We start from the raw sequence: 69,068 nt of genomic DNA, 5'->3' as shown, positions 1-69,068 counted from the left end.
TCATTTTGCTCATGATGAGAGATTAGATGGATGAATGGTAATTAGCTGAATTTAACTTGACCTTTTGTAAAAGGATATACCTGGGAATCTTGCATTGTTGGGCTGATGCCAGCGATGTAACTGTATTGGAACGGCCTGGCTAGAACTGTGGCTATTTCAAATGCTTGTCACAAGAAACTGAAAAAGAGAACAATTGTTAAGAAATCTCATTGATCCATTCGACATTGTTGCTCAATCCAATTATTTTCGGTAACATTTTGAGGGATAGTCTAACTGGAGGAGAGATGGTGCATCTATTTGCAACCCCTGAAGTGACACAATATTTCGAAACTAGCATCTTTCAGCACTGAAAGATGATTTTCTTCATCAAGACTGGCATGATGCGCTATTATTTAGATTAAAAGCCATTCAGACATTTAGCGAGACTGATTTAATCAACATTTCGATGTTTAGATTTATTGTACAGCTCTAACAGCAATATGGGTTTTATATCAAGTAAGATCTCATTGCTGATAAAGTGATAAAATTCCAGTACACTGTCAGGGGTAAACTGCAATGGTGTAGATGCAGACACAATGAGGCAATGACTGCCTGAAATGAGGCCTCCAAAGGAAGCTCATGCTTTGATTTGAAATGGTGTCACCTGCCCCAGGGAAATCAGCAGAACTGTGGAGTGAAGTAGGGGGTTTTGTGCAGGAATTGAGATGCCTGTGGTGATTCAGTGCAGTGGTACGGCCTGATGATCATGGAGGTCTTTCACGTACCTAAAGGCCTCCCCAGTCAGATCCATTCAGCCCCATCGTCTCCTTGCATTACAGTAAGATGAACATCCCACCTGACAACATAGTACAAATCTGGGGCACATTAGTGTGGTGGCAGAGTTGCCGCTTTGCAGCACCAGAGACCTGGGTTTAATCTAGATTATGGATGCTGGCTGTACGGAGTTTGCACGTTTCTCCCTGTGACCACGTGGGTTTTCTTTGGGTGCCCCCGTTTCCTTCCACATTCCAAAGACGTGCAGGTTTGTAGGTTAATTGGCATCTGGAAATTGCCCCTAGTGTGTAACATGCAAAACTGGGAAAACTTAGAACTAGTGCACAGATCATCGTTAATCGGCACGGAGTTGGTGGGTCGAAGAGTTTGTTTCCACAGTATCTCTAAACTATACTAAACTAAACTAATTACCTTTGCAGTGGCCCAAAGGAGGATTATCTTGTAGCCCTCATGTTGGAATGACAAGAGGCTTTAGTTTCTTACTGTTAATTTCCCAAATGTTTCTGGTGTGGGCTTTCAACTTGTTATCCTTTATGGCTTAGGCTGTAACACCCAGCCTGATTTTGTTGATTTAAATACAGGATTAAACCACCAAATTTGATTCAATCAAAATGAGGATGTGTTTGAACTAGTTTTATTCAACGTGCATTAAGGTGAAACAGCCAACTTAAAGTGATGGTCTTCAGATCACTTTAGAACTTTCCATATTTTTTATGCTACCTGTGAAAGATCGCACTATTATTAAAGCACTGGTTCTGAAATACAGCATTCGGCAGCCTACGTGTTAAACAAGATTGTGACATGCCTTGGTACCAATCAAGAAGCACATGTTGTTTTATCTGTGGTATGGGCTCATATGTTTTGTGAAGTAATGAAAAATCGAGTAAGTCAAGCTTCCCACTGGGCCTTATTTGTGAGCAGCAGGGGATGGTGATCGCCTGTAGATGGGAGAAGATATACAGTAATTAAATATTTGTACATATGGAGGAACTGCCTATTATTTTTGTCTGTGGCATTGGATTAACTATCAGTACTACAATGTTTTAACAGTATTTTTGAAACCTGCGGTGTAGCTTTTCAATTACTATGTTACTAATATATTCAGCCCATTCACTGTCATCAAGAAAAGTTGTCAATTTTTGTACATACAACCCGTTTGGTTTGTCAACCAAATTTGTAGCTCTTAAGTTCCAGGAGAAATTACGTTTATGGACTCAATTTTCTTTGATGTGTGCTAAAAGCTTGTGATATGCAAGTAGAATTTACTGAAAATTACATGACAGTGTTTGTAAAAAGTTTCTCTTTGTACGTGGATGGTTGTTTTACATAAACACTACAAGCACGATATGAGGAATAAATGTTTTCATTGTGCCAAAAAAAACTGCTTGATATTTAAGCCTTTATTTTATACAGCTCTGTGTTATACTGAGTGTCATTTCAAAGTGGCTGAGAAATTGTTCTTGGAACTCAGTGTTATATGCACCGTGATTTTTAGGAGGAACTTTATTTAGCAGAAAGCAGCAAGTGTAGTTGTGGGGCAAGTCACTCAACGCATGAAGCAGACTTACAGGGAAATATATCAGAAGTGATGGTTATTTTCTCTTCCTGATATTAACGAATTCTGGTGCACATATCGGTAAATACCACTAATTTGTACTCATGATTATATTGGAGAAACTCAGTTGCGTTATCTAAGTGAAATCTCAAAATCTTATAAGAATATAAAGCCGGTTTTCTATCTTACGGAAAATGTTCATCAGCTCACAAGTATTTCCCTTGTGTGTTACCGTTTATAGTTTTCAATGTTCCAAACAATTGTCTGCACTTTGTTTTTTTCCCTGGTGCATCAGTCTAACTATCGGACATACTTCAAAATAAAGATTACCTTTCTTTATATCTGTGTTAAGTCACCAACTCCTTCCCCAAAACCATGCAGCCTAGATATAATAACCCCAGCATACTCCAAATGGGCTTCTATTAACACCATTCAATTCTTGTCAGAAGAAACAAGTAATGGTAGAGAAAATTCAATCATACAAGCAAAGTAATAATTATTTAAAAAAGGAGTGGAGAAGAAATATTAAGGGTTTTTTTTTGGATCATGTGCAAGTAGTCAAAATCTATTGTCCACAGTTCCTGTGCATTGTAGACACTCAGAGCCAATGTGCCCGAGGACCATGTGTGTAGGAAACGTCCCCAGGTGCTCGAATTCAAGCTCAAGGTTTCAACAGAACAAGGATTCTAAGACTGAGAGAGAGGTGACTGCACCTGGGAGGTCACTGTGGATGAGAAGGGGGCAGAGTTGCTTGGATCATATATTTTTGGAGATAATCACATCAGGATAAGATGCATGTGATCGATTGTAAGATCAAGAAGAGGCACGATGGGCAGGAATCATCAGGGTAGGATGACACTCTCAAACCAGTATCCAGCACTGGAAGGACACAAAGTGCTGGAGTGACTAAACGTGTTAGGCAGCAACCCTGGTGAACATGGCTAGGTGATGGTTTGGGTCAAGACCATGATGAAGCATTTCAGAGTCTGAAGAATGGTCTCGACCCTACATGCCACCTATCCATGTTCTCCAGATAAAAGGACACAAAGTGCTGGTCAGGCTGCATCCCTGGAGAACGGGGATAGGTGACGTTTTATGAAGGATCCCAACGCAAAAACGTCACCAATCCATGTTCTCCAGGGATGCTGCCTGGTCCACTGAGTTACTCCAGCACTTTGTGTCATTTTGTGTGTTAACCAGCATCTGCGGATCTTTGTTTCTCCAGCACAGGAAGATGATTGATTCAGATGGAGTGCAATAAAGGATGTGGCACCATGGGACAAAGAATTACATGACAGTGGGGGACGGGGGTGGGGGGGGGGGGGGGGGGGGGGGCGGGGGGCGGAAGCACCCAACGTTAATCTAATAGTCATAAAGGTTTCCATTATCAAGGTGAAGACAAGTGTTTCTGAAACCATCTGTGTAATGAATTCTCTGATAACAAGTCAATGGGCATCATGAAGAGGGTGCAGCATATGATGCAGGAGGGGAGAAGTGGTGATCTTGTACACACATTGGAACCTACAGCATTTGAGGGGGTCTAGTGACGAATTTACAGGAACCAGGAAAAAGTAAGATCTTGAACATTGTAATCTTTGGGTTAATCCTACAACCACATGCTACCCACCGTCAAAAAATGGAAGACAATCAGTGTTGGGAGAAAAAGATACGCATAGATACTTAACCATGGGACTTTGACACTTTTCTGTCCTTCTGCACCGAATTATCTTCTATTCACCCACAATTATGAGAAAGTTCAACTGCTTACGAAGTCATTGTATTTTAGCACGAGAGTGTAGGCAACGATTGGAACAATAACATTTCATGTAACTTTCATCTCTGAAGCAAAGTGTTGGGAAAAGGAATGGAAAGTAATTTGGAGAATTTATGCCTTTGATGCACAAATCTCCCCAAAGACAGCAGGAATTGGAAACTAATTTCCCCATTGGTCAGAATATCACAAAAAACAAATGCCCTGAACATCTAATTTGTTCATGGACAGTAAACAATTTAATCTGCAAAATACTGTCGAGTAACATTGGCCACATTGTGTGTTCTAATAAAAGTGCTTATAGTTGGAGCTCATGGCTATAGTCAGGCACAGTTTGTGCACATTCACCAAGAAGAGTCAATTCCATCATGAACACAGATCTGAAGGTGAAATATACAGTATGTAGTTCTCAGGAACAAGGAGTTCATCATTAGTTCACAAGTATAAATGCTCTATGGATTTTTTTGGTATTATAGCAGCACATTGTGCAATAAATTGGGCGGTGCCAGTCTCCCTGATTTACTCAACGTCTTACCCATTCCTTTTGTAACAATTCCTCCAGTCCAGCCAACTTCTAACATCCGAATCCTGCCTCATTCAGATCGGTTCACTGGTCTACCACTATATTCACAATCCACAACTTTTCAATCCCTTTGTCTCACACCATTTTCTTAATCTCTGGCTTTTGTCCAACCATCTGCCTAACAACTGCCCGCCCCCCCCCCCCCTCCCCCACCCCCACCTCACCCGTATTAACCTATTATTTGCCATGCTTAGTTCTTCTAGCATTAGCGACTCACTACTAGCAGAGTCGAGACACACCCTTCAAGAGATGACAACTGCTCTGGAGGAAAATGTAACAAAGGTTGGATTAAAGATCAGCTGCCAGAAGACTAAGACCAAGCAGCCAATAGACCAACTGATAATCAATGGGGAATCTGTGGAAAACACCACACGATTTACCTATCTTGGCAGCATGTTCACAGTAGATGGAGATGTAGAGGTCTACATCAACTCCTGAATTGGTAAAGCTGCATCAGTCTTCAGACGAATGCGGCCAATATTGCACTAGTGGTGGGATATCCAAGATGCAAAAAGTCAAGCTCTTCCAGTCCGTAGTCCTCCCTACAGCCCTCTATGCCAGTGAGACATGGAAAATCAATGTGAAGATGAAAAATAAATTGGATGAATTCCAACAACGGTGCTTGAGGATCAGAAAAACGGCAGAAATCGGCGCCGTAACAGACATGCTGCTAGTGCATCAGAAGGCACTAGCGATTTTGCGATCTCCCGCAGCTGCGGAAGCCTCCGACTGCAAGCATTCCCTGGATCGCTGGAGAGAACCCGACCCGACTGGGAATCACAGGTACTGTACCTGGAAACACCGGGGAGCCCTCCGGAACCGACGAGCAGGATTTCCCAGGAGCAATGGAGCTGGAGCTGCCGTCTGTGAGGGAATCCCCATCGCAACGGAGCTGGAGCAGCCGACTGTGATGGAATCCCCGTTCCAGCGCAGGTTTACAGAAACAGCAGGTACAGTAAGCACAGTACCTGGAAACTACGGGGAGGCCTCCATTGTGTCAGGAAACGTGGCCGGCGGGCAGGACTTCAGGTCAGACTGAAGCGCAGGGGACTTCGACCCCCCTCTCCCTACCATCCTACTGGCCAATGTACAGTCCCTTGGAAACAAAGTGGAGGACTTAATGGCAAGGCTGCTTTACCAAAGGGAGCTGAGGGAATGCTCTGTGTTCTGTTTCACAGAGACATGGCTCACCCCCAGCTCCCCAGACTCAGCGGTCCAGCCTGGACCGTACACTGGTATCTGGGAAAGGGAGAGGAGGGGGCGTCTGCCTCATGGTCAACTCTGCATGGTGCTCAGATGTGGCAGTTCTATCCAACTCCTGCTTTCCACACCTGGAACACCTGGCTGTGAAGTGCCGTCCCTTCTACCTACCAAGGGAATTTACATCCATCATCCTGACCATGGTCTACATCCCTCCCCAGACTGATGTCCAGCTGGCACTGGGGGAGCTGCACGCCGTGGTCAACAAGCACCAGATGGCTTACCCCAAGGCATTTACCTTCATAGCCGGGGTCTTCAACAAAGCCAACCTTAAGAAATCGCTCCCTAACTTCTACCAACATGTCTCCGGCAGCACCAGAGGATTAAACACCCTCGACCACAGTTACACGACCATCAAGAATGCCTATCGCTCCATCCCTCACCTCTCTTTGGTAAATCTGACCATACTGCAGTGCTGCTTCTTCCTGCCTACAGGCAGCAATTGAAGAGCGCAACCCCAGAGGTGAGGACTGTACGGAGCTGGTCGGGGGGGGGGGGGGGGGGGGGGGGGGGGGGGGGGGGGGTGGGGACGGGACTGTTTGGAGTCTGTAAACTGGGCAATGTTCAGGGACTCGGCAACGGACCTGAACGAATACGCCACAGTCGTTACAGACTTCATAAAGGAATGTGTGGAGGACTGCATCCCAACAAAAGCCTTCCAAGTGTTTCCTAACCAGAAGCCTAGGATGAACCATGAGATCCGCACTCTTCTGAAGTCCAGATCCCGGGCAATCAGGTCTGGAGATAAAGAGGTCTACAAGAAGTCCAGATACGACCTTGGTAAGGCCATCAAAAAGGCCAAAAGGGACTTCTGCTCCAAGCTGGATGATGAGACGGATGTTCGGCAACTGCGGCAGGGCTTGAATGCCATCACCTCCGACAAGGCAAAATCAGGAGGCAGCTCAAATGTCAGCGAAGCATCACTCCCTGATGAGCTCAATGCGTTTTAACGCACGCTTTGATAGGGAGAACACTGATGTGCCTTCCCGAGCCCCCATTCACCTTGACGGTATTTCAGTCACAGTCACAGAGGCCGATGTCAGAAGATCCTTCAGGGGGGGGAAAGCGCCCGGACCTGATGGTATACCCGGTCGTGTTCTAAAAACCTGTGCAGACCAACTGGCTGGAGTTTTAACGGACATTTTCAACCTCTCACTTCTGAAGTCTGAGGTTCCCACCTGCTTAAAAAGGGCATCAATAATACCGGTGCCTAAGAAGAGCAAGGTGACATGCCTCAATGACTATCGACCAGTGGTGATGAAGTGTTTTGAGAGGTTGATTATGGCGCATATCAACTCCCACCTCGACAAAAACCTCGACCCACTGCAGTTCGCTTACCGCCACCACAGATCAACAGTGGATGCGATCTCGCTGGCTCTCCACTCCGCTCTGGATCACTTGGACAACAAAAACTCATATGCCAGGCTATTATTCATTGACTACAGCTCGGCATTTAATACAATCATCCACTCCAATCTGGTTACCAAGCTCTCAGATCTGGTCTCCGCACATGCCTCTGCAATTAGATCCTCGACTTCCTCATCCACAGACCACAGTCTGTCCGTATTGGTGGAAATGTGTCATCCTCGATAACAATCAGCATGGGAGCACCTCAAGGCTGCGTGCTCAGCCCTCTGCTTTACTCACTCTATACTCATGACTGCGTAGCCGGACATAGTGTGAACTCCATCATCACGACGATACCACTATTGTGGGACGAATCACCGATGGGGGTAAGCCAGAGTATAGAAGTGAGATCGACCGATTGACCAAATGGTGCCAGCACAATAACCTGGCCCGCAACACCAGCAAAACCAAGGAACTGATTGTGGACTTTGGAAGGGGTAGGATAGGGACCCACAATCCCGTTTATATCATGGTGGAAAGGGTCAAGAACTTCAAATTCCTGGGCGTGCACATTTCCGAAGATCTTTCCTGGTCCCGGCACACGGATGCAATTATAAAGAAAGCACATCAGCGCCTCTACTTCCTGAGAGGACCATGGAGAGTCGGTATGTCAAAGAGGACTCTCTCGAACTTCTACAGGTGCACAGTAGAGAGCATGCTGACTGGTTGCATCGTGGCTTGGTTTGGCAACTTGAGCGTCCAGGAGCGGAAAAGGATGCAGAAAGTTGTAACCACTGCCCAGTCCATCATCGGCTCTGACCTCCCCACCATCGAAGGGATCTATCGCAGTCGCTGCCTCAAAAAGGCAGCCAACATCATCAAGGACCCACGCCATCCTGACCACGCACTCATCTCTCCGCTACCATCGGGCAGAAGGTACGGGAGCCTGAAATCTGTTACTTCCAGGTTCAGGTACAGCTTCTTCCCCACAGCCATCAGGCTATTAAACTCGACAACAGACAGACTCTGAACTGTAACAGCCTATTGCACTTTATCTGCTTATTTTTGTGTATATTGAACTGAACTGTTCTGTATTTTTGCTTACAATATTCTGTTGTGCTGCAGCAAGCAAGAATTTTATTGTCCTATCTGGGACACATGACAAAAAACTCTCTTGACTTGACTTGACTTGGAAGATCCTGAAGTCTAGCTACAGAGACAACATCACAATTGAGGAGATCTACCGTGTAACTGCAACAAAGCCTCTCAGCCAGGACATAGAGGTACGCAGGATGGAATTTGCAGGACATGTGCTCAGAATGACTCCAGAACGTGCACCTAAGATAGCAATGACATGGCAACCTGACGCAAGAAGGAAAAGAGGCCGTTCAAAACTCACATGGAGGCGAACATTCCAGAAGGATTTGGAAGCCCAGGACGAGGGTGGAAGACGTCGCACATAACCAAGCAGAATGGCGAACGCTTGCTGCCCAATGCTCTCAACGGTGTGGGAGGAAGTAAGTCTAAGTAAAGTAAGTTCTTCCCCACCTCTCCTCTAACATTATTTTCCCCCTCACCCCTACATTCTGAGTGAAGAAGGGTCCCCTACTCATGTTCTCCATCAATGCTGCCTGACCCAGCTGAGTTACTCTTTGTGTCTTTTTTTCTAAGTTCTTTGAGGCCTTCTGCACTGTGATGTAAGAAAGAACTTTCTATCACAGTGATGTAAGAAAGCACATTAAAGACAATAGTTCAAACTAAATAAACAAATACACAAAATACTGGACAATTAGCAACAGTTTAGATGCATCACTCTCATTGTTTGTGACATCAGTAGAAATCTGTGGGATTCTGCTCTCACCTGTCAAATACTTGGTCTCTTGATTAATCTCAGATGTCGTTTTAGTCATATTTTATAGTGCAAAGAGCAAGGGATGTCTCCCACTAGGTTGGGAATTCAAGAAGGAGTGTCGAAGGCAACTAAAAATAGCTACGGCATCCAAACCTCAGTACCATTCAGGCAAGGAAAGTATTACTTTTTTGATGCTTTCAGCTTGCAATGGTAAAGTACTGTACAGCAGGTTACAGAAGTGACCTCCGCATCAGCCTCTGTGTGATGTATATTATGACATGTTTTGCACCCCTACAACCCAAGTCAATGGCTTACTGATAAAGCCCTAAATGATGTGTTTAGGTTTATTTAATACCAATTTGACCAGGACTGATTTCCTTATTCAAGCAAGTTGGTCATACAAATGGGAGCCCCATAATGGACATTTTGAACTTTGTTAACTTCCACTCTGACTACCACGAGAATGTACAGCATTTTTAATTGCTTCAGGGCAATAATAAATGCATGGGTAAGTTATCCTAATGATACATTTTTTTTCAATCCTTGTTGCACTACCTATGTTGTACAGCAATCATTAGAGCTCATTTTCTGCAGGTGGGAGTATAGAGAACAAGGTGTTACATGCTCAGAGAGATTACTTGCTTTTGGGAAGGCAATGTTTGAATAGAAATACTATTTTAATTGCATTGAATGACAATTCGCTTGTACATTAAGATACCAAAATAGAAACAAAAAGACACTAATTGGTTTTATCTACAGACCCCCCAAATAGTAAGCCGGATGTAGGGTGTAAGTTGCAGCAGGAGTTAAAACTGGCATGTAACAAAGGTAATGTCACTGTGGTGATGGGGGATTTCAATATGCAGGTAGACTGGGAAAATAAGATTGGTTCAGGACCTCAAGAAAGAGAGTTTGTAGTGCACCTCCGAGATGGATTCTTAGAGCAGCTTGTAATGGAGCCAACCAGAAAAAAGGCAATTCTGGATTTAGTGTTGTCCAATGAACCAGATTTGATAAGAGAACTCGAGGTAAAGGAAGCGCTTGGAGGTGGTGATCATAATATGATTAGTTTTAATCTGCATTTTGAGAAGGAGAAGGCTAAATCGGAAGTGTCAGTGATGCAGTTGAACAAAGGGGACTATGAAGGCACGAGAGAGGAGCTGGCCAAAGTGGACTGGAAAGGGATCCTAGCAGGAATGACGGTGGAACCGCAATGGCAGGAATTTCTGGGAATAATCCGGTAGACGCAGGATCATTTCATTCCAAAAAGGAAGAATGATTCTAAGGGGAGTAGGAGGCATCCGTGGCTGACAAGATAAGTTAGGGATAGAATAAAACTAAAAGAAATGATGTATAACACAGCAAAGAGTAACTGGAAGCCAGAGGATTGGGAAACTTTCATAGGACAACAGTAGGAAACAAAACGGGCAATACGGGCTGAAAAGATGAAGTACGAGGGGAAGCTGCCCAGGAATGTAAAGAAGGACAGTAAAAGCTTCTTTAGATATGTTAAGGGAAAAAGAGTAACAAAGTCAAATGTGGGTCCCTTGAAGGGAGAAACGGGTGAAATTATTGTGGGGAACAAGCAAATGGCAGAAGAGTTGAACAGGTACTTCGGATCTGTCTTCACTAAGGAAGAGACAAACAATCTCCCAGATGTACTGGAGGACAGAAGATCTAAGGGGGTAGAGGAACTGAAAGAAATTTTCATTAGGCGAGAAATAGTATTGGGTTGGCTAATGGGACTGAAGGATGATAAATCCCCTGGGCCTGATGGTCTGCATCCCAGGGTCCTCAGGGAGGTGGCTCTAGAAATAGTGGACGCATTGGAGATCATTTTCCAATGTTCAATATATTCAGGATCAGTTCCTGTGGATTGGAGGATAGCTAATGTTATCCCACTTTTCAAGAAAGGAGCGAGAGAGAAAACAGGGAATTACAGACCAGTTAGCCTGATTTCGGTGGTGGGAAAGATACCGGAGTCAATTATTAAAGAGGTAATAATGGGGCATTTGGATAGCAGTAAAAGGATTAGTCCAAGTCAGCATGGATTTATGAAAGGAAAATCATGCTTGACTAATCTTCTGGAATTTTTTGAGGATGTGATAAGTAAAATGGATGAAGGGGAGCCAGTGGATGTAGTGTATCTCGACTTTCAAAAAAGCCTTTGATAAGGTCCCGCACGGGAGACTGGTGACTAAAATTAGAGCCCATGGCATTGGGGGTAGGGTGTTGATCTGGATAGAAAATTGGTTGGCAGACCGGAAGCAAAGAGTAGGAGTGAACGATTCCTTTTCAGAATGGCAGGCAGTGGCGAGTGGAATGCCGCAAGGCTTGGTGTTGGGGTCGCAACTGTTTACCATATATATTAATGATTTGGAAGAGGGAATTAGGAGCAACACTAGCAAGTTTGCTGATGACACACAGCTGGGTGGCAATGTGAACTGAGACGAGGATGTTAGGAGGTTGCAGGGTGACCTGGACAGGTTCAGTGAGTTGGCAGAAGCGTGGAAGATGCAGTATAATATGTGATATAATATAACATAGATAAATGTGAGGTTATTCACTTTGGTGGCAAAAACAAGGGGGCAGATTATTATCTCAATGGGGTTAGGTTAGGTAAGGGGCAGGTGCAACGAGACCTGGGTGTCCTTGTACACCAGTTACTGAAAGTTGGCGTGCAGGTACAGCAGGCAGTGAAGAAAGCTAATGGAATGTTGGCCTTCATAACAAGAGGATTTCAGTATAGGAGTAAAGAGGTTCTTCTGCAGTTGTATAGGGCTCTGGTGAGACCACATCTGGAGTATTGTGCACAGTTTAGGTCTCCTAATTTGAGGAAGGACATCCTTGTGATTGAGGCAGTGCATGTTAGGTTCACGAGGTTGATCCCTGGGATGGCTGGACTGTCATATGAGGAAAGAGTGAAAACACTAGGCTTGTATTCACTGGAGTTTAGAAGGATGAGGGGGTATCTTATATAAACATATCAAATTATAAAAGGACTGGACAGGCTAGATGCAGGAAAAATGTTCCCAATGTTGGGCAAGTCCAGAACCATGAGCCACAGTCTTAGAATAAAGGGGAGGCCATTTAGGACTGAGGTGAGAAAAAAACATTTTCACCCAGAGAGTTGTGAATTTGTGGAATTCCCTGCCACAGAGGGTAGTGGAGGCCATATCACTGGATGGATGTAAGAGAGAGTTAGATAGAGTTCAAGGGGCTGGTGGAATCAAGGGATATGTGGAGAAGGCAGGCACAGGTTATTGATTGGGGACAATCAGCCATGATCACAGTGAATGACGGTGCTGGCTCGAAGGGCCGAATGGCCTCCTCCTGCACATATTGTCCATGTTTCTATGTTTCTAAATATGTAAAAATTAAGCATCTTCATAAATGCAGGGATTAAATGAAATAAATACTTTGGGCTTTTGTTTGTCAGTTGACAACTTTCGCAACTGCCAGCAAGCGAGCAAGGAGAACAGAGAGATGTAATACACATACACTTTGCACATATTTAGATATGGCCATTTCATATTTTAAAAGTTTAAATCAAAATGGCATTGCAAAATGTAATCTTGGATAAAATAATAAACTAATCACTCAACTGCTCTCTGAGGTAGATTTTCATGAAAAGTTGTTTGGAAGAAGAGACTGGCATTTCTTCCTCACGTCCTGGTTAATATAGATCTTTTGATCAACATCATTGATATAAATAATTTGGTCACTGTCTTATTCCCCTGTTTAGACCTTGCTATGAGCAATTTGGCAGTTGCATTGTGACAATGACCACATTATGACAGTGACAACAATTCTGCAGGTTGGGGCACGGTGAACAAGGTGTTACATCTTCAAAGAGATCCCTTCTTTTTAGGAAAGCAATGCGTGATATGCACTCATTGTACCTATGCATTATGTTATCATTTTCTTAAAATAAATGACCCTCATGTCCCTTTCATGGTTACGAGAGGGTAATGGCCAGCATCTGTTGGGTCCACTGTTGTTTGTCATGTACATCAATGATCTGGATGATGGTGTGGTAAATTGGATTAGTAAGTATGCGGATGATACTAAGATAGGTGGGGTTGTGGATAATGAAGTAGATTTTCAAAGTCTACATAGAGATTTATGCCAGTTGGAAGAGTGGGGTGAAAGATGGAGTTTAATGCTGATAAGTGTGAGGTGCTACATCTTGGCAGGACAAATGAAAATAGGACGTACATGGTAAATGGTAGGGAATTGAAGAATGCAGGTGAACAGAGGGATCTGGGAATAACTGTGCACAGTTCCCTGAAAGTGGAATCTCATGTAGATAGGGTGGTAAAGAAAGCTTTTGGTGTGCTGGCCTTTATAAATCAGAGCATTGAGTATAGAAGTTGGGATGTAATGTTAAAATTGTACAAGGCATTGGTGAGGCCAATTCTGGAGTATGGTGTACAATTTTGGTCGCCTAATTATAGGAAGGATGTCAACAAAATAGAGAGAGTACAGAGAAGATTTACTAGAATGTTGCCTGGGTTTCAGCAACTAAGTTACAGAGAAAGGTTGAACAAGTTAGCGCTTTATTCTTTGGAGTGCAGAAGGTTAAGGGGGGGGACTTGATAGAGGTCTTTAAAATGATGAGAGGGATAGACAGAGTTGACATGGATAAGCTTTTCCCACTGAGAGTAGGGAAGATTCAAACAAGGGGACATGACTTGAGAATTAAGGGACAGAAGTTTAGGGGTAACATGAGGGGGAACTTCTTTACTCAGAGAGTGGTGGCTGTGTGGAATGAGCTTCCAGTGAAGGTGGTGGAGGCAGGTTCGTTTTTATCATTTAAAAATAAATTGGATAGTTATATGGACGGGAAAGGAATGGAGGGTTACGGTCTGAGCGCAGGTATATGGGACTAGGGGAGAATACGTGTTCGGCACGGACTAGAAGGGTCGAGATGGCCTGTTTCCGTGCTGTAATGGTTATATGGTTTATATCTCAATGTTCCAGAGTTTGATATTTTAGACGTATTAGAGGGAAAAGAGGTGGGGAAGTTGCTCTACTAATCAGGAGACTGCCACGGTGGTACTCAAAGAGTACCCACTGGAGGGTTTGTCTTCTGAGGCAATATGTGCAGGGCTTAAAAATAAGAAAGGTGCAAACACTCTGAAGTGATTGTACTATAGGCTCCCCAATAGCAAGTGGTAGACAGAGGAACAGATAGGAAGATATAAACATGCTAAAGCAAGGAGAACAGAGTACGGAAAACTCTAGTGGGTGATTAGAAGGGCTAAAAGTGACCACAGAATGGTTTTGGCAAGTCAGATTAATGAAAATTCCAAGGCTTTTTATATCTACATTAATTGGGTAAATTGGGAGAAGATAGAACCACTGAAGGATAAATGAGGGAATATGTGCTTTGAGTCAGGAGATGTTTTCAGTTTAAATTTTAATTGTAATTGTTGGAATGATAGTAGGTTTCCCATTTCGTACAGGTTTTTCATAGAAACATAGAAAATAAGTGCAGGAGTAGGCCATTCAGCCCTTCGAGCCTGCACCGCCATTCAATATGATCATGGCTGATCATCCAACTTCATGGTGGGTGACTTTAATTTCCCCAATATTGACTGGGACTTGGTAAATGCCAAGGGCTTAGACATAGCAGAATTTGTTAGATATATCCAAGAGGGTTTCTTGAAACAGTATGTGTCGAGTCCAATGGGAGAAGGGAACATACTGGACCTTGCGTTGGGAATTGAGTCTGGCCAGGTGACTGGTCTTTCAGTGGAAGGGTATTTTCGAATAGTGATCACAACTCCATAAGTTCTAAGATTTTACTTCGGAGTCACGTGAGTGACTACGTGAAGAACCCCGCCAGGACGCATGCGTGTCATATCGCTACACGCATTGCAATGAGTCACAGCAGGGGGAACGACGTTCCCCTTAGCGGCAGAATTTAAAAGCCGGGAACAGCAGGTAAGGAGACTCTGCGTTCTTTCCACTTACTTTATCACAGGTGGAGGCATGGACAGATCCAGGAAAAACAAGAAGGCTGCGAAAAAGCTGGCGGGAGAGAACCGCGGAGTTGCGGGCAGCCAGCAGCGGCCAACGGCACACCAATCTCCCTTAATGGGAACAGCTGTGCCCGACTTCGCCCCCGCACCGGCCAAATCAACACCACGGCCGGGCGGTAAAGCTAAGCAAAAAACTGACAGAGTCGTTGACTCCGATGAGTCCGACTTTGAACAGCCGCAAGCGGCCAGTGCCCGTGAGCATTGGGGCCGGTTGGAGCGGCTTGAGGAGCAGCCGCGAGCGGCCAGTGCCCAAGAGCATTGGAGCTGGTTGGAGCGGCTTGAGGAACAGGAGCAGCCGCGAGCGGCCAGTGCCCGAGAGCATTGGAGCCAGTTGGAGCGGCTGTTGGAGCAAATACTCCAAAGTGGCAGGCTCCGGGAGATGGAGACTAGTCACAGTGGGCAGCTAGTAAGTCCTACAGCAGTACCTCTTGTAGGGCTGCACAGTGCTTCTCCCTCATCAGAGCGGAGTACGGGGTGTCAATTCTGGGCTGACGATGAAGAGGAGTGTGCAGAACATACTCCTAGTGTGCATGGGGTGCAAGAAAACCTATTGGATATGGTGTCCCAGTTCATTCAACCTGACCAAACTGGCCAAAACCTGGAACCTAAAATAGCTGCAAGTATCGACTACATGTCATTCAATCAGCTACAAGGACAGGCATTATTGGACACCACAGCAAGACACGTACCACCAGGGAACTGCAAATCACTGAATGTTCCCAGTGTCAACCAGTGTATTTGGAAACATGTTGGAGCATCTATCAGAGCCAGGGACTTGAAACTACAGAAAGTTCTGAAAGTCCTAACAGCAGGAATTACGGCTTTCGCCCGCACAATAAACGAAAAAGACATGACACAAGATTACCAGGATGCACTGGCTTTATTTTGCAACTCCCAATACGAGTTAAATAGTATTAGGAAGAGTGCCATCCAGCCGGCTTTAGACCCCAAATTTGCAGGCCTGTGCAAACCTGGAACCTCCAAACCACCAATATTACTATTTGGAGGTGACTTATCCAAACAGGTAAAAGAACTTGACGAAGAGGCTAAAACCCTGGGGCTCATTAAAGCAACGTCTAAAAACTACTTCGGCCAGAAACAGCACCCCTACGCACCCACCAGTCGGACAAGACAAACTGGTGAAAGCTCGAAGGCCAGGTACACTCAACATCGGTCTTTCTTAGGCCATGGCCCAGACCGGCCTTCCTGGAAAATGCACAAACCCCAACACCGACCCAACTACAGACCCAGACACCGGCACCTCAACGTCCACGGAGGATACCGAAAAAGTAATAAACCTACCACTGGTAACCATGGAGGTAGGTGGGTCTGGTTCCTTGCGAATTGAAGGGAGCATGGAGGTTGGTGGGAGATTACACTTCTATCTGGATGCATGGAATGAGTTAACTACCGACACTTACATTTTAAGCAGTATCCAGGGTTATACCATAGAATTTATACAAAAACATAACCCTCCAGTTCAGCATGTACCGAATGTTCGTGCTTGCAGGCAAAGAAAAATCAAAAGCACACGCTGAACTACAGCGGCTTTATAAAAAAGGAGTAATTGAGAAAACCCAACACGAATCACAGGAATTCGTGTCCAACATCTTTATAAAAAAACAAGAATGATGGTGGTTGCCGCATCATCATAGATTTGACTAATTTGAATACTTTTGTACTATATATTCATTTCAAGATGGAAACCTTTGTTACTGCTAAGCAATTGATTTCCAAAGGTTACTACATGGCAAGCATCGATTTAAAAGATGCTTACTATACAGTACGCATAAGAGGTGACCACAGATGTTATTTAAAATTCAACTGGATGGGTCAGCTCTGGCAGTACAGGGCACTACCTAATGGCCTAACATCCGCCCCCAGGCTGTTCATTAAAATTTTGAAACCAGCCCTAGCGTTTCTGCGGAAACAAAAACACATGGTAATGGCATATCTAGATGACATACTTATTGTGGGCAAAACTTTGGAATTGGCTACACAAACGGTAACAGCCACAAAACAATTATTTGAAAAACTGGGGTTTATCATCCATCCAGTTAAATCTAAATTAACGCCTTCAACCACAATGGATTATCTGGGATTCACCATTAACTCAGTTCACATGTCAATTACTTTGCCGAAAGAAAAGGTTACAGCCTTAATAGAGGCTTGCAGCAAAATCATTGACATCACTAAACCATCCATCAGACTGGTAGCAATAATAATTGGCAAAATAGTGGCTGCATTTCCAGCCACACAATTCGGACCTTTACATTATCAAAATTTACAGAGGGCTAAAATACGAGCACTCAAAATTAATGGTGGTCATTTTGACAGACCAATGAAACTACCAACAGAGGCCATAATGGAACTAAAATGGTGGAAAGATAACATTAGGCATTGTTCCAATCCAATCATTATCAGCAACCCGTCTATGGTACTACAAACTGATGCCAGTGCACTTGGTTGGGGTGCTACCAATTCCATCTCCAGCTGTGGAGGGAGATGGAATGCACAGGAGGCATCATTATTACAAACACTGGGCATAAACTACCTGGAAATGTTAAGTGCATTCCATGGCCTTAAGTCATATTGTTCTGGGTTATATCACCACCATGTTAGACTACAAATTGACAACACCACCGTGGTAGCATATATCAACCATATGGGTGGAAACAAATCGACATCATGTGACAATCTGGCCAACACAATTTGGCAATGGTGTATCCAGAGAGATATTTGGATATCAGCTACCTACTTACCAGGTAAACTAAATTTAGTGGCAGACACCAGGTCACGCAAATTCAATGAAAACACCGAATGGATGTTGGATAAAAATGTATTTGCTGAAATTACAGCACAGTATGGAACACCAGATATCGATCTATTCGCATCCAGGCTCAATCACCAGTTATCGAACTATGTTTCATGGGAACCAGACCCTGGGGCAGCGGCAACAGATGCATTTTCGCTGCATTGGGGGAAATTGTTTATTTAGGCATTCCCTCCTTTCTGCCTCATCAGTCGGGTATTAAGGAAAATACAGCAAGACTCTGCATCTGGTATTTGATAGTACCCGATTGGCCTACTCAACCATGGTTCCCGGTGATACTCGACATGGTATTAGAACCATGCATCACCATCCATCATAGACCTAATTTACTGGTTCATCCCGTAACAAGGGAAAGTCACCCATGTCATAATTATATAAACCTATTGATTTGTAGAGTTTGAAAGCACCACTACTACACCTGGGACTGACGGACCGAACAGTGGATATTATTTCAGCGGCCCACAGGCAGTCCACCAAAAAACAGTACTTGGTGTACATCAAGAAATGGGAAATGTACTGTCACAACAATATCATCATCCTCAGATCTATGAACATCCCGTCTGTTCTGTAATTCCTGGCAAGCCTCCATTACGATGAGAGGCTCAGTCATAGTGCCATCAACTGCGCCAGAAGTGCTCTGTCAACATACCTGTGACAAGGAACAGAGCGGCATTCTGTTGGGACACACCCCCTGGTAACTAAACTCATGAGGGGCATTTTTAATGTTAATCCCCCAAGAACCAGGTACTCCCAAATATGGGATGTGAGCATTGTACTGACCATGTTAAGAAACTGGTCTCCAGCTACAGCTCTGTTCCTACAGAAACTGACTATGAAAACAGTCATGCTGATGGCCTTGGTCACGGCACAAAGGGTCCAGTCGCTACAGAATCTAAGGCTGGACAACATGACTACTTAATCTGGAAATTTAACTTTTCACATCAATGAATTAGTCAAACAGAACAGACAGGGGTCAGCAGACCTAAAAATAGAATTCAGGGCCTACCCGACAGATGATCGACTCTGTATTGTAACACACTTGCTATTATATATGAAGTATACTAAGGTCATCAGAGGCAAATAAATGGCACTTTTAATCAGCTACAAACAGCCACACAAAAAAGTGACAGTCCAGACCATCTCGAGATGGCTAAAACAGGACCTAATAAAGGCTGGAGTAGACACTAACATTTTAAAATCTCACTCCACCAGGGCTGCAGCTACATCGGCAGCTATGAAGTTGGATGTTCCTATGGACCAAATCCTCAAGACAGCAGGATGGTCAACGGAGAAAACTTTCCAACGATTTTATAACAAACCAGTAATTGAACCTGGAACATTTGCAGAAACAATTTTAAGTTCTGTAATATAATTTTACCCCATAAATAGGGGCTATAATTTGGTGTTAATAAATTTATCGTTGGTTTTTCAATATCGTATTGATGTCTAATGATGTTAACACTATTCTCGCCATAATCAAGGCAGATGTGATGCATGGACTCGTTTCCACGGCATGGAATCACAGAGCTTTAAAATCTTCACGTAGTCACTCACGTGACTCTGAAGTAAATTAGTAAGATTAAATGAGAACTTACCAGTTCGAAGTTTGATCGTTATTTTATGAGGAGTAACGTTGAGGGAATACGTGCCCTCCGCTCCCACCCTTGATCATATACTCAACTGGTATCTTCTTCTCTAACCTTACTATGTTTAGTCATTACAGTTATCTGTGATTTCACACCGCTGCTTTGAAGAATGACACGCATGCGTCCTGGTGGGGTTCTTCACGTATTCTCTCAACGTTACTCCTCATAAAATAACGATCAAACTTCGAACTGGTAAGTTCTCGTTTAATCTTACTATTGTTTTGAAAAGGAATCAGTCTGGACCTTGCAGAAGGCACAAAATTGGAGTATGGCAAATTACAACGTTATACTTCAAGAGCTCGGGAGGGTACCTTGGGAGCATTTGTTATTGGCTAAGTCCACATCTGACATGTAGAACTTGTTTAAAGACCAGTTGATCAAAGTTCATGACTGACATGGAACTGGAGGACTAAAGTGGTTCAAAATTTAGTCAAAAAGGAAAAGTAAGTGCATGCAAGGTTTAACAAGATGAAACCAGACAGGACCTTTGGGGAATATAAAACAAGGAGGACAAAATTCTAGTGGGTGATTAGAAGGGCTAAAAGTGACCACAGAATGGATAAATGAGGGAATATGTGCTTTGAGTCAGGAGATGTTGGTGAGATATTAAACAAATACTTTGCATCTATTTATTTGAGATGAGTGTGGCGATTACTAATATGCAAGGCCAGTTGCAAAGAAAGAAGGAGGATGTGTTAAGGATATCGATGAATGTTATGGTGGATAAATCATCAGGGCCTGTTGGAATCTATCCCAGGTTATAGGCAAAAGAAGAGATCGTGGGAGCCTTGTGTGGGTCTTAGCTAACCAAGAATGAGATACAGGAGGACTGGAGAGAAGCTAATGTTGTTCCTTTGTGTAAGAAGGGAAGTGCAGTGAAGAGAATGAAGTGAATTATAGGGCAGTGTGCCCACCATCAGTGGATTTAGTAGGAAAGTATTAGTGGAATATAGGGATATTGAGAAGGGAAGCCATTGGAGAGGATTCTTTGCAATATGATTTATTCACATTTGGAAGGAAATGGGTTAATTAGGGAGAGTCAGCATGGGCTTTGTACACAGCAGGATGTGTCTTACTAACTTGATTGGGTATTTTTGAGGAGGTGACAAAGCTGATCGATGAGGATAGGGTGGTGGATGTTTCTACATGCATTTTAGTCGGGTATTTGATAAAGACCCTGGATGACAAGAGAGGTTATAAATTTGACCAAAAAGGAAGTGGAAGCATATCTAAGGTTTAGGAAGATGAAATCAACCAGGGCCTTTGACGAGAATGAAGAAAGCAGGAAAGAACACAAACAGGGAATTAAGAGGGCCTAAAAGGGCTATGAAATGTCCTTAGCAACTAGGATTAAAGAGAATCCCAAGGCATTTTATACATACAGTGGCTTGCAAAAGTATTCATACCCCTTGAACTTTTCCACATTTTGTCACGTTACAACCACAAACGTAAATGTATTTTATTGGGATTTTATGTGATAGACCAACACAAAGTGGTGCATAATTGTGAAGTGCCAGGAAAATTATACATGGTTTTCAAATGTTTTTACAAATAAAAAACTGATAAGTGTGGCGTGCAAAAGTATTCAGCCCTCTTTACTCTGATACCCCTAAATAAAATCCAGTGCAACTAATTGCCTTCAGAAGTCACCTAATTAGTAAATAGAGTCCACTTGTGTGTAATCTAATCTCAGTATAAATACAGCTGTTCTGTGAAGGCCTCAGAGGTTTGTTAGAGAACATTAGTGAACAAACAGCATCATGAAGCCCAAGGAACACACCAGACAGGTCAGGGATAATGTTGTGGAGAAGTTTAAAGCAGGGTTAGGTTATAAAAAAATATCCCAAGCTTTGAACATCTCACGGAGCACTGTTCAATCCATCATCCGAAAATGGAAAGAGTATGGCACAACTGCAAACCTAACAAGACATGGCCGTCCACCTAAACTGACAAGGAGAGCATTGATCAGAGAAGCAGCCAAGAGGCCCATGGTAACTCTGGAGGAGCTGCAGAGATCCACAGCTCAGGTGGGAGAATCTGTCCACAGGACAACTATTAGTTGTGCACTCCACAAATCGGGCCTTTATGGAAGAGTGGCAAGAAGAAAGCCATTGTTGAAAAAAAGCCATAAGAAGTCCCGTTTGCAGTTTACCACAAGCCATGTGGGGGACACAGCAAACATGTGAAGGAAGGTGCTCTGGTCAGATGAGACCAAAATTGAGGTTTTTGGCCTAAATGCAAAACGCTATGTGTGGCGGAAAACTAACACTGCACATCACCCTGAACACACCATCCCCACTGTGAAACATGGTGGTGGCAGCATCATGCTGTGGGGATGCTTTTCTTCAGCAGGGACAGGGAAGCTGGTCAGAGTTGATGGGAAGATGGATGGAGCCAAATACAGGGCAATCTTGGAAGAAAACCTGTTAGAGTCTGCAAAAGACTGGAGACTGGGGCGGAGGTTCACCTTCCAGCAGGACAACGACCCTAAACATACAGCCAGAGCTACAATGGAATGGTTTAGATCAAAGCATATTCATGTGTTAGAATGGCCCAGTCAAAGTCCAGACCTAAATCCAATTGAGATTCTCTGGCAAGACTTGAAAATTGCTGTTCACAGACGCTCTCCATCCAATCTGACTGAGCTTGAGCTATTTTGCAAAGAAGAATGGGCAAACATTTCAGTCTCTAGATGTGCAAAGCTGGTAGAGACATGTCCCAAAAGACTTGCAGCTGTAATTGCAGCGAAAGGTGGTTCTACAAAGTATTGACTCGGGGGGGCTGAATACTTTTGCACGCCACACTTTTCAGTTTTTTATTTGTAAAAAAATTTGAAAACCATGTATCATTTACCTTCCACTTCACAATTATGCACCACTTTGTGTTGGTCTATTGCATAAAATCCCAATAAAATACATTTACATTTGTTTTTTTTGATTTTTTAAATTTATTTATTAGAAGTAGACATATTATAAAATGTAGTTACATATTATAGTAAAAAAACTTTTCATATACATCAGTCATACATTATTAAAAATTTCCATTATCAATTACTTCTGCTTCTAGTGTTTTTATTTTTTATAGAAAGAGGGAGAAAGAGAGGGTAGAAAGTTACAAATAAAAAAGAAAGAAAAAAAAACACAATAGAAAAACAAGGGAGGTGGAATGGGTTACCTGTAATACGTCAATGGAGATAGGTTCGTAGGTTATAAAGTATAGCTTTTCATCTGTTCCTGAGTTCAAGTTTCAGTTGGGTCCTCGTGCTGTGCCAATCTATCCCTTCAGATAGTTAATGAATGGAGCCCAAATTTTATGGAAAAGATCTTGTTTGTCCATTAAGACAAGTCTAATTCTTTCTAAGTATAGGGTCTCTGACATTTCCGTAATCCACATTTTAATTGTGGGGGTTGTAGGGCCTTTCCAAAATTTTAATATTAATTTTTTCCCGGTTATTATACTGTAGTTGAGGAAATTTCTTTGGTTTGTTGTGAGTGTTAAGCTTTGTTCTGATATTCCAAGTATTATTAATTTTGTGTCTGGGTCCAGTTTTGTATTAATAACTTCTGAAGTTATTTCAAAAATATCAGTCCAGAAATGTTTAAGTTTTATACAGTTTGCAAACGTATGTGTTAAATTAGCCTCTAGATGTAGACATTTATCACAAATAGGAGAGATTTGTGGGAAGATTCTATTTAGTTTTATTTTAGAGTAGTGTAGTCTATGTAAGACCTTGAATTGTATTAAAGTATGTCTGGCATTTAATGAACATTGATGTATTTGTTGTAAACTTTCGTTCCACATATCTTTCGTGATAGGGTGACCTATTTCATTTTCCCATTTGTATCTATATGGTTCGGTCGGTGGTACCGCGTTGTTTAGTAGGGTGTTATAAATATAAGCTATTAGTTTTTCAGTATTAGGATGCTTGTTCAAACATTCATCAAGAATTTCTGATTCCCTATTCCTGTAGACTTGTGTATTAGATTTAACATAATCTCTAATTCGTAGATATCTGAAGAAATTATTTGAGTGCAGTCCATAATTCTGTTGTGACTCTTGAAATGAAAGAAAAGTACCTTTCCCATAAAGATGTCCTATATTTTTGATTCCATAATTTTTCCATTGTGTGAAACCTTTGTCCATAAAGGATGATTTGAATAAAGGATTATTTACAATGGGAAGGCAGAGTGGTATATTATTCAATTTTAAATCTTTTTTTATTTGTTTCCAAATTCGTATTCCACTATGTATTATGGGGTTTTCTTTATAGGTTTTTTTGTGCAGTTTTGTGGGGGCAAATATGATCGGTCCAATTTCAAAAGGTAGACAGTCTTCCTTTTCCATCATTAGCCAATCTGGTTGTTGATCCATTTCTTCCAGCCAGAAATTCATGTTTTTAATATGGACTGCCCAAAAATAAAATAAGAAATTTGGCAAAGCCAAACCTCCATTTATCTTTGACTTACATAAATGTTTTTTACTTATTCTATGATTCTTATAATCCCAGACAAAACTTGTAACAATGGAATCGACTTTTTTGAAAAAAGTTTTTGGGATATATATCGGAATTAATTGAAGTAGGTACAGCAGTTGCGGTAAAAAAATCATTTTTATAGCATTAATTCTCCCAAGCATAGAAATGGGGAGTGTTTTCCAGTATTGAATATTCTTATGTAGTTTATTCAGTAAGGGTGGGAAATTTAGTTTAAATAAAGAGGTATATGTCTTAGTTACATAGATTCCTAAGTAGTTAAATTTATCTTTAACTATTTTAAAAGGGGATTGTTGTATTGTATGTAAATTGAATTTTGTTATTGGCATGATTTCGCTTTTATTCCAATTAATTCTATATCCCGAAAACTGACCAAATTGAGTTATTAGATTTAATAGGTTTGGAATACTAGTTTCTAATTTTGTAATATATATTAGTATATCATCTGCATATAAGGAGATTTTATTCCTTGTGTCTCTAGTATTGTATCCAAATATTCCTGGATGGTTTCTAACGCTTTCTGCTAGGGGTTCGATTGCAAGAGCAAATAATAGTGGGGATAGTGAGCATCCTTGTCTACAGCCTCTAGAGAGATTAAATTTAGTTGATAACATTTTGTTTGTTAATATTCTAGCTGTTGGATTAGAATATAACAATTTAACCCATGTACAGTACTTCTCTCCTAGTTGAAATTTTTCCATCACCGAAAATAAATATGGCCATTCTACCTGGTCAAATGCTTTTTCAGCATCTAACGAGATAATTGCTAGCTCTGCGTTAGGGATTCTATTGGAGTATATAATATTAAATAATCTTCTCAGATTATAAAATGAATACCGTTTGGGGATAAACCCTGTTTGGTCGGGATGTATTAATTTGCTGATCACTAAGCTCAATCTATTAGATAGAATTTTAGTTAATATTTTCTGATCAGTATTTAAGAGGGCTATAGCTCTGTATGAACCTGGGTCTTCAAGATCCTTGTCCGTTTTTGGTATGAGTATGATTGTAGATTCATTTAGAGTTTCTGGGAGTTTCTGTTGAGTAATAGCGTATTTGTACATTGTCTGTAGGCGTGGGGAAAGCAAATCATAATTTTTTTAATAAAATTCAGAATTTAGACTATCGGGTCCTGCAGACCTTCCGTTTTTTAAGGATTTGATTGATTCTTCAATGTCTTTTATCGTAATTTCAGCCCCTAGCAATTCTCTCTCTTTCTGATCTAGACCCGCAAACTGTTTCCATTCCCGTTGATTGTTCTGTTATTTTAGATGAATACAATTTTTGATAGTATTGTAGAAATCTATCATTAATATCTTTGTTCAGTGTTAATGTTTCTCCCTTGTCTGTTCTAATTTTGTATATTGTTTTTTCCCCATCCAATTTGCGAAGTTGACGCGCTAATAGTTTTTGTGGTTTGTCACCAAATTCAAAATTTAATTGTTTTGTATGTTGATAAAGTTTTATAACTTGGTCTGAATATATCTTGTTTAATTTATATTTCAATACTGCAATTTTATTGTGTTTTATCGTGGATGGTGCTGCTGCATTTTCTGTGTCTAATTGCTTTATTTCCATTTCCAGTTTCTGTTGTTTGGCCCTATTCTCTTTATTAAAAAATGATTGGGAAGAAATTAATGCTCCTCGTACAAATGCTTTAAATGTTTCCCAAAGAAGGGAAGCGGAGATTTCAGGGCCATCGTTAGCCTCAAAAAACATTTTAATCTGTTTTACTAGGTATTCATTACATGACTTATCTTTTAAGATTTGGGGATTAAATCTCCATTGTGACTGTGTCTCTGCCATTCCGTTTACTTTGATCATAAATGTTAATGGAGTGTGGTCTGAGATTATGATGTTATGATATTGTGAGTTATAGGTAAATGGGATAAGTTTTGAATCTACTAAAAAATAGTCTATCCTTGAGTAAGTTTTATGTACTGTTGAGTAAAATGAATATTCTCGGCCCGATGGATTTTCAATTCTCCAAACGTCCTTAATATTAGTAGTATTAATGTATGAATTTAAAAATTCATTTGATCGAGATTTTAGTTTTCTTTGAGTTGATGATCTATCCAAACAAGCATCCAATGTACAATTTAAATCTCCACCGATTATTAAGTTTTGTTGTGTACCTTCTGGGATATTGTTAAGAATTCTCTTAAAAAACAGAGGGCTATCAAAATTTGGTCCATACACATTGAGGAGAGTCACCTTTTTTAAGTATAACTCCCCTATTATTACAATATATCTGCCTTCAATGTCTTCTATCGTTGATATATGTTTAAAGGGTATACCTTTACGAATTAATATTGCAACACCTCTAGATTTATGTGAGAATGAAGAGTGGTACGCTTTAGCAATCCATTTATTATATCTGTTTTCAATGATTTTAAATGAGCTAACACTTTGCCTCTCTTGATAGGTTCATTAATTCCCTTAACATTCCAACTACAGAATTTAATTCCCTCACCCCCAATTTTTATATTCATGTCTTGCATCTTGTGATTAAGTTGGAGAGCAGATGATTCAGCACACTCAACCCTACCTTATACTTGAACATCAGGTAGATGAATTTTAGGTCACGTCTGTTTTCCATCCGAACATATCTCCTTAAATAAAATATGCAATTCCATTCCAAATACAAAATATAATATGATATAAGATAAAAAAGGTGATAGCAAATTGGGTTAGTAAAGTGTGGAAAGTAAAAAAGAAAAGCAACTACAACTACAATTAGTGCAGTTAGTGATAGCCACCCTAATGTGGCTAAGCATCTATGGACTTCCGTAGCTTTTGGTTTATAAAAATACTAGCTCCGTACTTTCCTTGAAAGGAAAGTTTCCAATTCGATGCATACAATTTGTGGGGGGGAAAGAAATAATGATTATATTCCATTAATGGTATAATTAGTAGTCTCAAATTGAAATGTTAGTTTTGTATGATATAAACATTTATCAAAGAATAATCAAAAACGAAAACATCAGAGAGAGAGCCACCATACATTACTCATTATAAAATACCTGAATCACACTTTACTTATATTTCATACTTTTAGTTAATTCTTAAATAATCTAAATAATCTTATTATCATTAGTTAGTGTTAGTTAGTATTCTTGATTATTAATAGTTGTTAGAGGTTAGTACTAGAATGTTAGTATTATATATCCGTTGCAGGATATTTACCCAATTCTTATTGCGAATTTTAGGCAACTCTTAAATATAATAGTTTAAAGTTTAGAGTTCCATATCTTCTCTGCGAGATAGCAGTATCCAGGTAGGTGTTAAGTGTTGAATATTTTTCAATCTTCGATCTTGTCCTCGATGTTCTTGGCAAATTCAAATGCTTCCGTGTGCTTGATGAAGAAGTATTCCTTCTTCTCGTAACTGACTCTTAGTGTTGCGGGGTATAACAGTCCATATCTCAGATTCTTTATGTTCTTCAGTATTCTTCTTGTTTCTGTGAACAACGCTCTTTTCTTAGCAACTTCCACAGGGTAATCTCTGAATACGCTAATCTTATCTCCTTCATATACAAGATTTCTGCTTTTGCCAATTTTCCTCATCATGTCATCCAATACATGATCATATTGGACCTTTACTATCATTATTCTTGGTCGGTCGCCCACCTTTGGGGGACGTCTCGGCACTGTGCGCTCGGGCAAGTAATGGCGCCTGGTCCAGGTTCAAAATTGTTTTCAGTACTTCTGCAGCAAATTCACGGGGGTCACGAGTCCCCTCTCTGCCTTCCTGGATGCCCACGATTCTTAAGTTCTGACGCCTCTGTCGTCCCTCCAAGTCTGTACATTTTTCAGTTATTTGATGCAATAACTTTGATAGGCGTTGGTTCTCATGATGAGTTGTTTTGTAGTTGCGGTGCTTGTCTCAGCAAGTTCCTCAAGTTCTTTTACAATCTTGTGTTGGTTTAATGTCAGGAGAATAGGTTCAAGTTTAGAATCAAATCTGGATTCCATCATATTCAGTTTTTCATTTACTCCTTCAACATTTTGAGTCATATTTCTTTCCATATCTAATTTCCAGTCTTCAAGGACTTCGTGTACAATCTCTGTAACATCTTCTTTAATTTGTTCTTTAATTTCTTTTTTAAAAGATGTCAGCTCCTCTTTAAAGTTCTGTCTAAGATTTTTAAGTTCCTCCTTAAGAAACGTTTTTAATTCTTCCAACTCAGTCTTTTTCTTCTTCTTTGAGATGTCTTCTCGGGATGCTGTTAAACCTGAGGCCGAGGCTTCAGTTGGGCCTACCTCTTTAGTCTTGCCGTTTTTTGTCTTGTGGGGGGGAGTATGTTGAGTCGACATACTGCCGGTGTCGCGCGCCTGATGACGTCACGGGCTTACTGCAAAACAATCGGTGCCGTTTTCTGCAGGTAGGATCTGTCTTTTACCCCGTTTTTTCGTTTTTTTCACTGAGCTAGTTGGCGCGAGTCTCTCCTACTCCATAGCGCCACCGGAAGTGATACATTTACATTTGTGGTTGTAACGTGACAAAATGTGGAAAAGTTCAAGGGGTATGAATACTTTTTCAAGCCACTGTATGCTAAAAAGAAGAGGAAAACAAGGGAGATGATTTGGAGTTTTGGTTCACACCATTACATGAAGGAGGTTGAGGCTTTGGAGATGGTTGAAAAGGAATTTGTTAGGATGCTTCCTGGATTCGGGATTCTACCTTTAAAGGGACGTTGGATGAGCCTGGGTTGTTTTTTTCTGGCTCCAAGTCACTTGCTGCTACTAATTCAAACATTGGCACCGTTCATGTTCCTGAATTTGTAATATTGTTGGAAATATTTCCATGAGGCTGGAAACCAAACCCATCCAACACACTGACTTATGGAAAGAGAACCTGTTGAAACATTCCACATACATAGAGGGGAGGTCATGTTGCAGTTATATACAATATTGGTGAGGCCGCATTTAGAGTATTGTGTTTAGTTCTGGGCACCATGTTATGGGAAAGATGTTAAGTTGAAATGGGTGCAGAGAAGATTTACAAGGAGGTTTCCAGGACTCGAAGGTCTGAGCTACAGGGAGAGGTTGAGCCGGCTGGGACTGTATTCCCTGGAGCGCAGGAGGATAAGATGCGATCTTATAGAAGTGTATAAAAATATGAGAGGAATAGATCGGGAGGATGCATAAAGTCTCTTGCCCTGAGTGGGGGAATTGAGAACCAGAGTGCATAGGTTTAAGGTGAAGGGGAAAAGATTTTATAGGAATACGAGGGATAACTTCTTCACACAAAGGGTGGTGGGTGTATGGAATGAGCTGCCGGAGGAGGTAGTTGAGGCAGGGACATCGCAATATTTAGGAAGCAATCCGACAGGTACGTGGATAAGAGGGAAATGAGCCAAATGCTGCCAAATGTGGGATAGTGTAGATGGGACATGTTGGTTGATGTGGGCAAGTTGGGCCAAAGGGCCTGTTTCCACACATTATAACAATGATTCTACTACACCCTCCTCCTTCTCACTCTTCAAACAAACTTATTCACCAAATTCTGTCAAGGCAATACCAGGGGCAAGAATTATAGGATATCATTGTGATCTTTCTACTAATTTTAATATATAGTCAGCTGCTTAAGTGGTATTTTGATTTGATACCAGTTCTCAGTAATCTGACACTGTATAAATTGTAATACTCAGGTTGTTGCTATTTTGTGGGCCATTTTGTCTCTCACTGTTAGCATGAAGATCATTAGCAGTTAAAATCTGTCTGTGATTTGAATGCATATAACAGGAATACTTAACTGAATGTTCATTGAAGCTTATATGTATTCTTGACCTCATCATGAACAGATAGGTTATTCCAGTTTCTGAAGATACAAGGAACTGCAGGCTGGTTTACAAGAAAAGACACAAAGTGCTGGTGTAACTCAGCGGGTCAAGCAGCATCCCTGGAGAAGAGAGATAGGTTCATGTGGCCATATTCTCCAGAGTTGCTGCCTGACCCATTGAGCTACTCCAGCACGTTGTGTCATTCTTCAATTTCTGAAGAGGTGCCATCCAGGTTCAATGACAGAATGGCATTATGCAATTTAAAGGTGCAGAAAAAGGAGAAATTGAACCAGGAGTGGGCACTCTGAGTCTGAGACAATAAATACAATCAGATCTGATCTTGCGCTTCATCTAAGTTTCTGCCCAATGCCCACAAATTCTGACATCCTGATGTCCAAAAATTCATCAGTTGCAACCTTGAGTATCCACAGTTGTAAGGTGAAGAAGACAAATAGTTTACAATCTCTGAGTTTCATATAATAAGCATAATTCTTAATTGATTTCAGTGGTGCAAACATTATTAATAAATGGGAGTATCATATTGATAAGTGCACACTAAATCCTATTTTATTTTTGTTCTTGTAGTATGGACGAAGTGAAACACCAGATGACCTCAATGATGAATCCATAGAAAACAGCACATTATCAGTGTCAAAATCTGAAACTGTTGACCTGGAACCATTAGTGGAAGTTGAGTCGGAAAATAACATCATAATCACTGAAATGCTCGCATCTCTATCAATATTGGAGGAGGCAGAGGCTCCTGTGTTTGAAAGGCACACAATGCTCCAAATTCCCCACATGATCGCTCAGTTAAGTGGAATTATTGAGGTAAGATGCAGGGTCAAATCAGAAATCACTGTAACATGCACTTGTATGTCAATCTAGGCACTTTGAGTTTCTACAGATATATTGCCAAAAGAAACACATGGAAATCTTCATTCTAAATGTAATATTTCAAAGCTTACAGGGCCACGGATCTGAAACCACCCCGACATTGCAGAGAAAACAATTATATGAACAAAAGCATGTGAATGTTCTCCGGGCTGCCCGTCGACCCGTCCTCGTGGCCTACCTGCGGGCTTGGAGCACCGTTTCCTGGCGGGGACCGCCCAGCACCTCGGCCTCGGCGGCGGCACAGCGTTGGAGCGCTGGAGCGGAGTGGAGCGGAGCGGGCGATGCCTTGCCTGGGTCGCCCCGCTGGAGCGACGCGCTGGAGCTCTGGCGAGCTGGACCGCCGAGAGCAACATCTCCGGGCTGCGGGTCTGCGGAGCGGAGAGGCGGCAGTGCGGAGAGGCGGCAGTGCGGAGAGGCGGCGCCGACTTTATCATCGGGAGCCTGGGAGCTCCAAACTGGCGTAGCCTTGTCGGCTTCGGCAGCCGCGGGCTCCAGCCAGAAAGCGGCCATTCCAGGTGGCTCAGCCGCCGAGAGGACTCTCCCGACGCCGGGGCAAGACCACCCGGTGAGAACGGCCAGAGACATCGGGCCTCCGTAGAGGCAATTGCGGTGGCCTCAATAGGCCTGACTTTGGGGTGAACATGGGGTGGGGACTGGACATTGTGCCTTCCTCCACAGTGCTATCCACTGTGGGGGGATGATTTTTTTGTCTAATTGTAGTCCTGTAGGTCTGTGTCCAAGATGGCTGCCGTGAAGAGAGAGTGGATGCTGGCGCGCTTTGGCTGCCGCTGCTCTCTCTTCACACTGTGTTTTTGATTTTCTGTTTTTGGATTGAATTCTGTTTTTAATTTGTGTCTCTGTGATGTCTTTTTTATCTGTTCTATTCCGATTATATGTTTTTATTCCGATTACTATGTAAGGTGTCCTTGAGATGTCTGAAAGGCGCCCATTAAATAAAATTTATTATTATTATTATTATTATTGAAAATGTTGGACTGAGTTCTAGATAGTGTAATTATGTTTACTCAAGGTATTTAAAGAAGGTTCTACTTATGTTCTTGAAGATGGATTCTCAGGAGGAACAGGAAGCAAATGAGCCCATGGAGACATCGATACCTGAACGTAAGCCACGTCCGATACGAAAAGCACATTTACCAGATATAGAGAATAAAAGAGCAAACGTCATCACAGAGATCATAAACACGGAGAGGGACTATGTCAAAAATCTACGGGATATTCATGAGGTAAGTAGTCTAAAGATACAAAGTGAACTTTGTGGTACTTTTTATTTTAAAGATGTAAGAGCATGGGGAATACAATCAGGAGTGAGCATCATGAGCCAGCTCTGCTTTCAATATGATCACATCTGTTCCTGAACCTTACCTATTTTCCAACCCTCTGTCCACAATGTCGAAGAATTTCAGTCTTGAGAATGAATCAGACTTTAGGTGACCAATTCCAAAGGTTCGCAATCAGCTGAAAAATAAATTAGGGCCTTTAGGTCTGTGAGAGCAACTACTTATCTTCCATGTATTCATTCCCTTTTAAAAGCCATATTTGAATCTGCCTGCACAATCCTGCATTCCAAATATTAGCAGCTGTGTAAAAACCACTTTGTGCATTTTCGACCAGAGCATTTGGTCTGATGCATGGTCTCGACTCGAAATGGTAACTGTCTCTATCCCTCCGTAGATGCTTTCCGACCTGCTGTATTCTTCCAACAGCTTGATTTTTTTCACCCTCAATTCTGCATACATGTTTGTGTTGGTTAAATAATAATATAATCCCCATAATTTGTTTATGCTTTTACATTTATTGACGCTTTCTCTGTGTGCTGCTCCTGTCTACCCTTTCCATTGTTTTTCCCAATATGGATTATCATATTCAATGCCCCTTTCATTTGTAAGTTTAAGTATGTTAAATTTCCCTGTTAAGTCAATAGGCTAAATCAGCAGGAACTCATAGAAAATGCATCCCCGCATTGACTAACTGCACCAAGGCTGCTGCTAGGGGGTTTAATAAATGATCTACATGTACTTAAAAAGGCATAGAGTTCTGGAGTAACTCAACGGATCAGGCAGCATCCCTGGAGAACATGGATAGATGACATTTCGGGTCAAGATCCTTCTTCAGATTGATTGTAGGGGGGAGGGGGGGAAATAACACTAGAGGAGAGGAGGGCAGGAAGAAGTATGGCAAATAATAGGTGAACACAGGCAAGAGGGGAGGGGGAGATTGATAGGCCAATGGTTGAGCAAAAGGCAGAGATGAAGAAAATGGCGTGAGCCAAAAGGGAAGTATGGGGGAAGATAGGGAAGAGGGATGGCTGGGGGATTGTTAGAAATTCTTAGAATTGGAGAATGTTTAGACCATTGGGTTGTAAGCTACCCAAGCGGAATATGACGTGCTGTTCTTCCAGTTTGCATGTGGCCTCATTCTGACAATGGCGGAGGACCAGGACAGAAAGGTCAGTGTGGTAATGGGAGGGGGAATTAAAATGGTTAGCAACCTGGAGATCAGATAGGCGCTTGCAAAAATGTACAAAGAGGGTAGAAGGTTGGCAAGGGGAATCCAAGAGGAAGAGGAAATTTTCGAGACAGGAAAATTCTAACCTTCAAGGTCTGTATTGCTGGCAATATAATACACTGGTGGTCCAGAAAAGATCTGAATGAATGGGATTCTAATGTTGGAAGTTGGCTGGATGGGAGGAATTGTTGCAAATGGAATGGGCAAGACATCGAGTAAATCAGGGAGATTAGCACCTCCCAATTTACTTCACAACATGCTTCTATAATATCAAAGAAAAATGCATCGAGTATGTATGCTTGTGAACTTATGATAAGCTCCTTGCTCCTAAGAACTACACATATTTCACCTTTCACATAGAATTGACCCTTCTTGGTGAATGTGCACAAACTGCATGACTGTATAGCCATGAGCACCTACTGTAAGCAATTTTTTAAGAGCACACTTGATGATGACAACACTTATCATATCATATATCATATCATATCACTCCCCTCCCTCTCCGCCCCCTCCCTCTCCGCCCCCCTCTCCCCCCTCCCTCCCTCTCCCCCTACCTCTCCCCCCCTTCTCTCTCTGCCATCACTCTCTACCCCCCCCCCCCTCCCTCTATAGACGAGCTGCGAGTTGGAGGCTATGCATCAGTAGATAGCGCGATTATGGCGTAAAAGGAGCAAATTAATAATATTAATATATTAACAAGGGGGGTAGTTAGCGTGTATGTGGGGGATGGTTAATGTGTGTGATGCTGCATGCCCCCCCCCCCCTCTCCCTCAACCGCACGTTGGGGGAACAGACCCAACGGGTCTGCACTTGTATCTATTAAAATTGTGTGTGTGTGTGTGTGTTGTTTTGCATTTGAAACGTATCTCCTCGAAAACCAGACGCAACTTTTGCAATTTCGGTAGGGATTTAACTTATGAGTTCAGAAATCCACTCCTTGATCAATTATTTCCCCAGATTTTGAATAAAATTTATCACAAAACTAAATTTTTAAAATTTAAATTGCGCTCACCGGCTGCTGACGTCACAATGCCCACATGCTGACCTATCCAGGCCCACCTGCCCCCAGGCCCCGCCGTCCACCGCTGTGGATTAAAGGCACAGAAATATCGAGACAGTTCTGCAGAACAAAGATTCTACAGCTGAGTTCCGCTATAGCTTCTTTGTTCTACAGATCTCGGAGCAGCGACTCCTGACGCGCTGAATTTCTCCTCATAAGTTCCGCTGACTTCCTCCTCACAGCCGGCGCAGCTCACGAAGCCCCGACCGCCTGCGCGCCCCTCCCATCAAAGATCTTAGCTCTGCTCTAAGATCTTTGCCTCCCATCCCCTGTGTGCTCATTCCAGCTGTGGGTTTTCAGAGAGTCAGAAGCTGGTGCTTCTTTGCTGTGAACGCTCGCTCCTGGGCGAACGCGTCTTGCCTTAGCGGCTTTAAAGGGCTGTTGTCAGCTGGCAGTTATCAACGGCAGTCACGTCAACACGCGCGCTGGCATTTGGCTCTCTGACTCCTCCCTGTTCTGTGTTTCTATGAACGTGCAAGTTCGGCAGATCCGGAGGACAGGCGAGATCCTGGGGAGGTGAAGAGGGGGAGTGGGTGGATTGAGGGAGAGGGGGAAAGGCAGAGGTGAGGAGGGGGATAGTGTGGGAATAGAGGGAGAGGAGTGGGGAATAGATGAACTGCCCCCACCCCTCTCCCTCCCCCTCTCCCCACTCTTCCACCTCTCTCCCCGTACCCCTCTACCCCTTCCTCCACACTCTACCCCCTCTCTCCCCTACCCCATCTCCCTCCTGCCCTCCCTCCTCCCCTACATCCTTCCCTCCACCCCATCTTCTCCCCACCCTCCCCCTCCCTTCCCCCCTCTCAGCCCCCCTCTCTCCCCTCCTCCTCTCCTCCCATCTCTCTCACCCGTCCTCCCCCACCCTCCCTCTCCCTCTCCCTCTTGCCCTTCTGTCTCTGCACCTTTCTCTTTGTCTCTCCCCATTCTCTCTCTGCTCTCACTCTCTACACCTCCCCCCCTCCCTCTCTAGTACCGCCTGCGAGTTGGGGGCTATGCGTCAGTGGATATGGCGGTTATGGGGTAAAAGGAGCAAATTAATAACAATATAATATCAAGGGGGGTAGTTAGCGTGTGTGCAGGGGGGGTAGTTAGTGTGTGTGATGCCGCATGCCACCCCCCGCAACCACACGTTGGGGGAACAGACCTAACGGGTCTGCACTTGCTCTAGTGACGATTATATTCATTTTACTGCTTCCTCCCTCCTCCACTGCCATGCATTTATTTGTCCCATAGGGCCATATCCTTTACTGCACTCCATCTGGATCAATCATCTTCATGGGCTGGCAGTGTGGTTGGAATATTAAGGCGAATATGTTGCATTGAAGCAAACCTGCTATAGTAATTGGATAAAACTTTGTCCCGGCTCAGTATGATAATCATATTAAAAGAATGGTATCCATTTCTCCTATCTACCTCAGGGCTACTACAAACAGTGTCATAAAGCAAAAGACTTGTTCCCTCATGCACGAATGATAACTCTCTTTTCAAACATCGTGGACATTTACAAAATGCACAAGAAATTGCTATCCTGCATGGAGAAGAATTACAACTTAGAACATCCCCACATGAGTGAGTTTGGTGTCTGCTTCATGGAGCAAGTGAGTGCTGATGAACTATACTGATTCTCTTTTGACTGGTATAATACACATAAATCCCACCCACCACAAAGTTGACTGTTGAAATGTTCAAGAATTTTGAAACAGCTTCAACAATATGGACAACGGGAGCATGGCAGAATATGTTGACGTTGTATATCTGAAGTAAAAATAAGAGACTGCCGAAAATACTCTGCTGGACAAAATGTGTAGGAAGAAACTCCAGATGTTGGTTTACACTGAAGATAGACACAAAATCCTGGAGTAACTCAGCGGGTCAGGCAGCATCTCTGGAGAACAGGAGTAGGCGATGTTTCGAATCAGACTGAAGAAGGGTCTCCACCCAAAACATCACCTATTCCTTTTCTCCAGAGATGCTGCCTGACCCGCTGAGTTATTCCAGCATTTAGTGTCTACTAGACTAAGTGGGACCCGTCGGGTCCCAGCTTATCATGGGAGGGCTGGTCCACCAACGCAATATTCCACCTCTCCACCAATTCCAATATCGGTGGCCAATATCGGGAGGGAGGGTGGGGGGGGGGGGGCTTTCTGGAGCGCGAGTATGGGTGTTGTGTGCTGAAGGGACAGGTTTCCAGAGGGCTAGTATGGACATTGTGGGCCGAATAGATTCTTGGGCTGACAGCTCAGTCACTCAAGCCTGGTGTGCTGGCAGCTCACTCACTCAAGGCTGATGGGCTGGCAGTTAACTCACGGCTATTCCTTGAAATGCCACTTCAGGCAGGGTGCAAGGCCACCAAATTCAAGTGCAGTTTGCTACCACTTCAAGCAGGGTGCAAGGCCACCAAATTCGAGTGCAGTTTCATACCATTTCAAGCAGGGTGCAAGTCCGCCAAATTCAAGTGCAGTTTCATACCATTTCAAGCAGGGTGCAAGGTTACCAAATTCAAGTGCAGTTTCATACCATTTCAAGCAGGGTGCAAGGCCAGCAAATTCAAATGCAGTTTCATACCATTTCAAGCAGGGTGGAAGGCCACTAAATACAGAGCGTCGTGAGCGTCGTAACCTCTCCCTCTCCCTCTCCCTCTCCCTCTCCCTCTCCCTCTCCCTCTCCCTCTCCCTCTCCCTCTCCCTCTCCCTCTCCCTCTCCCTCTCCCTCTCCCTCTCCCTCTCCCTCTCCCTCTCCCTCTCCCTCTCCCTCTCCCTCTCCCTCTCCCTCTCCCTCTCCCTCTCCCTCTCCCTCTCCCTCTCCCTCTCCCTCTCCCTCCCCCTTTTGCAGAGAGCCATGCCCACACTTCCAGGTTTTATAGTCCCACCCACCAGAAAGGGCGTGGCCTTCATGCCGTGATTGACAGGAGAGAGAATCCCAACATGTTTTAAACACTAATAACTATTATTTTTCATCGATGGGAAAAATCCTCGGCATCTGATAAGTGGAGGGGGACGTGAGTAAGATGCTCAAAAACCACAGCCATACGTGGTAGCGTTTTTCCTAAAATCAATATAGAGCACAAACAGGAAGTGGTCACGATTAGACTTTTAATGACATAGACAGCAAGGCAACATTTGCATTTTCAAACCAACTTTTTAATTAGGCAAGGCTAGTTGCATTCTCAAACCAACTTTTCAATTAGGCAAGGCAACTTTAGCATTCTCAAACCAACTCTTCAATTAGGCAAGGCAACTTTTGCATTCTCAAACCAACTTTTCAATTAGGCAAGGCAACTTTAGCATTCTCAAACCAACTTTTCAATTATTCAAGGTAACTTTAACATTCTCAAACCAAAAAACACTTTTGCATTTTCAAACCAAAAAACATTTTTGCATTTTCAAACTATATTTTCAAACCACATTAAGGGCACTGACAGGTCAGTAAAACCACTCACAGTTTAGTAGACATGTGTTCAGTGTTATTCACAGCTCAGACTGAGAATTGCAATCTCTCGCTCCCCCATCTTGCAGAGAATTGAGGCACCTCCACAAATCCGGAATTTAGAGTCCCTCCTGAAGGGGCATGGCTTTCAGGAGAGGAGAATCTCAACATATTTTAAACATTAATAAGTCTTTTATTTTTCATCGATGGGAAAAATCCTCTTGTCCTGACCAGCGGAGGGGGACTCTGAGTAAAATGGCCAAAAATCACAGCCGTAAGTGGCAGCGTTTTTTCTAAAATCAATGTACTGTAGCGGCTCCTGCTGGCGCACGCAGGTATCGAACCCGGCGTTCTGAAGTTGCAGTCATGTGACTCAGGAGGGTTGCTGTTTTCGCGCGGGTTTGCTTTCACAACACAGTTGTTTTGCTGACCACCGTTGTGATTAGATGTGTATGCAGAGACCTGTTTGCTAAGGAGTGAGTGTTCAATAAAAAACGTTCAGAAAACGTAGTCGTCGTTTCTGCATCCGCTAAATTGGTGACCCTGACTTGTCTTGCCATCGTTAGACAGAGATCATGCAGGAGGACTACGTCCCCGCAGAATCAGCCGGCATGAGGCAGGGCTCACCAGGCTTCAAGCTGCCTTCATTTTGGCCCGATCAACCTCAGGTGTGGTTCGCCCATGTAGAGGCACAGTTTCATCTGCACAGGATAATAGCGGATGACACGATGTATTTTCACGTGGTGGGAGCTCTACCGCGGGACTGTGCCTCGAGGCTGCTGCCGTATATCAGAGACCCGCCGATGATCGCCAATACAAGGGTTTAAAAGCCCTACTGCTACATACCTTCGGTTTCAGCCATAGAGACAGGGCGGTGAAGATCCTCCACATGGACAGTGTCGGCGATCGGCATCCATCCACCATCATGGCGAAGATGCTGGCCCTGATGGATGAGCATCGTCTGTGTCTGTTGTTCGAGCAGGCTTTCCTGGAACAGATGCCGGACGAAGTCCGCTTAATGCTCGCCTGGGCCGATTTCAGTGATCCCCAGCACGTGGCAGAGAGAGCCGATGAACTATGGACCCACAGATGGCGGGACGTTTGTTCTTTCACTGCCATGGCTAGGGTGCAACAGAGAAGACATCGGGACGAAGGTCAGGATCCGCCCAGCACCGAAGAAGCATCACTGCAGCCAGTGTACAGCCGATGCCGTTGGTGTTTTTACCATCTCCGTTACGGTGTGAAAGCCCGAAGATGTCGAAGCCCCCGCTCGTTTCAGTGAAATGCCTCGGCCGATCGCTCATAGAGGCAAACGCGATCGGCCTGAACGAAGGCCTCTACTTCTGTGATCGCCATTCCGGCCACCGTTTCCTGGTTGACTCCGGTGCAATAGCCAGCATCCTGCCACCGACCGCTTGAGATACCTGTGTCGGTAAGGTAGGACCCGTCCTCTTGGCCGTTAATGGGAGCGACATTCGAACTTACGGCCTTGACTTAAATTTTGACTCCCACCCATATAGATGAAAGTTCACTGTTGCTGACGTCGACCAGCTGATATTGGGGGCCGACTTCTTTTGCACGTTCTCCCTGTGGTGTGGTATGGCACAGCTGTACGGCGCGATGCTGCACCAGACCACCGTGTATCATCTGGCATCAAATGGGTTAGTCGAGCGGTTTCACAGACACCTTAATCGGCGTTGAAGGCCCGTCTCACCGGCCCCGATTGGGTTGGCCAGTTGCCCTCGGTTCTCCTAGGCATCAGAACTACCCCTAAGGAAGACCTCAATGCCTCCTCAGCCGAGCTTGTTTATGGCTCGTTGTGGGTACTTGGGGATTTTCTGCCCGCCACCCGTGATCAGGAGGTTTCGGCTTCAGCGGTGCTAGCTGACATTCGTGAGCAGGCACGCACGTTGGTCACGGTCCCCACCTCCCGACATCGGTCGTCCGCGGTGCATCTGCCTACTATGTTACGGGATTGTGCTTATGTTTTCCTTCATTGGGATGCTCACCGCTCGCTGTTACAGCGGGTGTACGAAGGGCCGTACAAGGTGTTAGAGACTGGTACCTCGACATTCACTTTGCACATGGGTGGCAGGGAGGAGTTCATTTCCGTCAGCTGCCTTAAACCAGCCTACGTCGACGAGGAGAGCCCGGTAGCTGTGGCCACTCTGCGGCGTACAGGGCGTCACTCGGCTGTTTTCCTGCCCTCTGCACCTGTTACCCCCGGTTATGTTTCACTGGTCCCCTTTATTACACCTGTCCCTCATTCGCGTTTGTCGCGTCCCTCTGGTTCTGTTTTGCCGGCCCCGAATGTTATGCTCACCCCGCGACCTTGGACTACGCATTCCGGTCGAACCATCCAGTTACCCGTGCATTTTCGTACCGCAGATTCTGGGGGGTGGCACATGTAGCGGTGGCTGCTGGCGCACGCAGGTATCAAACCCGGCGTTTGGAAGCCGCGGTCATGTGACTCAGGAGGGGCTGCTGTTTTCGCGTGGTTTCGCTTTCGCGCCACAGTTGTTTTGCTGACCACGACTGTGAGTGTGAGATGTGATCAGATGTGTATGCAGAGACCTGTTTGCTAAGGAGCGAGTGTTCAATAAAAACCGTTCAGAAAACTTAGTCGTCATTTCTGCATCCGCTAAAATACAGTGCAACAGGAAGTGGTTAAGATGAGACTTTTAGTAATATAGATACTCAGGACTGATATCTGTACAGATCCCTCCCAGGTCAGGAACATTTGGCTTATGGGCAGCCTGTACATATGAACGAGCATTTTGAAGACCGGCGGGATGAATGGGAATGGATTTATCGGCTGCTGTGAGTCTGCAGGCATCATCTGCCAACTGCTGATGGGGAGCTTCTGTGTGTCTTCTCCTCCCTTTCTTAAACAAAACTCTGTGATAACTTGGGGACATTTTGTGCCAAGTTGTATGTTAAAACTGAGGATGTGGGAGTTGTGAGGAGGTTAGGGATGTGATAATGCTAATCTGTAATAAAATGGAAGCCAAGAAAGATTTGATGGCAAACATGTTGATAATACTTCACATCAATCTGTAAACTTCTGGACTCAACTTTGTTCAACATTTCACATAACACCTCTTTGTCTCACTTTTTAATTGCCAGTACTGGTGATGCTTTCTGCTACATGTATCTATTTATTCTTGATTTGTTACTGCTTGCTCCATCATTTCTATTGTCATTTAATCTCTCGGCATTCTTTCCCCTGCATACGATTATATTTACTTGAAGTAATAATACATCTGTATGATTGTCCAGATTTTACCATGGATCGTCTACCTGAAGCATTAACTTTTTTTTCTGCCTGTTATTTTCAAATAAATCTGAGCAATATGTTTATTCTGCAATTTAAAAGGTAGTGTTAACCTTCACTGGAATATTAAGTTCAGCATGAAGCTAAGAGCTACATCAACTGTTTCCTCAGTTTGTGAGCCCAGTCAAGTACATCTGCAGGATCTCAAATCCCACAAACCATGATATAGCTAAATAGCCTAGAAATGGAATTGTGCCAGATCTGTGTGGGGATGGTTAATGAACAGACACAAACTGCTGTGGGTCTGCAGACATAATCTGCACCCGCCCCCCCTCCCCCCCCCCCCCAAACCAGGCTCTGAATTTTCTTTCTAAAGCCCCACATCCTTAAAATCCATTGTGTTTCTCTAAACAATATCCAGTCACCTTTCCAGAAATGTAAACTGTTATTTTAATCCCCTGTCAGTATATAATGAACACTCTGTCACTGATAGTCTGTGCTGTTATCAGGCAACTGAATCATCCTACCACATCCAGAGAGAAATCCTGAACTACTATCTACCTCATTGGACTATCCTTGATCAGACTTTGCTGACTTTACCTTGCACTAAACATAATTCCCTTATGTATCTATACACTGTAAATGGCTCGATTTTAATCATGTATTGTCTTTCTGCTGACTGGATAGCGCATAACCAAGGTTTTTCACAGTACCTCGGTACACGTGACAATAAATTAAACTACTGTACTGAGCAGCTCTGCTCACCTATGTTTCATCTAGGTTTCACCTACTGACTGTTCTCTCTTTTTTTCTATTCACAGATGCCAAGTTTTATGATGTATGCTGAATACTGCAAAAATCACTTAGATGCTCTTGAGGAATGGTCCAAACTGATAATGGTGGAAAAATATACTTACTTTTTTGAGGTCTGTCGAATGCATCAACAGATGATCAACCTCCAACTAGATGGGTTTCTGATTATGCCGGTGCAAAAGATTTGTAAATATCCATTACTGCTGAAGGAGCTACTGACAACCACCTTACCTTCCCACCCGTAAGTGTTAAACCTGACGCCCATTGACTTCAGTTGGCATGTATAAAAATAGGATGGATCCATGTAACAGCAATTTTATGAACAGTATATGAATAATTGTCAATATATGAATAAGTGGAATGTAGAAATTTGTTATCCAAAATAGTTTCCTTAATTACTTTGTTCATCATGGCAACTAAATCTGCTAAACAATATTTTCCCTAAGACCTGCCCTGCTGTTCAGTATAATCATAGCCAATCTATCTAGTCCTCATCTCCTTCTCTAGACCAAAGGGTGTGTTGAGACCAGGGGTGGATTTGGCATTCAAACCCCAACCGTTCAAATATTCTTTGAGTCCATTTAAGCACTCAAGTAAAACTGTGACATAAAAAAGTAGCAGCAAGGTGACCAATAAACTACTGGACGGTTAAATAAAGTGATAGGTTTATTTAAACCTATCCCTCGGGTCCTTAAGGGAACAAAATTACCCATTCTTATCGATCTGGTCCATATGTGACTCAAGACCCATTAAATTGGATCCTATGAATGATATCTGCATCTTGCCCCTTGCGGTAATTTTACTGTAATAGTGGACAGTGTGGTGATAAGTTCTCTTCTTTATTCACTGAGGGATATCAAGAATGTGGAAGCATCCGTAATTGCCATTAGGAAAGTTCTCGATGCGATTAATACTGAGAAAGCAAAGGACGAGGAGGAAGATAAATTATCATCGTTTCAGCGGACGGTTTCAAATTGGCTGGTAAAGAATGGGAAATTCAACCCCATTTTGCTATACTTGTTCTTTAGCCTTCAGTATGTTAAGATGAGATCTAGATATTTTAAGCATATAAACTGGATTGGACATTTAGACGCACTAAAATATCATTGCACCAGTTCAATTCCCCCTGAAAGAATTGCTAAATTGGGTGGAAAGAACATCTATCTTCTATACTATTACTAAAACTTTCATCTTGACCACTTTTGGTCTACGTTGTAAATAAATTTGCGCAAAAATGCTACCCTGTATCGCTATGATTTTTTCGCCATCTTACTCCTATGCTCCAAGCGCCCCAAGTTTTGTTCCAATCGGTGAAATAATAGAAAAGTTATGAAGGTTTAAAAAATCGTGACATCAGCAGATTGGTCTTCTCATCTGTCAGTCACCATGAAGGTAACGCACCTTTCAGGGGCCAGGAGAATAAAACCCCGGAGGCCGGTCGTGAGTCAGACAGCCCAGAAGCCGTGAGCGAGAGTTGAGTCCAGAACTGTGAGTCTACGCTGTGCTGACTGAACTGTGATTCAACGCCATGCTTTGTGAACTGTGAGTCTACGCCGTGCTGAGTGAACTGTGAGTCTGCGCCATGCTGAGTGAACTGTGAGTCTACGCTGTGCTGAGTGAACTGTGAGCCCACCAGCTATGGCTGAGTCCAGAGGTCGCGCTCATTCCAGAGTTCCGCTCAGTCCAGAGGTCGTACTCATTCCAGAAGTAGGGCGTGAGTAGATTCAAGATAGTTTTACTGTCATATATGTCCCGGATGTGTGAGTGAGATGGATGGTGTGTGTGTGGGTGTGAGATGGAGGGTGTGTGTGTGTGTATCTGTGTGAGAGAGTGCGTGTGTGAGATGGAGGGTGTGTGTGTGTGTGGGTGTGGGTGTGAGTGTGTGTGTGATGGAGGGTGTGTGTGTGTGATAGAGATGAAGGATGTGTGTGTGATGGAGGGTGTGTGTGTGTGTGGGTGTGAGTGTGTGTGTGTGATCGAGGGTGTGTGTGTGGGTGTGATTGTGTGTGTGTGATGGAGGGTGTGTGTGTGTGAGAGAGATGGAGGGTGTGTGTTTGTGTGTGATGGAGGGTGTGTGTGTGTGTATGTGCGTGGGTGTGAGTGTGTGTGTAATGCAGGGTGTGTGTGTGTGTATGTGCGTGGGTGTGAGTGTGTGTGTGATGCAGGGTGTGTGTGTGTGTGAGAGAGATGGAGGGTGTGTGTGAGATGGAGGGTGTGTGTGTGTGAGATGGAGGGTGTGTGTGTGAGAGATGGAGGGTGTGTGTGTGTGAGTGAGAGAGATGGAGGGTGTGTGTGTGTGAGATGGAGGCTGTGTGTGTGAGATGGAGGGTGTGTGTGTGTGAGAGAGAGAGATGGAGGGTGTGTGTGTGTGAGATGGAGGCTGTGTGTGTGAGATGGAGGCTGTGTGTGTGAGATGGAGGCTGTGTGTGTGAGATGGAGGGTGTGTGTGTGATATGGAGGGTGTGTGTGTGTGTGTGATGGAGCATGTGTGTGTGATGGAGAGTGTGTGTGTGTGTGATGGAGGGTGTGTGTCTGTGTGTGAGCCCACCAGCCATGAGTGACTGAACTGTAAGCCCACCAGCCATGAGTAAGTGAACTGCGAGCCCACCAGCCGTGAGTGAGTGAACTGCGAGCCCACCAGCCATGAGTGAGTGAACTGCGAGCCCATCAGCTGTGAGTGTGTGAACTGCAAGCCCACCAACTGTGAGTGACTGAATTGCGAGCCCACCAGCCATGAGTGACTGAACTGCGAGCCTACTAACCTTGTGTGACTGAACTGCGAGCCCACCAGCCATGACTGACTGAACTGTGAGTCCACTATCCGTGACTGACTGAACTGTGAGTCCACCAGCCGTGACTGACTGAACTGTGAATCCACCAGCCGTAACTGACTGAACTGTGATCCCAAGAATCCATTTGGCCCACAATGTCCATACTAGCCCTCTGGAAACCAGTCCCTTCTGCCCACAACACCCATACTGGCACTCCAGAAAGCTTCCCCCCCCCCCCTCACACTGGCCACCAAATGCAGAGGTGGAATAATGCATGGGGCGCCAGCTCTCCCATGTGAGAATGAGACCCAATGGGTCCCACTTACTCTAGTATATTATTAAAACTCTCATCTTATTTGTTTCTATGTCTGTGATTCTGTGTGTCTGTCTGTGTGTGTCTGTGTGGATGTGATGAGTGTGCTCCTGAAATTACACCAAAACAATACATGATAGCGCTACAATTTTTGGACCATCGTATTCACCATTATCCTGTGGTGTGGAGTATCAATGTTTTGTTCAATTAGATTATACATTTTACAAGTTATTCATATTTTAAACATTGCAAAATCCAGTTTGGAAAAATTACGAAATTGCAGTGGCAGTTTGCAATGGGATCTCATTTACATAAACTGCCTGTCAACAGTGCTCCACCCCACAATTACATCACAATGGGATTTCATTTACATTAAAAAAAAACAGCAGCCTGCACCTCATAATGACGGGTAGGGAGTGAGTGAATGAGCGTAGGGAATGGGGGAGGAGAGGAGGAGAGGTGAAAGAGGAGGGAGGGTGAAGAAGAGGGGGACGGATTGCTGGGGGATGAGGGAAAATGACCCGCACCTGCGTAGTTGGGGGTTATGGGTGAGTAGTGGAATATTGCGTTGGGGGAACGGATTACGTTGGGGGAACGGGAGAGTGGTGGAATATTGCGTTGGGGGGAACGGGGCCCAACGGGGCCCAACGGGTCCCACTTGGTCAAGTAGAACATAAAACAGAATGGTGCAACATGGGAACAGGCCCTTTGGTACCAGAATTCGGTCCCACAATTTCTGTGCCAAAAATGATGCCTACTTAAACTACTCCCTTCGGCCTGTATGTACTCCATATTCCCCCATTCCCTGTATATTCATGTGTCTATCTAAACACATTTAAATGCTGCAACTAACCCAAGTAGTACGTTTTGGTACCCATCACTCTCTGTGTAAAAAACTTGACCCACACATCACTTTCAAACTCTACTGCACCCTCTCCAAAGCCTTCTCGTCCTTTTTTATAATGGGGTGACCAGAACTGTGCATAATTCTCCAAATGCCTTCTAACCGAAGTACTATAACTATATCAATGACATCCAGATTTTTAAACTTAATGTCCTGAACAATGAAGGCAAGCATACCAAATGCCTTCTTTACCACTTTATCTAAGTGTATTGCTAGTTTCAGGGAGTTATGGACTTGGACCCCAAGATTCTTCTCTACATCAATCTGTGGCAGGTCCTGTATTAACAGCATACTCTCCCCTTGAATTTGACACTCCAAAGTGCAACATCCCACATGTGTCCGAATTAAACTCTATCTGCCATTTCTCCATCTTATCCCACAACTGATCTATATCCTGCTCTCTCATTTGACAGCCTTCTTCACTGTCCACAAATTCCACTAAGTATTGTGTTGTCTGCAAACTACTAGCCATCCATCTAATTTTTCCACCAAAAAGATTTTTTGAAAGCATGTTCTTCATATTACCTACAGGTGAGTACAGTAGTTGCTGCTTCCAATGCAAGCTATTTGCATTTATTCCCAATGGGGCTAATTGCAGCTAACAACTGCTGCATTAGTGCCACAGTTATCTTAGTGAAGGTTATCAACCCTTAAAGGACCACTGCACATGGCATCCGTAGAGAGCTGCCTCACATGTCGCCATGGAAATGAGGGAGAATAGTAAGATTAAATGAGAACTTACCAGTTTGAAGTTTGTTCTGTATTTTATGAGGAGTTACGATGAGGGATTACGTGAAGAGCCGGCTCAGCACGCATGCGCGGCATACTTCAAAGCAGCGGTGTGGAATCACAGATAGACAGTTATTGAAATAAACATAGTAAAGAAAAGGAGACATCAGTTATCAGTTTGACCCATATTATTGAGGGTGGGAGCGGAGGGCACGTAATCCCTCATCGTAACTCCTCATAAAATACAGATCAAACTTCAAACTGGTAAGCTCGTTTAATCTTACTATTTTACTTCGGAGTCACGTGAGTGACTACGTGAAGATTTTAAAGCTCTGTGATTTCAAACCGTGTAACAGTTATTACTTCACTCACTGCCGAAGTCCTTGAGGGAGGAAGTGTGTTATCGTAATCAACCAATGAATCTGTTTGTAGAAAAACACAATGGTATTTTTTAACAATAACAACAAAGAAATTAAATTGCTCCCCTGGGCTTAAATTAAATATTTGCAGTCTGTAAAAAAAATTCTGCAAATAAAGCAGGTTTTGCCAACGGCTTATTATAAAAAGTTCTGAACGTTCTTTCTCCCGACCATCCTGCTGTAGCCAGGATGTGGTCTATAGGCACGTCCATTCTTTTGGCCGTCGACGTGGATGCTGCCCTGGTGGAGTGAGATTTGTACACGTTAGTGTTTGTCCCAGCAGCTTTTAGCACCTGCTTGAGCCATCTCGAAATGGTTTAGCTCGTTTGGTTTGGCTCGTCATAAGGTTTTTTATGACTGACCCATAAGGCTTTTTCACTCCCTTGAATATTTTTGGTTGTGTCTATGTAGGACAGTAGGTGGGTCATGGCCCATAACCGTGGTTCTGGCGGGTAAGCCCGGAATTCCACGACTGGATTAGGTGTTCCTGGTCTGCTCTGTTTGATCAGTCCCTGGATAATGACAGAGATCTGGTCTGGAGCTGTGAGCATGCTGTCCAGTCGCAATAGGTGTAGTGACTGGACCCTCTGTGCAGATACAAGTGCCATCAACATGAGTGTTTTGAGCATAGATTGTTCCAGGTTGAGGGATCTGGCTGGTGGCCATCCCCTGAGGTGTCAGGACCACACTGACATCCCATTTATGGGTGTACCTTGGTCTAGGGGGTTAGAGTTGTAAATACCCTTCATTAGTTTGACCACCAGCGGGTGGGACCCCATGGCCTGTTGTCCTGGAGCTGGTTTTAAATAGACAGACAGGGCACTTCTAGCTGTGTTGATGGCACTGTAGCTGAGTCCTTCATCGTGGTGAAGGTTCGCCAGGAATTCCAGTACGTTGGTAACTGTAGCGGTTGAGTAGGTGGTCCCTGTATCCAAGCAGTACTTCTCCCATTTTTTGATGCTGGACAAGTACTGTTTTTTAGTGGATGTTCGGAGGGATGCTGACATGGTGTTGACGGTTTGTTCTGATAATCCCAGTCCCAGAAGTGGTCTGTTCAGAATCTGCAACCCAGCAGTTTGATTTTTTCATGACACGGGTGGCTTATGCCTGACACTGGGTGTGTTAATAACTCTGGGTCACTAGGGAATACCATCGGAGTTTCAACAACCATGTCATGGAGTATTGGGAACCATGGCTGCATAGGCCAGTCGGGTACTATCAAAATACCTGAAGCAGAGTCCATTCGTATTTTGCGTAGTACCCGACTGATGAGGCAGAAGGGAGGAAATGCATAGAAGAAGAAATTTCCCCAATCCAGCGCGAACGCATCTACCGCTGCTGTCTCAGGGTCTGGTTCCCAAGCAACATGCATAGGTACCTGGTGATTTAGCCTTGATGCAAATAAATCGATATCTGGCGTGCCATATTGCTTGATAACTTTTGCAAATATTTTGGGGTTTAACATCCATTCGATGTTGTCATTAAATTTACGTGACCTGGTGTCTGCCACTGTATTTAGCTTACCTGGCAGGTAAGTTGCTGATAGCCAAATATGTCTTTCGACACACCATTGCCAAATTGTGTTGACCAACTTGTCGCATGATAACGATTTTATGCCGCCCATATGGTTAATGTAGGCCACTACCGTAGTATTATCTATTTGTAACCGTACATGCAAGTGATGCATATTTGATGCATATGCTTTTAATCCATAAAAGGCACCCAACATCTCTAGATAATTCATCTCCAGTGTAAGTAGTAATGATGACTCTGGGTTAGTCCATCTACCACCTGTGCTGGATATGGAGTTAGTTGCTCCCCAGCCTTGAGCACTGGCATCTGTTTGGATAACTAACGTAGGGTTAGTGATGATAATAGGGCTGAAACTATGCCAAATGTTTTTTGCCCACCACTGTAGTTCTGATATTGCTTCAGTGGGTAACTTCATGACACGATCATAATGACCTGCATGTCGTTTTAGTGCCTGTACCTTTGCTCTTTGTAAGTTTTGATAGTGCAAAGGTCCGAATTGTGTAGGCGGAAATGCTGCTACCATTTTCCCAATTACTCTTGCTACTTGTCGAATAGTTGGTCGTTCGTTGACCATTAAATTGTTGCATGATTGTGCCAATTCAACTGTTTTGTCTCTTGGCAATGTTACAGTCATGTGGACTGAATTAATTGTGAAGCCCAAGTAGTCCATGGTTGTGGATGGCTTCAACTTAGATTTATCTGGATGTAAGACAAATCCCAGGGTTTCAAACAACTGTTTGGTAGCTGATACAGCTGACATAGTCAATTCCATGGTCTTGCCTACTATTAAGATATCATCATGATATGCCATGACAATATGTTTTTGTCTTCTTAATATTGCCAGAGCTGGTTTTAGTATCTTGGTGAATAATCTTGGGGCTGATGTTAAGCCATTGGGTAACACTTTAAACTGCCATAGCTGCCCAATCCAGGTAAATTTCAGGTATCTGCGATGATCCTTGTGAATGGGTACTGAATAGTAAGCATCTTTAAGATCAATGCTTGCCATGAAGTATCCCTTGGAAATTAGTTGTTTGGCAGTAACAAACGTTTCCATTTTGAAATGTATATACTTAACAAACATATTTAGTGAAGTTAAGTCAATGATGATGCGACATCCACCATCTTTTTTGGTTTTAATGAATATATTTGATACGAATTCCAAGGGTTCATGTTTTGTTTTTTCAATGATACCCTTTGTAATTAGTCTCACCAGTTCAGCTTGTCCCTCTCGTTTTTCTTTAACTGAGAGGGAAAATACCCTCTGGGGTGAATGTTGAACTGGTGGCAATTTTTCTAGTATGAATGGTATTTTGTATCCACTAATGCCATTGAGTATATACTGATCACTCGTGATAGACTCCCATGCTTCTTTAAATAGGTGTAATCTCCCCCTTGTTAGTATTAAGCCCCTACTTTCTATATGCTGGTAGGAACCAGACCCACCTACCTCCATGGTTATGGGTATTTCTTCTGTTTCCTCCCGGTCCAACGAGTCTTGCGCGTTGTTTGATGTGGCGGTGATGTTGGGGGGTGGCGCATTTTTCATGGGGTCCGCTCTGGGCCCTGGTCTAAAAAAGACTTCCGGTGATAGAATGCGGACCCCGAGCTTTCACCAGTCCCATATGGTAGACGTCGACTGGTGGACGCGATGGAGTGCTGCCGCTTGGGAATTATTGTTTTTGGTTTGCTCGTCCCGGGGCCTGCCCTCATGAGACCGAAAGTTTTTGAGGCCTCTTCCATATCCTTCATTTGCTTTGTGAGGTCTTTGCCAAAGAGCAGTGTGTCTGGCTCAGTGGCTGGGGTTTTGCACAACCCCGCAAATTTAGGATTTATGGCAGGTCTTATGATTTCTTTACAAAGGTTGTTGATCTCGAACTGCATGTTGCGCAACAGAGCGAGAGTATCTTGTTGATTAGTGGTCATCTCCGTATTGTCCACGGAACGAGCAAACGATGTGATGGCTGACGTCAGGAAACTGAGGAACCGCTGCAGTTTTAGCTCCTGGTTCCGAATATTTGCCCCAACGTGCCCCCAGATTTGGCTGTTTACAGCCAGCACTTTGAGGGACTCACAGTTCTCTGGAGCTGTATACATTTCTAAGGCCTCATTGACCACCTGCTCCTGTAGGGGCCTGTTGGAGAGGTGGTTAATGCTGGCCGCTAGTTTGGCCTCTAACGGCCTTCCTGCACGTGGGGCTGCCACGTAGCGGTCCACCACACCCAGCAGCTCTTCCTGTTCCTGCACCCCTTGCATATTCCCGACATCTTCAGCCAGCGTCCCCTCTTCTTGACCAGCCCAGTCCTGGTCACCAAATCTACCCTTGGGTAAGGAGGAAGCAATGGGCAGTGCACAAGACACTGTGGAGGGAGTGCCTGAACTCCCCCTGCGAGAGCGCCCCTCACGCGGCGCGTCTCGCTGGAGCACCTGCTCCAGGATCCGCTCCATGCGGCTCAGGCGGCTGTTTCTCCCCCGTGCGGGTGGAGAGACATCCCCGTCCGACAATTCGGAAGCCACCGGCTGGACGCTTCTTCGGTAGCTTTACATCCAGCCCGCTGCTCAGGCGCTAGCGGGACTGGGCTCGGCATGGTGTCGGGGATGGCGGAGCGCCCGGTAAGCGGTCCTACCGCCTGTTGCTGCCCCCCCAGATGGAACGCTCCTCCGTTGGAGTCGAGAGGGGGACAGGTTTGTTCAAGAGCCTTTGTTCTCTACCTGAAACAAAGCAGAAGGCTCTCCTGTGAAAGAAAACCTGATCTCAGGGTACTTACCTGACGGTCCGTTCTTTCACCCTGTAGCGGGAGAGCCTGACTCCCGGTGCGGCCGCTGTTGCACTGCTGAACGCAATGCCGCGCATGCGTGCTGAGCGGGCTCTTCAAGTAGTCACTCACGTGACTCCGAAGTAAAATTGACCTATTTACGTGCTGTATGATTATGACTATCTTTTGAAAAAAAGATTTAAATACATGTCATTGAAAAGTAAGAGAAATAGGCATAAATCCATCTGATTAATTTGTCAAACAATGCACTTTGTCTTGATTCCCTTCATTAACATCAAATGCTCCATGTCCACCCATTGTTTATCCCCATTCATTTTGCTTTCTACAGGACTATACAGTGCATTCAGAAAGTATTCAGACCACTTTTCCATATTTTGTTACGTTACAGCCTTATTTTAAAATTGATTAAATTCATTTTTTATATGTCCCAGAATGAAGAAGCAAAAACAGGTGTTTAGAAATTTTTGCAAAATAATTAAAAATAAATAACTTAAATATCACATTTACATACGTATTCAGACCCTCAAAATTGAGCTTAGGTTCATCCTGTTTCCATTGATTATCCTTTAAATGTTTCTACAACTGGAGGTGGTAAATTAAATTGATTGGATATGATTTGGAAAGGCACACATCTGTCTACATAAGGTCCCACAGTTGACAGTGCATGTCAGAGCAAAAACCAAGCCATGAAGACGAAGGAATTATCCGTAGACCTCCAAGACTGGATTGTGTCGAGACACAGATCTGGGGAAGGGTATAACACAATATCTGCAGCATTGCAGGTCCCGAAGAGCAGAGTGGCCTCCGTCATTTCTTAAATGGAAGAACTTTGGAACCACCAGGACTCTTCATAGAGCTGGCCGCCCGGCCAAACTAAGCAATCGGGGGAGAAGGGAGGTGACCAAGAACCCGGTGATAACTCTGACAGAGCTCCAGAGGTCCTCTGTGGAGATTGGAGAACCTTCCAGAAGGACAACTATATCTGCAGCACTCCACCAATCACGCCTTTATGGTAGAGTGGCCAGACAGAAGCTATTCCTCAGTAAAAGGCACATGATAACCTGCTTGGAGTTCCCAAATGGCATGGAAAACAAGATTCTCTGGTCTGATGAAACCAAGATTGAACTCTTTGGCCTGAATGCCAAGCGTCATGTCTGGAGGAAACCTGGCACCGCTCATCACCTGGTCAATACCATACCTATGGTGAAGCATCGCTGTGGCAGCAAGATGCTGCGTGGATGTTTTTCGGCAGCAGGAACTGGGAGAGGGAAGTCAGGATCGAGGGAAAGATGAACGGAGCAAAGTACAGAGAGATTCTTGATGAAAACCTGATCCAGAGCATTCTGGACCTCAGACTGGGGTGGAGGTTCACCTTCCAACAGGACAACAACCATGAGCACACAGCCAAGACAACACAGGAGTGGCTTAGTGACATGTCTGTGAATGTCCTTGAGGGGCCCAGCCAGAACCCGGACGAACCCGATTGAATATCTCAGGAAGGACTTGAAAATATCTGTGCTTCGCTGCTCCCCATCCAACCTGACAGAGCTTGAGAGAATCTGCAGAGAGGATTGGGAGAAATTACTCAAATGTAGGTGTGCCAAGCTTGTAGCATCATACCTAAGAAGACTTGAGGCTGTAATCGCTGCCAAAGGTGCCTCAACAAAGCACTGAGTAAAGGGTCTGAATACTTATGTAAATGTGATATTTCAGTTATTTCTTTTTAATTACTTTGCAAAAAATTCTAAACGTGTTTTTGCATTTTTATTATGGGGTTTTGTGTGTGGATTGATTTTTTTAAAATGTATTTAATCCATTTTAGAATAAGGCTGTAATGTAACAAACTATGGAAAAAGTGAAGGGGGTCTGAATACTTTCTGAATGCACTGTATATCAGTTTTCAGGGTCCATTAGGGACCAAAGGGGCAATCTGTGCACAGAGCCTGGGGGATGTGCTTGAGGTCTTAAATTAATACATATTATCTGTATTCATTAAGCAGGAAGATGGAAGATGAAGTTCAGGGGGTGGAACGGTGATATTCTCGCAGATTTTAGCATTGGAGGTGTTAGATGCCTTGGAACAAATTAAGTCGTATAAATCCCCAGGGCCAGATGAGATAAGCCCAAGATAGTTATGGATAGAGAGGAAATTGCTGGGGCCTGATGGAGATTTTTTCAACTTCGCTAGCCATAGGTGAGGTACCAGAAGACTTGAAGACAACCATTGTGGTTCCTTATTCAAGAATGGCGGCAGAGATAAGCCAGGTAATGACAGTTCGGTGAGCCTTACATCAGTGGTAGGAAATTGTTGGAAAGAATTGCAAGGGAAAATATTTATTTGCACTTGGGAAGGCAAGGATTGATTAGAGATAGTTATATTTGAGGGAAATCCTGTCTAACGAGTTTGAATCTTTTGAGAAGACAACAGTACATTGATGAGGGCAGCATAGTTGATGCTGTTTGCCTGAATTTCTTTGAAAAGGATTTTAACAAGGTCGCACATGATAGTCTCATCCAAAACGTTAAAGACTCTTGGATCTGGGGAGCCCTGCAAAGTGGATCCAAAACTGACTTAGTAATTAATAGCAGGCATCGGGCGGTGATACAGGGTTGTTTTTTTGATTGGAAGTCTGTGACTACTGATGTACCACAGGGATCGGTGCTGGGACCCTTTCATATTTGTGACATACATTAGTGACTTTGATGTGAAAAGGAGGAGTTATAATTAGTAAGTTAGCAGATGACACAGACAATTGTGGTGTTCTAGATAACAACGCTATGACATTGTTGCGGTTCAGTATTCTTAAACAGACAAAAACGCAAATAAAATCAGTGATCAAGCAGTACAATCTTTATTTCACCAGGTGGCTGTGGTAGAACTCTTAACAGTATGCAGATTACAGACTATATAGAGTTCTCATCCCCACACAAAGAGGCAGTGATCTAATTACATATATATACCTTATCCACAGATCATAGTACAGCCTCTTGCTTCTTAAGATTGGCAGCTTCTTAAGATTGACAGGTTCTTCTGATAGAGGAAGGGTTAGCCATATATGGTTATATGAGAAGGTTATATTTCTGCAGAACAAGCATTTTGCTTTTTTTTAAACTTATGACGCACATTATAATCTTATAGTCTGAATTCTCTCTCAATGTTTACATTGTAGAAGAGCCATTCATGAAGCTGTGCTTGTTATCTCACTTATGTTATTGGAAAGGTAATATCAACAGTCTGCTAGCTTTGTTTATGTACTGAAAGCAAAGGTTAGTGCTTTTTTGCCAGCTTTGCAATTTAATAGAAGAAGGTGAAAGCCTGTCTTAGTTTCAGCGGAATCCATTTTGTGAGTTTAAATCATTATTTACTTCCACAACATGACGTTGATCAACTGGAAATATCGATCAAGCAATGGGAGATAGAATTCAATCCTGACAAGTATGAAGTAATGTATTTTTGAAGGTCAAATAAGAGCAATCCTACATATACATAGTAAATGATACAGTCTTAGGGAGGATTGACAAACATACAAATCCACAAATCTCTGAAATCAGGTAGATGTGGTGGAAAAGAAAGTGTATTGGATATTAGTTTTCATCAGCTGCTGAATGGAATATAAGAGCAGATACATGATTTTCCAACTTTAGAAAACATTGGTTTGGGAACTGTGCATAGTTCTGGTTGCCACACCAGAGGAAATATAATTGTGCTGGAGTGGCTTCAAAGGAGATTCACCAGGATGTTGCCTGGTTTGGAGCATTTCAGTTAAAAGGGGAGACTAGATATTGGCTTTGTTTTCCCTCAAGTAGGGAAGGCTGATGGGAGACCTTAATAGAGGTTCAGAAAATTATGGGGGGGATAGATATGATAGACAATATGACTTTTTTTCCTTTGTTGGAGATGTATAATACAGAGGGCATCATATAAGGTGGGAGGTAGAAGGTTTAAAGGAAACCCGAGGGGAGATCTTTTCACACAGAGCAATTGGAACTCATTGCCTGTAGAGATGGTGGAGGCAGATACTCTCACAACAATTAAGAAGCATATAGACAATCACTTGACTGACCAAAGCACAGAAATCTATGGGCTATAAGTGAGTAAACAGAACTAGTGCAGATAAATATAATGGTCAGCATGGAGATGGTGGGCTGAAATGCCTGTTTCTGTGTTGACTATAGCTCCATGATGATGGAAGATGGTGAGAGTGAATCAAATAGTGTCAGCTTCTGGTTTTTTCCCCCCAATTAACTGTTCAAAAGAACTATCACTGCTGACAAACTGCTTGTCAAAGCCCTCTTGCAGTTGACATCACTGTTCTTGCAGATCTTGGATCAATAGAAGATTTTCCGTCATGTAGTTTGCCTTGATGAAGGTCACTGAAACTCTGCCATTGCTGACATATTCAGCACAGCACATTCTCTTCCATCTTCTCCTTGCAGCAGAAAACCCTAGGTTTTTGATTCTAAGAGAAAACTACAAGTGTATATTGCAAATAACACTCCACAGTTCTCGTGGCAAGCAGGTGTTCTTTAAACACAATAGATACTTAAAATTTGACCTAAAATCTCTAATAGTAATAGACTTAAAGCACAGAGACATACCTTCCGGCTGCCCTCTCTGAACATCTACACCAATCCCATTTGCCCGCATTAGCTTTGCATCCTTCTATGCCTTACCTATCAAAGTGTCTGTCTAAATGCCTGTTAAATGGAATGATGGCATCCAATTTTCCCAACTCCTACAACGTGTTTGATAAATCAATAATTCTTCGCAAAAGATTTTCCCCTCAGATCCTCTTTAAATCTCCTTCCTCTCACCTTAAAACCTATGCCCTCTTGTTTTTGATACCACTACCATAGGGGCAATATTCTGACTGTTACCCTATTAAAAGGCCATCCTTATTTTAATAAATCTATTATTCACAGCAGGGATTTTCAGTATTTTGATTGAGAAATTATTGTTGTTTTAACACTGAGTGGACATTAAAGGGCCAGATTTCCTTGGGACATGTCTTTCACCACCACCGTTTATGTTGGTTGAGACCCCATTAGTGTCATAGAGTCATAGAGTGATACAATGTGGAAACAGGCGCAACTTGCCCACATGTCCCATCTACACTAGTCCCACCTTCCAGCATTTGGTCCACATCCCTCCAAACCTGTCCTATCCATGTACCTGTTTAACTGCTTCTTAAATGTTGGGATAGTCCCCACCTCAACTACCTCCTCTGGCAGCTTGTTCCATACCTCCACCACCCGTTGTGTGAAAATGTTACCCGTCAGATTTCCATTAAATCATTTCCCCTTCACCTTAAACCTATGTCGTCTGGTCCTCGATTCATCTATTCTGGGCAAAAGACTCCGTGCATCTGCCCGATCTATTTCTCTCATGATCTTGTACACTGCTATAAGATCACCTCCTGCACTCCAAGGAATAGAGTCCCAGCCAACTCAACCTTTTCCTATAGCGCAGACCCTCTAGTCATGGCCTCGTAAATCTTCTCTGTACCCTTTCCAGCTTGACAACATATTTCCTATAATCAGAATCAGAATCAGATTTTATTCGTCAAGTATGTTTTACAACATACGAGGAATTTCACTGACCTATAACAGGGCCCATAACACAATACTCAAAATGTGGCCTCACCAATGTCTTACACAACTGCAACATGACCTCCCAACTTCTATTCTCATTACTCCGGCTGATGAAGGCCAATGTGCCAAACTCTTTTTTTGACCACCCGATCTACCTGTGACTCCACCTTCAGGGAGCTATGCACCTGCACTCCTAGATTCTGCTACTATGAAACACTACCTAGAGACCTACCATTCACTGGGTAGGTCCTGCCCATGTTAGACTACCCAAAATGCAACACCTCACATGTTTCTGTATTAAATCCCATCAACCAATCCTCAGGCTACTTGCCAATTGAACAAGATCCTTCTGCAATTTTTCGCAACCACATTCACTATCTGCAAAACCACCCACCTTAGTATCATCTGCAAACTTGCTAATCTTGCCGTGTATGTTCTCATCCAAATTGTTGATATTGCCGAGATCTGAATGAATTCTTCTGATTATTGGGTGATACAGCATATGATCTGGCATGCCATTGTCCATTTGAGGAGTTAATCCACTGGAAAGGATTGCTCCATTCATATTATGGCAGAAATAATATTGTGAATGCAATAACTTCAATATATACTGCACTAATTTCCACCCAGAACCTGGGTGGAGATTAAGGGAGCTAATAACGGAGCTGGTGCTTATGATATCTTTATATTATCAGGGTGAAGATCTTATATTCCGCAGCAGTCAAATGGTCCACCGTGGTGATTTAGTCGTGATTGTCGGAAAAGGTGGCAGGGCAAAGACTTTTGTGACTTTCCTCTTTGACCATCAGATGATTTTCTGCAAAAAGGTAAAATCGCAGCTAAAAATAAAAATGTTCACATTTTCAATAGCTGTCTACTTGTTAAGCTAGCTAATGTTAATAATATCCAAAATGTAAATAAAGTGATTTAACCTTTCTGTTACTTCCTCGGATTAGGTTTATTATTGTCATACAGTATGTACCGAGGCACAGTGAAAAGATTTGTTTTGTCAGGTATATTATACAAACATAAATAAATCATCAAACTCGAGGGCAACAGATAGATCAAAGGGGAAGATACGAGGTCCAGTCTGTGTGATGAACCAGGCTACAAAGATGGCGGTCTGCAGGAGGGGGGCGCCGTTGTGTATGGCTGCTCTGCCTACAGTCTGTCCTTTCACCCTTTTTATTTATTTTTACTGTGTTTAAAAGTTTGTTTGGAGGTCTTCTAGTTCTTTTATGTGGGGGGTGAGGGAAGGGGGAAACTGTTTTTCTCAGTCCCTGCCTGGTTGGAGATGCGTCTTTCCTCAGAGCCGCATCTTCTCCCCTTCCTCGCGGCCTACCACCTGGACTGGAGCGACGTTTCCTGTCGGGACCAGCCAGAACTTCAGCTTCGGCGGCGGTGCAGCACTGAAGCAGCATCACGGAGCGGGCGATGCCTTACCCGGGTCGCCGTGTGGTAAGCTCCGGAGTGCTGAAACCGCCGACTCCAACATCGCGGTGCCGTGGTTGTGGAGTGTCCAGCTGCCGGCAGCGCTGACTTCAACACCGCGGAGGTCTAGGATCTTTCGCCGAGGTTGCCAGTGTGAATCTCCGCCCAGCGCGGCCTGTGGACTTCGGGAGCTGCGGTCTCTGGTAGGAAACAGCCGATTCATAGAAACATAGAAACATAGAAATTAGGTGCCATTCGGCCCTTCGAGCCTGCACCGCCATTCAATATGATCATGGCTGATCATCCAACTCAGTATCCCGTACCTGCCTTCTCTCCATACCCTCTGATCCCCCTAGCCACAAGGGCCATATCTAACTCCCTCTTAAATATAGCCAATGAACTGGCCTCGACTACCCTCTGTGACAGAGAGTTCCAGAGCTTCACCACTCTCTGTGTGAAAAAAGTTCTTCTCATCTCGGTTTTAAAGGATTTCCCCCTTATCCTTAAGCTGTGACCCCTTGTCCTGGACTTCCCCAACATCGGGAGCAATCTTCCTGCATCTAGCCTGTCCAACCCCTTAAGAATTTTATAAGTGTCTATAAGATACCCTCTCAATCTCCTAAATTCTAGAGAGTATAAACCAAGTCTATCCAGTCTTTCTTCATAAGACAGTCCTGACATCCCAGGAATCAGTCTGGTGAACCTTCTCTGCACTCCCTCTATGGCAATAATGTCCTTCCTCAGATTTGGAGACCAAAACTGTACGCAATACTCCAGGTGTGGTCTCACCAAGACCCTGTACAACTGCAGTAGAACCTCCCTGCTCCTATACTCAAATCCTTTTGCTATGAAAGCTAACATACCATTCGCTTTCTTCACTGCCTGCTGCACCTGCATGCCTACTTTCAATGACTGGCGTACCATGACACCCAGGTCTCGCTGCATCTCCCCTTTTCCTAGTCGGCCACCATTTAGATAATAGTCTGCTTTCCTGTTTTTGCCACCAAAATGGATAACCTCACATTTATCCACATTATACTGCATCTGCCAAACATTTGCCCACTCACCCAGCCTTTCAGATTCAGAACTCCAATGATGCTAAGAGTGTTCTCTCCGGAGCTGGAGCTCCATCATCCAGGCAAGAGGGCCTGAAACATCGGGCCTCCGCTGCGGAGACTGCGGCGACTGCGGAGGCCTCAAATAGGCCCCGACCACGGATGAACACAGAGGAAGAGGACTGGACTTTTTACTGCCTTCCCTCACAGTGGAAAATGTTGATTCCGCTGTGGGGGGGCATTTCATGTTAAATTCTATAGTGTGTTGTGTCTTTTCTCTTTTTATTTTGTATGAATATATGGTAACCCAATTTATCTATGTACAGCACTTTGGTTTCAACACGAGTTGATTTAAATGTGCTATGTAAATAAAACGTACTTACTTACATTGGAATGGAATACTCTATTTTCACATATGACAAGTCACAGTGAGATTCTTTGCTGGCATTCACAAGGTATGCAATAGGCGCCACATAAACGGCGCTGTCAAAGTTACAAAGTATCCCGTGCCAGGTTACCTTTGTTCTCTTCGACCCCACCCCCTCCCCGCCACACCTTACAGTGGTCCCCCCACGCTGGGTCCTCCTTTGTTCCTCCTCTTTTCCCCTTCCCCCATCTGCAATTCTTTACAATCTCTTAGACAGAGCTCTTCCAAAACTAAGCAGTGTATGCTTTCTATGATTCATTAAAGATGAGATTTTGTGAGAGTCATTGAAGTCGTCAAATTTCCACACTCACCAAGAAGTAGAGGTGTTGGTGTGCCTCCTTGGCTGTCGCATCAATGTGATTGGTCCATAACAGATCATTTGCAATATTAATGCCAAGGAACCTGAAGCTCTCTACTATTTTCCCTTCGACACCATTGATGTTGTTTTGAGCCTGTGTGCTCCACCATGGTTTTTAAAGTTGGTAACTGGCTCCTTTGTCTTGCTGACATTGAGAGAGAGAGGGGGCGTTATAGTGTGCAAGCATTGCCACAATCTATGGATATCCAGATCATTGCCTTAGGCCTCCATGCTGAGAATTCCCTCTCGGCATCCTTAATGGCGCTGCAAAGGTCATGGATAGATTTCTTGCATTACTTGGGAATCATTTGACTTAAATGCTGTAGACTTAAACTTCATTTGGCAATGGACCTCGCAGATCATCGTTTGAGGAACACATATATCATCTTTTCGGTATGCAGTCCACAGCACACTTGCTGATGAAGTCAGTATCGGCAGAGACATATTCATCTAGGCTTGCCACAGAGTTCTTGTATATATGGACCAGTACTTGCATTAGAACATTTAACTTCATCCTTACTCTGAACATAAACGTTGGATTTTCTTCACACTAAGCGTCCATGTTTGAGGTTATCCACATTACGTCACCTTACCTGACTCTCTCTCTCTCTCTGCCTCTTTGACTCGTCAGTTTCTAGCCCTCATATTGCTTTAGTCTGATGAACTCAATATTCTCTCAGAACACACTCTAGCAATTCAACTCACCCATGTAGTGCCCACAACCTGCTCGTCATAGCCACCTCGTCAACCACCACCCCCTCTCAATGTAATGAGCTCTTTCAATGATTTCCCCATCTGCTTCAAGCCAACAATTTCACCTCCTACTCACTGGATCCACAACTATTTTTGTTCTACAGTATATAAGGGCAGCACAATGGCACAGCTAATTGAACTGCAATTAGCTGGGTTCAATCATGACCCATCTTTGAACACGATATGTGTGAAGGTGGTATGTATGGATAACTAAAGATAGAGCAGGCCCATCAAGGGCATTATGAGTGCAGGGAGATACTTAAAAAGGAAATTAGGAAGGCAAAGGTAAGTTACAAAATATCACTAGTTGTCAGGATTAAGGCAAATTTGAAGGCATTTTTGTCAGTATATTATGGACAAAACAATAACCTGAGAAAGAGTAGGGGCCAATGTTGGCAGCAGGAGCAATTTATAACCATATAACCATATAACAATTACAGCACGGAAACAGGCCATCTCGGCCCTACAAGTCCGTGCCGAACAACTTTTTTCCCTTAGTCCCACCTGCCTGCACTCATACCATAACCCTCCATTCCCTTCTCATCCATATGCCTATCCAATTTATTTTTAAATGATACCAACGAACCTGCCGCCACCACTTCCACTGGAAGCTCATTCCACACCGCTACCACTCTCTGAGTAAAGAAGTTCCCCCTCATGTTACCCCTAAACTTCTGTCCCTTAATTCTGAAGTCATGTCCTCTTGTTTGAATCTTCCCTATTCTCAAAGGGAAAAGCTTGATCACATCAACTCTGTCTATCCCTCTCATCATTTTAAAGACCTCTATCAAGTCCCCCCTTAACCTTCTGCGCTCCAGAGAATAAAGACCTAACTTATTCAACCTATCTCTGTAACTTTGTTGTTGAAACCCAGGCAACATTCTAGTAAATCTCCTCTGTACTCTCTCTATTTTGTTGACATCCTTCCTATAATTGGGCGACCAAAATTGTACACCATACTCCAGATTTGGTCTCACCAATGCCTTGTACAATTTTAACATTACATCCCAGCTTCTATACTCAATGCTCTGATTTATAAAGGCTAGCATACCAAAAGCTTTCTTTACCACCCTATCTATATGAGATTCCACCTTCAAGGAACTATGCACGGTTATTCCCAGATCCCTCTGTTCAACTGTATTCTTCAATTCCCTACCATTTATCATGTACGTCCTATTTTGATTTGTCCTGCCAAGGTGTAACACCTGACATTTATCAGCATTAAACTCCATCTGCCATCTTTCAGCCCATTTTTCCAAATGGCCTAAATCACTCTGTAGACTTTGGAAATCCTCTTCATTATCCACAACACCTCCTATCTTGGTATCCTTGCAGAGAGGTCATAAATAAAAACATTTTATCGGTATTCACAAAAGAAGCATGAGTTAGAATTGTAGAACTCAGTGAAGGGCCAGAAATTATAAGTGAAGTCATAAATATTTTTTTTTTATTGGTGTTCAGAAAAGAAACATGCCTTAGAATTGGAGAACTCAGTGAAGGGGAAGGTGAAGTTATTGTGAAAGTTACCATTAATATAGAGCAGGTATTTGATGCCTAATGGGCCTGTCTCACTTACATGACTTTTTTGGCGACTGCCGGCACCCATCATAGGTTGTTACAGGTCACCGAAAATTTTCAATGTCGAAAATCCAGCGACAACCAGAAAAAGGTACGACTCTTTGGGTGACTATTCACAACCGTACAGGCTTCACCCCGTGACGAGTCGCCTGTATAGTCGTGAGTAGTCTCCTCAGTCGCCCAAAGAGTCGTAGCGTCTTTCTGGTCGCCGCTGAATTTTCAACGTTGAAAATTTTCGCCGACCTGCAACGACCTATGACGGGTGCCGGAAGTCCCCAAAAAAAGTCACGTAAGTGGGACAGGCCCATAAGTGTCTACACAAGCATTTGGATCACCTAGGCACAGGAGGCTACAGGATAAGTGTTGGATGATGGGTGCTTACAGATAAGCGTGGATGTCGCGGGCTGAATAGCCAGTGTCCATGCTTTATAACTCTATGATCAATGGGTCAGTGTTGGTGATTAGCATGGATTCAGTCAGCAGAATGGCCTGTTTTCACGTTATACCTCTCTGAGTCTATGGATAAATGATTAACTGCTCCAATGCCAAACTAACTCTTTTGAAGATAACACTATTTAATTCCAACCTTTTAATCTAATTTCCACCACATTTGTGGCATTGAACAATCTTCTTTACTATCATGACAACATTTGTTGCTCCTAAAGGGCCTGTCCCACTTGGGCGTCATTTGCGCGTCACGCACGTGATATACAGATTTTACAGATCATATAAATTAGGACAATTAAAGAGAGGTCAAAAAGGTGAAAGAATCCAATTCAAGCTGTTAAAACAAATCTCAAAATCCTGGGGCGGCGTGCGCAACCGCGCGTCACTGCCTACGCCACCACGTCACACCACGCGCCATGCATGCGTAATGTACGCCATGCGCATGTCAGGTGCGCGTTACGATGCGTGCATGATGCGTAAATGATGTTGTGTCGTGCTTCGTGACGCATAAATGACGTGCAAATAACACCCAAGTGGGACAGGCCCTTTAGACCATTCCTACCTTTGAAACTAATACTCAATCCTCTTCTCCTGCTTCTCCTTCATATTTTGAGTCTGTAAGTTTGGCAGCTAATCTTAAATTCCATTTTCTATTACCATCTCAAACATATTCACTTAAAATTTTCTGAGTTATCATTCTTGATGCACACCTGCATTGTATAACTTAAAATTGCATTCCTCCCCATGTCTTTCCATTAATTCAATGGCTGGAAAACCTTGGGCTGCCTGTGCATGATTTTTCAGGTATAGACTGACTACGATATAAGTGGAAAGCTTCTTCAAACAGCACGCACTCACCCTTGGTGATATGCCTGGATTTGGCTTGGTTCTGCCCTCTTCATCATTTACACATTACCCAATGGGCTAGATACAAAACACAAGTAAGTTATAATAGTTCAGCTACCAGCTTGACATTAAGGTTTATAGCAAACAGAATTTCATCCCACTTAATGTTAGCACGAGTGAAATACACTGTCCTTTTTTCATTTTGAGGCATTCTTTCTGGTCATTGTGTCTGCTATTTCTCAATATATCTGCATTTCTGGTTGCTATCTCTCTGAAAGTAATTAGGAGATTTGTTTTAACAGCTTTAATTGGATTCTTTCACCTTTTTAACCTCTCTTTAATTGTCTCCATGTATATGATCTGTAAAATCTCCAAGGTTGCAGTGCATTGGTAGGCCTATGTGCAATCATTCATTGTTTCTCTCATTTTGTGCTGGTGCCTATTCCAAATTTATAACTCTCTGCTATCTCAAACATTTATGGGTTAAAATGTTGTCTCTGTATTACCTTGTCAGCTCTCTGCAGAGCTATTAAGCTAGTAGGTAAATAATATGCTCCAGAGCTTAATCTATGTACGAAATTGCTTTTTTTTAGTCCCTTGATTCAACATTTAATCATTGGACATTCTCAGTACATCTCTTCCACGTCAAGATGAAAAGATATCACCATTCCTTCCGGGCAGGGTGTGAATGAACCACACACTTTGTCATACACTCTGAGGAGTCTCCAATGCTTAAGTAGATAGTTTTTTTTTCTTGCCCTGAACTCTAGTCTCCAGTGAGTTGGTACTTTACTGCTTCACCTTTGTATTGCATACTAGCACTGCCTGCGTGGCTATATTTCTTAACTTTGAAAGCAGTTAGTGCAGATTGAAGAATTACAGCAGCTGGGATGTATGATCGTTACAGCACTCTCTGCTTCTCTCTCTTTTTTTTTTTTTTTTTTAAATTCCAAGACTTTATTCGACACAACAAATATTACAACAGATCAAAGTCATAAACAAAAAAAAGAAATTACATTATATCAAGTGTCATTATAAAATAACATTACAAATCATTGTTCACAATACTCTCAACCCCAGCGCCCACGGAAGACCTCCAAAGTCCCCGTGGACACCGCGTGTTCCCTCTCCAGGGACACGTGCACGGATGTAGGCCCGAAAGAGGGGCAGGCAGCCGACTCTAGCCTGACCATCGACCGCCTGCTGCCTGGACCCGCGAATGGCCATCTTGGCCAGGCCCAGGAGCAACCCCTCACCCCCCCCCCACTTGGCTCTCCCCACACCCTGCCTTGTGTCCAAACACAAGAATCGTAGGACTAAAATGCAACCAGAACTTTAGGAACAACCCCTTCAGACATTGGTACAGGGGCAGTAGCCTCTCACACTCCATATAAGCGTGGAACACGGTCTCTTCCACGCCACAGAAAATACAAGTAGCGGACGAGCCCGTGAACCGACTCAAAAGTTTGTTACATGCCACCGCTCTGTGCAGCACTCTCCACCCCAGGTCCCCAATGTAAAGGGGGAACAACTCCCTTGTAGAGGGACCCCCCACTGGGGGCCTTCCCCACCTTCAGGTGGTAACACCGTCCGCCATGGTGTGTCGGGACGGGAGACGAAGGCAAGGAGGTGCAGAATGTGCAGGAACATTCTATACAGTGAGCGTCTCTTCGCGTCACGCTAATCATCTCAGAAAGGCGGCTCAGGTTAAGTGGAGCCGGTGCCCGAGAAATATCCCGGAGCCGAGGCCCGATGAGCAGATCTGACGGAGCGGGTAAAAGCTCATTCAAAACCACTCTAGGCACACGCCTTTCCTCGACACCCGCTATGATTGGGTGAGGACCGGCCACTCCCGCAGCCGCAACATCCCCCTCCCCTCGTGGAGCTACACGCTGGCTGAAAACAACCAGATTCCTTACACTTAACACATCCCGGTAGAAAACAGGCAAGCCCCTTAGGGCGGGTCGACTGATGCCTGCCACCGGGAGCCGCGAGACCCCCCTTAGACAACGACCCCGTCGGAAAAAATACGTGGCCAAAGCGTGCCATCTGGGGGGGTTCTCTATATACATATACCTCCGCAGAGTCCTGAGACGGAGAGCCGCCACCTGGGTACGCACGCATACCAAGGACTGGCCGCCCTCCTCTAACGGGAGACTCAGGACTGCTGCGGAAACCCAGTGCTTCCTATTTGCCCAAAAGAAGTCCACCAGTTTCTTCTGTAAAGCATTTACAAAAATGGAAGGCGGGAGAAGAGTAGCCAGCCGGTACCATAACATGGAGGCCACCAGCTGGTTTATGACCAATACCCTTCCCTGAAAAGAAAGAACTCCAAGCAGGCCTGACCAGCGCCCCAGCCTGGCAACCACTTTCGTCTCCAATTCCTGCCAGTTTGACGGTCAAGCATCCTCAGTAGGACTCAGGTACACTCCCAGATAGAGGAGGTGCGTGGTGCTCCACGCAAACATTGCCATCTCCTCTGGCAGGGAGTCCACCTGCCACTGACCCACTAAAAGTCCAGAGCACTTGCTCCAATTAATCCTGGCAGAAGATGCAGCCGAGAAAATCTTCTGGCAATCACGCGTCCTCCACAGGTCACCAGGATCGGTGAACATAAGGAGTACATCATCGGCATACGCCGAAAGAACCAACTCCACCCCCGGGCCAGGTAGGGCCAGGCCTGTCAACCTCCTCTGAAGAAGACACAGGAACGGCTCCACACAGACCGAGTACAACTGACCTGACATGGGGCACCCCTGACGGACCCCCCCTCCCAAAATGAAAGGGAGCCAACAACGCACCATTAACCTTCACAAGGCATACAAAAGGCGGACACGGTCCAAATCCAAACGCTTGCAACGTCCCGAAAAGGTATTCATGCTCTACCCTATCAAAAGCCTTCTCCTGATCAAGAGACAGAAAAGCAGCTGACTGACCAGTACCCTGTGCTAGATGAATCAGGTCTCTAACCAGGTGGATGTTATCCTGGATGGACCGGCCATGGACTGTATAGGACTGGTCATGGTGAATCAATTGAGACAGCACGGAGCCCAGGCGATTTGCCATCGCCCGTGCAAAAACTTTATACTCTGTGCATAGGAGAGAGACCGGGCGCCAGTTTTTCCAACAAGCGGAGTTCCCCCTTCTTGGGCAGCAGGACAACAACTGCTCTACGCCACGAGAGGGGCATCTCCCCGGTCGCCAGGCTCTCCCCCAGAACCAACATGTAATCACCCCCCAGGATACCCCAGAAGGCTCTTACAAACTCTACCGTCAGCCCATCCAGCCTGGGGGACTTACCCCTCCTGAGCTGATGCAATGCACGAGTCAACTCCTCCAAAGATAAAGGGCCATCAAGAAGATCGGCAGCCTCCCTATCTACAATCGGTTCCTTACATGCAACCCATTGAGCCTGCATTCAGTAGTTTTCAGAGATTTCCTGCAGTTTCTGTAACTTTCATTTTGTAGTTGCAGAGATTTTCCAGAGCTCCATGATGCAAACAATCCAGGAGGTGCAATGATAGCTGCTTTCTTTTATTGTCCCTTGTGGTGCTGATCTTGTTGCCATTTTGGAAACTCTTGGGACCATGTTTTTAGCACACCAGGTGCTTCAAAAAAGAGTATGTTCTTTATTAAGGACTAACAACAAGACACCCACGTAGTTGCTGCTTGCATTATGTGTACACATAATTACATCATTTTCTTTTATATTACATGACTTACTTATATATTGAGCATTAATGCACCACATTTGCCACTTGTCAACCCAATTATGGATGTTAGTCATAATTCATGTGGGTATAAGCTAATATTACAGATGGATGATTGATACAGATCAAGAAATGATGCGACCTGAAACCATTAAATTCTATATTGAACCAAAAGGCTGCAATGAGCCCAAATGGAAAATGAGGTACTACACATTGACCCTATTTCTTTTGCCACATTTTTCTACATGTTTTGCTGCTGTCGAGTATAATGGTCCCTAAGAAATAATGCTCAACCTTCTGGCTTGAACTTCAGCACAACAAATAATTGCTGTGAATACCGATTGTTTCTATCTTAGTTGGTTATTGATATAATAGCTTAATAATTAAAACTGGTAATAGGATTAACAGTTGCGCTTTGGCATACTTGACAGGACATGATACGTCGCCACATACTTTACTACAAAGAAAGAATCTACATAGAAACCGGCATGGTGGAAGATGTGCTTGATGGGGTCGACGAGGAATTTGACAGTCGAGTCAAATATGCTTTCAAACTTAGAAACAAGCTTTTTGAAGACCAATGTAGACTTTTCTTTGCAAAGAATCTTGCAGACAAACAATTATGGCTTCGTTCCTTTCATGAGGAGAGAAATATTGCTGAAGGAGATAAATTCGGTAAGACAAATGTATTCGTAGGCAGGTTAGGATGGAAATGGCTGGGGAAACAAGGTCCCATATTTAAAGTATTTCCGAGTCCCTACCCTCCCAAAATATTGAAAGTGTTCCTTGTGGTATGGATTGAAATAACAATGGCAAAAAGGTCAATTTTAAAGCTTTGAACAGTTGATTCAAAAAGATTATTTATCCAAAATATTAGCTGGCATTGAATGGATCCACAGATAACTTGGCAACAGTTCAGATGATAGTTATGCCTTACTTAACCCTTGATCTTTTTCAATTATTATTTGTTAACTTCAGATTTCATTCGTTTTCAGTAAAAATTGGGTATTTTTAATTGTGTAAAGAAACTCAAAGTATATCAACTATGAGTCTCTGTAAGCATAATGGGAAATAATAACAATGATAGATGACATTGGACTTCTGCTTAATTATATCTTCAACAAAACATTCCACTCCTTGGCGGCTGTGCAATGGTAGAGTTGCTGCCTTGCAGGGCCAGAGACCCGGGTTCGATCCTGACTATGGGTGCAGTCTGTACAGAGTTTGTACGTTCGCCCTATGATGGTATGGGTTATCTCCAGGTGCTCCAGATTTCTTCCTGCATTCCAAAGATGTACAGGTTTGTAGGTTAATTGGCTATGTTAATTGTAAATTGTCCCTAGTATGTAGGATAGCGCTACTATACAGGGTTATTGCCGGTCAGCAGGTCTCAGTAGGACAAAGGGCCTGTTTCCACACTGTATCTCTAAAGTCTATTGCCTAAAATCCGTTGCAGCATCACAAGTAGTTTTTGTTTCTCAAATCAA

General features: G+C 43.6%; 1 protein-coding gene across 1 annotated transcript; it reads left to right on the top strand.

Moving 5' to 3' along the window:
* The first annotated feature begins 30,311 nt into the window (after positions 1–30,311).
* LOC116980139 (rho guanine nucleotide exchange factor 9-like) lies at positions 30,312–68,579 on the top strand. Its single transcript, XM_033032249.1, has 10 exons — positions 30,312–30,383; positions 30,531–30,776; positions 31,907–32,086; positions 35,844–36,023; positions 38,418–38,519; positions 41,947–42,179; positions 42,790–42,919; positions 57,672–57,803; positions 68,013–68,256; positions 68,560–68,579. The coding sequence occupies exons 1-10, from the start codon at positions 30,312–30,314 to the stop codon at positions 68,577–68,579; spliced, it is 1,539 nt and encodes a 512-aa protein (XP_032888140.1).
* Positions 68,580–69,068: the final 489 nt, after the last annotated feature.

The sequence above is a fragment of the Amblyraja radiata genome, chromosome 13, assembly GCF_010909765.2.
Source record: "Amblyraja radiata isolate CabotCenter1 chromosome 13, sAmbRad1.1.pri, whole genome shotgun sequence".
NCBI lineage: Eukaryota > Metazoa > Chordata > Chondrichthyes > Rajiformes > Rajidae > Amblyraja > Amblyraja radiata.
The sequence above is the reverse complement of the archived record's forward strand: the minus strand, read 5'-3'. Positions and strand labels throughout refer to the sequence as shown.

What these genes read in the sequence shown, in the direction of transcription:
- LOC116980139 (XM_033032249.1), top strand. Translation starts at nt 30,312, where the DNA reads ATGCCCACAAATTCTGACATCCTGATGTCCAAAAATTCATCAGTTGCA. An exon ending in AGTTAAGTGGAATTATTGAG is followed by an intron (nt 30,777 to 31,906) that starts GTAAGATGCAGG and finishes ATGTTCTTGAAG; the next exon opens with ATGGATTCTCAGGAGGAACA. An exon ending in GGACGGTTTCAAATTGGCTG is followed by an intron (nt 42,920 to 57,671) that starts GTAAAGAATGGG and finishes TTATATTATCAG; the next exon opens with GGTGAAGATCTTATATTCCG.